At 39.9% G+C, this 55301-nt stretch overlaps 1 protein-coding gene across 1 annotated transcript; it reads left to right on the top strand.

The window, feature by feature from the left end:
• Nucleotides 1-12730: 12730 nt before the first annotated feature.
• LOC308667496 (semaphorin-4E-like) lies at nucleotides 12731-53912 on the top strand (the record flags this gene model as incomplete). The annotated part of the gene is made up of 14 exons (XM_081326750.1): nucleotides 12731-12836; nucleotides 13505-13650; nucleotides 15562-15621; nucleotides 25691-25789; nucleotides 29484-29583; nucleotides 31218-31328; nucleotides 40902-41047; nucleotides 42087-42154; nucleotides 44890-45046; nucleotides 45630-45852; nucleotides 47222-47337; nucleotides 47478-47644; nucleotides 49606-49658; nucleotides 53116-53912. The coding sequence occupies 14 exons, from the start codon at nucleotides 12731-12733 to the stop codon at nucleotides 53910-53912; spliced, it is 2349 nt and encodes a 782-aa protein (XP_081182876.1).
• Nucleotides 53913-55301: the final 1389 nt, after the last annotated feature.

The raw sequence follows: 55301 nt of genomic DNA, 5'->3' as shown, positions 1-55301 counted from the left end.
GAAGATTAAAAGGAAAATGAGAGCGTATTGGTGATCATCATTAAGAGATTGCTACATCTTTGAGGTCCATTATTTTCTTTTTTAATAAGATTTTTATTGATTTTTTTCATACATTCAATTGTACTTGTTCAACAAACGTGTTGTCTGAGTTTACATTCACTAATACAGATTTAATTCCTAATCCTTTATTCTTTCCTCTAGCCATTGATAAAATAAGTCCCAAGTTTGATAATATTCCGTTTCTTCTTTTTCTTTCAACCTCAAAGTCTTTCCATCTCCGCACATTCTAGTATTTTTTAATTATTTCTTCATCTGATGGTATTTCTTCATTTTTCCAATACTGCGCGAATATAAGTCTTGCCACTGTTGTTATATACAGAATCAAATATATGGTTTGTTTATCAATCTTTTCTGGCATTATACCTAATAAAAGTTCTGGTTTAAAATCTGCATATTTTCCCAACATCTTTTCTAGCTATGTATGTATTTTTTTTTCCAATAACTCTTTGCTTTGGCACATGTCCACCAAACATGGTAATAAGTACCTGACTTGTGTTTGCATTTCCAACATCTATCTGACATGTTTTTAAACATTTTTGCTAATCATCTTTCCCACACGTTTTGCCATTTTTCTAATTCTTATTGTATGCAAAAAAAATTGCCCATCTTATCATTGTAATTAGTTTCTCATCAGAGATTAATAATATCTTATCAAACAAGGTTTGCTCCTTATAAAATCCATACATTTAACATCTTTCTCATATCTAACTTGCATTTATAAGTATGTCCACCATGATAGATTAATACCCTGATTTTCCATTTTTTTAGATTTTAAGTTCCCTTCAGAATTTAGAATATCTCTGTATATCTGATTTTTTTCAAAATTGACTAAATTTGGATGTACGAATGTTTCCATTGTTGAAAGCCAACCTGGAATTTTCAGATATATTTCACATGTTATTTTTTCCCATGTTGATAATCATGCATTTCTTATATAGTGGTTTGGAAAGGACTTACGGTTTTTATTTTTGACATACCATTAAAAAGTGTGCCACCCCAGTTGTAAATCATGTCCCTCTAAATATAACCTTTTGTTTCTAAGAATTATCAATTCTTTTACCCATGTTAATACAGATACTTGATAATATAAGACCCACTCTGGTAAACCAAAACCTCCATTTTCCTTGGCTTCTTTTAACATTTTCATCTTGATTCTAGCTTTCTTTCCTTGCCAAATAAATTTCAAAATTAATGAATTTAAATCTTCAAAGAATTTTTTTCTCGTTTTATAGGTATTTGGAATAGAAATAAAATTTTTGGTAGTATATTCCTTTTCACTGTAGCAATTCTTCCTAATATCGACAGTTGCAAGGTTTTCCATTTTTCCAAGTCCAATCTTATTTGGTTCAATAATTTTGCATAATTATCTTCTTTTATCGTTGAACATCTTGTTAAGTATATTCCCAGGTTTTTAACTTTTTTAACTATTTGTAGTTCTATTTTTTCTGACTTTTTTTTTTCTTATCTGAGAGATTTTTAACGATTACTTTAGTTTCTCTGTTTATTTTCACTCCTGCTATTTCTCCATACTGGTCTATCTTTTCCAGTAGTTTAGGAATCGTCTCCAAAGGTTCTTCTAGGATAAAGACCAAATCAAGAGGTCCATTATTTTCAATGGTAGAAGACTTTTGATTCCACTGAGTTACGCCCATGGAAACAAGCTGGGAAGGCCATTCCTTTTCCTGGCCTTTATGGCAGCTCCTTCTGTTTTTGTAAGAAAGGATATCTTCTGGTTGTTTGGTAGTGGATAAATGGTTGGTTTAGACCTCAGGAAGACCCAAGTTCAAATCGCTGTTTGATAATGAGAGTTTACTGAAAGATTCTCTAGCTACTTTTTTTTTTTGCTAAATCTCCCTCAAGAATCTTATTCATGTCACTCAGCTCCTTGGGAGAAAGAGCAGGATAAAAGAATATTTTTCTGGGATAAAATTCTTACGTATTAGCAGTCTGGGGTATTGCTTAACTAGTGAAAGTTAATGCCTTCTAACACAGGGGTCTTCAAATTTGGCCCTTTGATGACTTGTGGACTTCAACTCCCAGAATTCCTCAGCCGGGCATGCTGGCTGAGGAATTCTGGGAGTTGAAGTCCACAAGTCATAAAAGGGGCCAAGTTTGAAGACCCCTGTTCTAACATATCTTCTAAATAACTGCAGCAGGTTTAGCTCCTTTGGGAAGGTGATTAGGTACTTTTTGCAAGCCTCTGAAATTTACACCACAGCTGATTTTAGGAACCCAATAACTCACAGATCAACAACTACAAACTTGATTATCTTTTTGAAAGCTTGGCAACTAGGGGTTTTTTCCCCCCCTTATTCATCCTGCACTTTGTCACTGGAGCTGACAGTAAGAAGTTGAGATGATCTCCATATTTATTTTAATTTTGTTTGCCTCCTGTAGGGGCTCTACCTCGGCAGGGGAGGGCTTGGGTGTTGCAGGGAAGAACAAAGAGGATACCTTTGCTACGTTCCGTCAGAGAATGATCCAGATGTACTATATGAAAAGAGCCAATAAATAGGTAGGTGTGTAAAACGGAGCCAGTCGTTTTCATTTTAAATTGTTGCAAGAGTAAAAAAAAAAAGTCCAGAGAGATTTTTCTGCTTTTCACATTGTTGATTCACGTTGAAAATCCAGAATGACATTACTGACATTAAATGCTGATGGCTAGAATGCCTTTATTGCTGTTCGGTCTGCCAAGAAATTGATTTCAAGTTTGGATCTTTCCCAGTTCCCTCCCAACATACAAAAAGCCTAGAATTTAAATATCTCTGGTATCCTAAGAGGAGATAGCTGCTTTTCAGAAGCAGGAGCAGTCGGTCCTGCTTTTCATCAAAAGTCACCTATGACTTAGCAGTAATTTATAATGATATCCCCAATCAAATCCCCTTCAAATGTTTTAAGCTGTAATTCCTAGCAACCTCAACCAGCAATGTCTAGGCTGGCTAAATTATGGTCAGAATTGTGGGCCTTCCTGTTGGGACCCAGTAGGGGAGCCCATTGTAATTATTTTCAATAAGGTAGGCTGGATTATTCCTGTTCCAAATAGGTGAAATTCCTCCATTTCCCCCTCCTCAAATTCAGTGTGTCAATTTTATCATCTTTGATACGAACTCCTGGTATGCATCGCCTCTGGGAGTATAATTAAATTTGGTAAATTCTGCTATTTTCATCAATTCTAGAGTCCGGGAAGTTGCTTATGACAAATTCAGCAGCAGACCAAAACCATTACCTTAGCATAAATTTCATGAACTTGTTTTGGGGACCTTTACCAGCAATCGGTATGTCTGGCCTCCTCCCCAAATATGTGCAGTATTTAAGCCAGCCAGTCTTTTGTTCACATTCTCGGATTGTCTTTTCTTAACTTCCATGATATTCTCAGGCAGCTTTCTTTGTGTTTTAGGAGATAAAGCTGCCTGCAATTTGCATGTCTATTTTATGTCCTGTTAAATAAATATGATTACAGTTTGTTGAAGGTGGCGATTGGACCTCTTCAAGATAACATCTCTTTTTTTCCCATGAGTCTACCAAAGCTGCCACATATATGGCAAAGACTTACGTTAATCAAATAACATCTTGCGCCATTAAGACTCTTGTGTGTAAAATCCAACTTAAAAACTGATTATTCACAGCATCCTGATTTGATTTTAAAATTCTTGTAGATTACTCATACTTCTTAATTCCGGTAGCATGTTTGCCATCAAATTTTGTCAAGTGTTTCAGTTTTTCTATGATTGCCTCCAGAAGATGTCTTCATCTTGTTGGTATTGCCTTTTTTTTTGTATTTCAATTCTCACAGCCATGGAGTTTCTTTTCCCACCACATTCCATTTTGGGGTGGGGTTTGAAATATGCATGATTCCCCACACTCGTTTTCATTTTAAAAACTTGTGGATGGCGTATATTGCAGTACCTAGTTTTGTATTCTCCTAGTTGCTTTCTTGAGACAAGCTTTAGAGCTCCAGGAAAGGCCAGATAAAATCATGACACAGAATAAAAGCTTTGAAGAACATGCTAGCAAGCAACAAATGATGTGTTCCATCACTTTCTAAGACCATCGGAAGCCACTGATACAAATCAACTGCTTCTTTGCTTGAACTGAAATATTTGCAAGTACATTTGAATTGTTGAAGAGTTCTAAGTAATTCCCATCCTCCAGGCCTTTGGGATCCGGTCTTACCCAATGGACACTGCCTTGAAGCTTAGAGACCATCCTGGTATCTTTTTCCGTTCTAGCTCCTTATTTTTAGGGTTGTTGGTTTCTCTTTCCTGTACATCACAGAGCGTCACATCGCAAATGTTTGCCTGCTATCGGAACAACTAGCTTGATCTGTAAACTTGAAATACTCTAGACATGCAACTTCTGTTGGGTTAAATCATCTTTTTTTTAAAAAAAATATGTTTTGTTTAATAGTCAGCTTTCCTATTCTTTCCAGTTGCTTAAAAGTATTTTCTCTCTCAACTTCAGAATTTGCACCAATTGAGATGAATATTCAAATGTTTTCTCTTACGCTCTGGGGGTGGGGCACTTTCTCAATCCAGTTTTTTTCTGTGCCCTTTGTGGGCCAAAACTGAGCTGTCGCTTCTTGGGAGGCATCAACGAAAGGCTCTAAATCTCCAGACAGGGGAAATGATGGTTTCTTTGAACCCAGTTTCGATGGGGGTGACCCTGCTGATTTCAGCTTGCTTCAGAGCTGCATGAGTATATAATGAACGCTCAAACATTTAAAAATATGAATTCTCTTACTTGGGGAGGCGACATTGACCTCCACCCCTTCCAGATTAGTGCGATTCTAATCAGTCTTCCTTGTACGAAGATTTGATATGGGACAAAAAGTATACAGCAGCAGCACAGATGCTTTTAAAGTGTTGCTTTTCAGTCGGTCCTATGTTGGATATTTGGGTTTCATAACCAAGCTTCATTGTTTTTTGTTTGTCTGTTTTGAAACCTGCTTTAGCAGGCAACATCTACCAGCAAACACCTGACTGCATTTGCCAAAAAAAATATATTAAAAAAACAGTTTAAAAAAATCCAGTTTCAATCTGTGTCAGTTCACTACCTTTTCTATTATTCTAGTTTTCCAGGCTCTCTGATACGAAGATTAGAAGCATCCAAGAACATTTTTCACTCCCGTCACTAGGTTGTGTCTCTCTTCTGTGTCAATTTTGGTTTGGAATGTTGCATTTTTGAAGTCCTCAGTCAGATATTTTTCCTTTCTTCTTGTAAAACTTTTATCAGTATCGACCAGTAATGAATAGCAAATTGTTAGCCAACGATTGATCTTAACATTTCTTTTAAAATATCTTAATGGCATGTAATCCTTTTATCAAGGTCTACAATAAAAAAACAGTAGAAAAAGCCAGCTTTGTTTCAATTCTTGCGTCTACAAATGTGGGATAGTTACCACAAATAAGTGCTCGTCTTACGAAGGGAAGGTATGTTCGGGGAAAAAGTGGGTCACCCTTTTAAATAGTCACTACATTTACTATTTAAGAAGGTACCTAAAAAGCAGCAAAAGGATGAATCTGGTGGGGTTTCCTCAAGAAAGCCGATCTAACCTTGTATGGTGCAAAGGTTGTCTTTGAAGAGCATGTCTCAGATCCTTCTCCCAGAGAAGGAATATAATCCTGAAGCTTTTCTTCCTTTCTGGATATCTATTTCAGACTGAGCTTGTGCTCTATTAATATTGATAGTAGCAAAACAAGTAGATTGAGTAGTTCACACTCATGTGTCTTTCCTCAAAAAAAAATCACATTTATTACTTTGATGGATTAATTCATAAACTTTCTTAGGGAACCAGTTAGCACAACCAATCTTATAAATGCCATGCATAGGAGGCAGATGATTAAATGCAGTAATTAATGACACTGGATGACTAGATTTGTAAACACATATGGTACACTCGTATATCACGGCTGCTAGAGGCTGTTCTAATTGTGTCTAGACTCTAGTGGGCTGGCGGTGCAGCTAACAACCTGAACAGCTCGGTCCTTAAACTCAATAACACGCTACACTATCCTGGTAGTTAATTGGTGACTTGGTGGCAACTGAATTAATCCTAACCATGGTTAAGCATACAGTTAGTCCTTGACTTACAAGTTTGTTTAGTGACCATTCAAAGTTACAATGGCACTGAAAAAAGTGGTTCATGACCAATTTTCACACTTAGGACCATTGTAGCATCCCCATGGTCACATGATCAAAATTCGGACGCTTGGCAACGGGCTCATGTGTATGACGGTTGTAGCAGCCAGGGGTCATGTGATCCCCTTTTGCGATCTGACAAGCAAAGTCAGCGGGGAAGCCGGATTCACTTAGCGACTGTGTTACTAACAACAACTGCAATGATTCACTTAGCAACTGTGGCAACAAAGGTCATAAAATGGGGCAAAATTCACTTAACAAATGTCTCACTTAGCAACATAAATGTTGGGCTCTGTTGTGATCGTACGCCAAGGACTACCTGCATTCATCTCACATACACACTTACATGTTAAGTGGCTCAGTTGACTTAGTGGATCGTCTGAACTTGGAGCTTGGTTTGTTTCTCTTGGAACATGATGGCAGTATGCAGAATAATACTGTTGTAAGAATAAGAGAAGCATGTATAGTAGAAGCATGGAGGTGTTATATATTCCTATCCTGGCCTTATGTTCTTGTTTTGGGCCTTTCTGTGAAATATTGCTCTCCTAGATTAAGAAAGGCCCGCTTAGACAAGCTAAGATTTATGTGCTTAATCTGAGTCACCTTGGAACAGAGTGTTCTCTTGTGTGTTTTAAATTCAGCATGTCCAGCACTTCTACTGCATTATATGTGCCATCGGATACACATGAGAATTGACTGCAGCATGTTGCTAGAGGTACAGGTGCATAATATTTTACATCCAGAGTGCTTCCAATCAAGGAAATAGGATAGAAATTACACCACTCTTCCTTTTACCCAACTGTCTTTTTCTGATTACTTAAATTGGAAGAAATTCCCTAATTATTGATAATGCGACTTTGGTTTCTTAAATGGTCTTCTGAACAAAATTACTTCTCCAACGTATGTATGTCATGCAAGCTGAAATTTTGAAAATGTCTTATTACTGGCACTTGCTCATCACAAACCACAGTAGCCTTAGAACTGCGGGTAAGAAAAGGATGAAGTGACCTAATCTAAGCTCCCGGAAGGTAGCCATCAAGGGACCACACTGCACATCTTCATCGTCTGCCTCGGAACCTCTTCCAGGTGAGTGGACAATTTTGAAAACTGATTTCAGCTTCTACATCTTTCAGTCAGTTCTAATTATGGAAAATCAGAACGTGTGGGGAGGGGGGGGGAAAGAGGAGGAAGAAGTGTTGATATTTCAACCCTGAGCTACAAATATTCTCCTTCATTGAAATAAATGTTGAATATGTTCAGAGCCTGGAGTTATTTGTAAAAAAATAACAAAAGACGGGAAATACATACATAGTTTCCTGTCAGTGGGTTCTTCTGCGCAAGACTTTTGAGAGTCTAGTCTCTCACTGGAGCAAGATGGGCCCTAAAAACAGTTAGTTAGATTTATCATATTTTGACCAAAGACAAATAAAACATTTCAAATCCAAAGAGCCACTTCATTCCCAAATATCCAGACAGTTTATTTATTTATTTATTTATTTTAATTCCATTTATATCCCGCCCTTCTCCGAAGACTCAGGGCGGCTTACAAGCTTAGCAGTAGCCTTCATTCTATGTATATGCCTGCTTATTAGGGCTTTCGCCCCCCCCCAAGCGGCATTATTACAAAGTCAGCTTAATTGCCCCCAACAATCTGGGTCCTCATTTGCAAATCAATAATTGCTTGACTTGTTATATACTCTCAGAAGCTATTATATGTGTTGTTGGATGAACCATGACACTGACCTTGGTTCACCTCAAAAAGCCCAATCTATGCAGTCCAATGAGACTGCAAAATGCAGGCAGAATGTAATGAGTCCTGGTAGTACAGTGGTTAGAATGCAGTATTGCAGATTAACTCTGCCCACAGCCTGAAGTTCGATCCCGATGGGCTTGAGGCTGACTCAGCCTTCCATCCTTTTGATTTTGGATGCTGGGGGCAATATGCTGACATTGTATTTACAGCCCAGAGAGTGCTGTAAAGCACTATGGAGTGCTATATAAGTCTACATGCTATTGCTATGTAATGAAGGTCCATTTAGTGCTATACTTTCCATGAGATTTATTTATTTATTAATTTATTAATGGGACTTATATCCTGCCCTATCTCCCGAGGGACTCAGGACGGCTAACAACAACAAAGATTAAAGGTCTCTGTACAGTAAATTAAAATTAAAAATTGAAATAAATTAAAGATTAGAGTTAAAATTGTAAACATAATTAAAATCCCTGTCAGTCCAGGTCAGCCAGGTGGAAAAGGAGTGTTTTGAGGCCGCGGCGAAAGGACTGGAGATCTTGGGCCATCTGAAGCTCAGGGGGGAGCTGGTTCCACAGGGCTGGCGCTCCCACAGAGAAGGCTCTTCCCCTGGGGGTCGCAAGCCGACATTGTCTAGCCGACGGTACCCTGAGGAGGCCTTCTCTGTGTCAGCGTACTGGGCGATGGGAATTCGTTCCCGGCAGCAGATGGTCCTGCAAGTGTCCCGGGCCTAAGTCATGTAGGGCTTTAAAGGTAAGTACCAGTACCTTAAATCTCACCCGGAGGGCAACCGATAGCCAATGCAGCTCACGCAGGAGGGGTGTAATATGGGAGTATCGGGGTGCTCCCATCACTACCCGTGCAGCTGCACTCTGCACCAGTTGAAGCTTCCGGGTGGTCTTCAAGGGCAGCCCCATGTAGAGAGCATTGCAGTAGTCTATACGGGAGGTAACGAGTGTGTGGGTGACTGTACGTAGGGCATCTCGGTCCAGAAAGGGGCGCAACTGGTGTACCAGGCGAATCTGGGCAAATGCCCCCCTAGCCACGGCTCCAATATGATCTTCAAAACTGAGTCGTGAATCCAGGAGGACGCCCAGGTTGCGTGCTCTATCAACGGGAGGTAACATCTCTCCTCCTATAATCAAAGATGGAACCTCTTGGACTAAACAAGATGTCGGTACGTAAAGCCACTCAGTCTTGGCCGGGTTGAGCCGGAGCCTGTTCTTTCCCATCCAAATCTGTACCGCTTCCAGGCAACGGGACATCACATCGAGATGCTTGAGAACCATCATTCTCCTAGCCCAGGGGTAGGCAACGTCGGCTCTTTTATGACTCATGGACTTCAACTCCCAGAATTCCTGAGTCAGCTGACTCAGGAATTCTGGGAGTTGAAGTCCCAACCCATCTCACAGGGCAGTGGTTGTAGGGAAAAGATGAGGGAGCACTACTGTATGTACCCGGTTTTGTGTTAATCAAAATAAAGCTAAGAGGTAGGTCAAATAAATAAGCACAGTCTCCCATTCATGTTCCCCAACACATGAAGTTCGGAGATCCATCCTTGCTATGATTTCACACTGATTCTATTTTGAAACCGTCTACATTGCTACAACCATGTTGCCAAAGTGGGTTCCGTAGCAATTTCATACTATGTGAAGGATGTTTACCCTTGAGTTGATTCTTTTAGGTGGCCCCATGGGGTTCCTGTTGGGTCAGTTGACTGTTGATAACCTGCAGAATTCTATGAATTGCTGAGAAGACATTGAAGAGACATTGAAGAGAAGGCCCTCTGCCTTGGATGCTTAACCAGATCTGGCTTTGCACACCATACTCCAGGGGTCTTCAAACATGGCCCTTTTATGATTTGTGGACTTCAACTCCCAGAATTCCTCAGCCAGCATGCCCGGCTGAGGAATTCTGGCAGTTGAAGTCCACAAGCCATAAAAGGGCCACGTTTGAAGACCCCTGTCATACTCCTTGAGAGATGGCAGGGGAGATGGGGGATGACCACATCCTGCTCTGATTCAGGCAGAAGATAACTTGAAGTAATCCTGTACAAGGTCATAGTCCCCGCCCCCATTTACCTTCCTCATTGAGAAAAATACTGTACCAAATATACGTAATTTTTCCTCGTAGAAAATATCTCCTAGTGCAGGGAAAGTTTCAAAACGGGGATGATGAGATCCCTTCAGATGGACTCCAGTTCCCATCATCTCTTGGTCATACTGTGGCTTATGAGAATGTAGAGCCATATAAGGTAAAGGTTACCCTGCACATGCGTGCTAGTCGTTTCCGACTCTAGGGGCCGGTGCTTATCTCTGTTTCAAAGCCGAAGAGCCAGCATTTGTCCGAGGACGTCTCCGTGGTCATGTGGCCAGCATGACTAGACGCCAAAGGCACACGGAACGCTGTTACCTTCCCACCGTACTTGCATTTTTACGTGCTTTCGAACTGCTAGGTTGGCAGAAGCTGGGACGAGTAACAGGCGCTCACTCTGTTACGCGGCACTCGGGATTCGACCCGCCAAACTGCCGACCTTCTGATCGACAGGCTCAGCGTCCTAACCCACTGAGCCACCGCGTCCCTAAGAGCCATATAGGGTCTACTCAAAAAGAAAAAAGGGGGTGGAGAAATTGGTAAGACACTATGGAAAAATTAAGTTGCTACCTTCACATGCTTCACTAGCCACTCCATTTTATATTTCAAAACAACCGAACCCAAAAGGACAGCAGGGGTTTACTTCCATTTGGTTGCAGCCCCTCTTGTAGGGTGCCTTGAATCGTTGACAACAATCGTCGAATGTTAGCAAAATAAGCGAGCTGGAAGGGACCTTGGAGGTCTTCTAGTCCAACCCTCTGCTCAAGCAGGAGACCTTGTACCGTTTCAGACAAATGGCTGCCCAGTCTTTTTAAAAACTTCCAGTGATGGGGCACCCAAATAAAATAACCCAGTTATTATTATTTTTTTAAAAAAACAACAAATTAAGAGCCTTGGTGGAGCAGTGGGCTAATGCCTCCTTAAGTAACACCAGCTGCCCGCAATTAGTGCAGGTTCGCATCCCACCAGGCTCAAGGTTGACTCAGCCTTCCATCCTTCCCAGGTAGGTAAAATGAGGACCCAGATTGTTGGGGGCAATTAAGCTGACTTTGTAATAATGCCGCTTGGGGTGTGTGTGTGTGTGAAAGCCCTAATAAGCAGGCATATACATAGAATGAAGGCTACTGCTAAGCTTATAAGCCGCCCTGAGTCTTCGGAGAAGGGCGGGATATAAATGGAATTAAAATAAAATAAATAAATAAAAATACTTCCTCGTAATCGTCAACTGGGTTATTTTTACGGATTAGGGCCACCTGATCCGGGTTGCAAAAATCCTGACGGTCGTTAAACAGCAAGAGAGAGAGAGAGAGGAAGAAGCTCGCTCGACGTCCCGGAGTTCGCCCTTCACGAAGACACTTGAGCGTCCAGCGGCCGAAGGTCACGTGTTCTTCGGGAGAACCTGTGCGACGAACAGGACGCTGGGTGGGCGTGGCTAGGATAAAGGGGAGGGGCATGAGCAGGTATTTAAATGCTCGCCTCAACGGTCTCTGTTAGCACAGTTAGGGAGAGGGACGCGGGTGTCCTTCGTCGACTATAACCGGGGAGAGGAAGGCTGAGAGGCCGGCTTCTGACGGAGGGGCGAAATAAGTGCGGGTGGGGGGGGTTGTTTACAAATACGGATGTGAAGAGGGGATGTCTTAAAAGCATGCAAATGTGGTGGGTGGTTTTCGCCCAGTCACCCTCTTGTCAGTCCAACTCGCCTCACGGGGTGGTTGGGGGGGAGGGGGAGGGAAATAGAAGGGGGAAGGCGTGTGAGGAATGTTCGCCGCCTTGGGTTACTTACAAAGTAATAAAGGCGGGATAAAAAAAAAATAAAGGTCACCCACTGAGTTAGGCGTTTTCGAAGGTCTGAGGGAGCGCTCACCTGAGAAGCCTGTCAGAAAAGAGGCTAATTGAGAAAGAGGCTGAGAGGAGAAAATGGGGGGAATGGAATTGGGGAGGGAGGGAGGGGAACCTAACCTGGGAAAAGGGGGAGAGTTAGGTGGAGGGTACAGTCTGAGAGGAATTAAGGTCAGTATAGAGGAAACAGTGAGAGGAAGGGTGGAGAAGGGTGAAAATAATACAAGTGCCAGTTCACTGAGTATTAATATGCTCTGAGAACGTGATATTGCAGGAATTTTCTTAAATTTATATGCAGCTCCTCTCACATAAGGTGATGGAGGAGGGTGGAGATCTATGTATCTACACACACACTCTCTCTCTCTCCTATACCATATATCTGCAAAGTGTCCAGAGTGGAGGAAGGTATTCTGTTGATAGTATCCTGAGAAGAACAACAGAGTACCTCCAATTTGGGGTATCTCTTCTGATATGAAAAATTGAGAGGAGAGTAGAATTGCCTGGAGATACCAGTAGAAGGAGGAAGAGCTAACTGGCAGATATATTGGGGAGAATTTGGAGTGGTTTTTGGTAGAAAATGGGTATTTGTTCATTTTCAGGTGGAGAAAGTAAAATCCTGAAAGATAATGGGTTAGAATTGGGAATTAGAATTTAGAAATAGTAGAGCCTGCCTGCCTGCCTGCCTGCCTTCCCTCCCTCCCAATAAAGGAGTTGATCAACAATTAAACTTTAACATTTAAATTAATATTGTAGTACAAACTAATTATTCCTGTGTTTGTTTTTGTGTTTTTGACTGAAATTCCATGAAATCAATGCATAGAATATGCAACAATCTAGTTGAAAACCATGGGCGCTACAGTTGCTTTTTGTCTTCTAATGCTTTGTGGAATAATTCAGCAGGGTGCAAGTAATCTTCTGAACATCATACCAAGAAAAACAGTGAAATACCAGTGTAAGCATCGTTGAATCTATTAAAAACTACAGAAATATGTATCCAACTGGACAGTTTCTTATTAAATATGGCTCCCATCACTTGTTTATTAGTTATAGAAATTAAATGGAATTGCTTTGTGTAAATACAACCATATAGGATCTTTACAATGAGTAAAAATTGAATGGTTATCTTGCATTAATGTATAGTCTGTGAACTTTTAAAAATATCTGGCTTGTCCCTGTCTCCCTGTCGAAAGCAGGACTAGACTGATTTTTGAGCCAACTATAATATAAAACTTATGTTGAGAGCTCCTGAAACTTTATTAGATGGACTTACCCAACTTTCTTCACTAGGAAGGCTGAACTTCCTTCAATATTATTTTTTATGCCAAACTAAAGTTTGGCATAAAATACTAGTACTTACATTACTGGTAAAATACCAGTACTTACAGTATATAATATGCTTGTGTTATAGACTCTCTTTTTGCACATTTATAAGCCAGTTTTCCATTTAAAAATGCCTGTGGCAATGGACAATATTTCAAAGCAAAAAGGAAGTAATGCAAGAAAACTCCATATGTGAAAACTGAAACTAGAAACCAGTTTTTATCTGTATAAAGATTTGATTTTATCCAAGATCATATTTAATAAAGATTTAAACATATTAAAACATTCCTTTTTTTAAAGCTGAAAATCTAAAGATATTTGAAAAGCAAGGAGTGTCCAATTTTTCTACTCTCTTGTTGAGTGAAGAAACAAATACTTTATATGCTGGAGTCAAAGATTATATCCTTGTTTTTAACTTAAATGACATTTCTAAAGAAATATCCACAGTAAGTATTTTACAATTTTCATGTATCTTTCTACTGAAGACATTTGCTTACTTTCAATAAAGTTTTTTATTTTACCTGACATTCATCCCTGTAATTCTATAGTGTCTACTCAAACCAACAGAAATTCCCTGTAATGTCAGAGGCCTTTCTAATCCCATTGGTAGGAAAACTTTAGCAGGATGTAATTTTTAAAAAAGTGCAAAGCATATCCTCAGTCACCAAGAAGTAGAATCTCTTGAAAGTATGAATCTAGTATGCTACTAAAACTCTTGTCCGAGTGAAACAGTATATCATCGGGCAACAAGGAATGTGCCTCCCATGCTTTTTTATCCAGAAAAGGATTACTGACTGGAAGGGGTCCAGGCTACCCCTGGAGGGCAGGGGGAAGGTAGGGATAAGGGGGCTTGACTGGCACCTGTCACTCCACACCATCCTGCCCACAAAATATTTAAGATGAAATGGAACATTTAGTCTGATTTTGTCACATTGAAAACTCAGTATTTCATAGTGCTTGATGCAGCACAAGTGATACAGTGCACCAAGTTGAACCTGTACATTCATACCCTGGTCCAGCTTTAATAGTTCCTATTGCCCCCTATGTTCTAGTGAGCACTTTCCTGGCATCTTCCCACTAAAGCTGCTGTTTGTGAGAGACAAAAGAGCTGTCGCATTCTATGCTGATCTTTTGGTAATTAAAAGAATTTGGAAGTAATTATAATACCACTTCAAGATGCAAAGAGATAATGAGACATGCCTCTCACTCATGGAAAGTGTAGAGACTGGCAAACAGACTATATTCATAATCACAGCCTGATTCAATGTTGATGAAGCACCAAAAAATCAAAACTATTTTTTGCATTTGTTTTTGCTTCCCACTGGCTGATCCCTGCTTTCAGAATTTCTGATCTAAAACAATTAGTACCATATAGTTCATCTCAGCAGCTGACAGAGAAACTATTTTTTAATCAGTTTATCTAGCCTAATGACTGCTCTCACTGGAAGCAACTGTCAGGATTTCATCTGCTATTTGGTCATTTTTGCTAAGAATACCAGAAAATGAAGCTGTCTGTGTCCAAACAGGAAATTATAGAGCTGAACTATGTAAGACCTAAGAGGCTAAGCAGGTCCTGTGGGCATTATATTTCCACTGATTTTGGCTTGACTCTAGTTTTGATTTTATAGAATGGATCTAAGGCCCTTCATTATTTGCAAATTACCATTATTGGCAAAAATCTGTTACCCCCTCTCATTAAAGGGGAATGAAGGAACAGGCAGAGAAGGATAATCTTTGCAATAGCTGTAAATATCTGTAGCTCAGGTATAGAATGAGGGTGGGTTTCTTTTCGAACATTTCATTACCAGGCTAGGTAACACCTTCAGTGGAGTGTAGGGGATATCAGTCTCAATGTTCTGTTTATAAACAGAATAACAAGGTTAATCTTACCTATTTGCTCTTGCCGATTGCCAATATGCAGCTCCAGAGCTCCTGGAAATTCCTACTACTACTACTAAAAAAGAGAGAGAGAGACTCCACCCTCTCCCACACCATGTTGGGTTTATAAGATATTTTTCTCCCCCTTTCCATCTAATCCCTTGGCAATTGTCAGAAAGAGAACTAGAGACTGATACAGAAATTGGAGTAGAGAGTCACAGCTGAGAGATACAACTAGATAAAAAAAAATGTTTCAGAAAAATACTCAGCCTGAACAAGAAGCCATTTCTAGTTTAAAATTATTAGGTCTGATATCATCCCGGCCATAAAATCTTAATACTTGGATTTTATGTGTCAATTGTCCTATAGGAAAGAGGGTATGCCTAACTGAAGAAACTGGCTAGAATCAATAGCATTGGCTCAGCATGTTTACTTTATGGAAGATTTTAATATGTTCATTTGCCTGTTTTGATTCCTAGGTATCCTGGTTTGCTTCAGAGGATAGTAAGCTTCAATGTCTTCGCAAAGGAAAAAGCAAGGTATGCCTTGGTGAAAATATTAAATTGATTTCTGAGATAGAGTATTGTTGCACTTCAGGTTTAAATAACTAGATTTGTTATAGAAATGGCTAGTATATATTATCATATAAAAGTAAACAGTTGAGGTTTTGTGTTACTACCTTATTCAACTGCACCAAAAAGAGCCTTTTCCCCTTTCCCCTACACTTTTCCTCCTTTATTTGTCCATTATTTAGATTTTCCTTTGTACCGCTATATTTTATATTTTGGTAAACTAATACAATGCTCTAGGCTTAAATTGATTTTAACAATTTCATTTTCTGAGAGAAATGTGAAACATGAATTGAAATCTCAAGCAGAAATTACTTGGGAACACTAATAAAGTAGTGGGGGATTTGATGGGAAAAGTCCTTATAAGAGACCAGGCTGAGCTGGAGGGAGGGGTCAAATGTGTCATCAGTCTCAAGTCCCTTCGCACCCACAAGAGATGCAAGTCCAGCCCACCTTGAATTCCATTGACTCTTCTGTCCTGCCAACTTGCTTTGATCGTTAATAATTCAAATTCTTGTAGAGAGTTTAAGCTTGTAACAAACCTTTGTATTCCTTTGAACTGCCTGTACTCCTGATTTCCTGTGCTTGACAGTCCTACCTGTCCAGCTAGAATCTGTGGTTGGCCAATATATAAAGGAACCTACCTTCAGCAGTCCTGTAATAATTTTAGAAAAATTGTTTATTTAGAAACTTTATGTGGGGACAGGATGAGAACCATAAATTGTATGACTTTTACATTTGAACCCAACTTGATGCAGCAAATGAAAAGCATCATTGGCTAACCTCTGGTGTATTTCTCTAATTGTATTGCTACATATAAATGTCATATAAATAAAAATAAAAGTATCACCTCTTTATAATGAAGTCATAACAAGAATCTATGATTTTAAATCCTATTTTATTTATTTTAAATCTTATTTTAAGCTGTATCTTGAAATGGAGCATGTCTGAAGAAAATTCATTACCAAATATATCATATTGTGGAAGTGAAAAGACACAAGTTATATTTTAAAGGAGTACAATAAAAAAGTATTGATTCTTTTGAAATTTGGTGTTGAAGAAAATTCCTGAGAATCTTCAAGAAAACACAAATGGTTAATTGAACAAATCAATCTAGAATTGTCACTTGAGACATAAATGAGCGGCTCAGATTATCCTACTTCAAACACATTATGCAAAGATCTGGCTATCTGAAAAAAGCTTTAACATTGGGAAAGGTAGATGGAGAGCAGCAAGGTGGATAGACGCAGTTATAATGGCAATGGATACACTGATGGGAGACATGAAAGACATCATCTTGTGAAAAATCCATCTGTGTGATCACTAAGAGTTGACAGTGGCTCGATGGTCCTTAATCAACCAATTTTCCCATCCTCATCCTTATTCAGGTGTCAGTTCATTAAATGATCTACTGTGTCATCTTCATTAATAAAAAGAGGGATCTCATCTATATTGATAAGAAGTTAGGCTATTTCCCAGATAATCTTCCCCAGTGTTTATTTATTTATTTATTTATTTTATTGCATTTATATACCGCCCTTTCCCTGAGGACTCAGGGCGGTTTACAGGGAGTTAAAAATCAACCATACAAAAGTTAAAACCCAATTTAAAAAAATATTAAATCAACCCTGTACTATTAAAAACCCCAATTAAAATGAATGTCTCCTCAGCCTGGGCCCGAGAGCTCAAAGAGCCAGGTCTTCAGGCCCCGGCGGAATGATCGGAGGTCGGGAGCAGTCCTCAGCTCCACCGGCAGCTGGTTCCAGAGGGCAGGTGCCCCCACTGAGAAGGCCCTATCCCTGGGTGTCACCCGCCGGCAATCTCTTACCGGCGGGACCCTGAGCAGACCCTCCCTGTGGGAGCGCACTGGGCGAAGGGCGTTTGATGCCGGCAGCAGGTGTTCCCTCAAATACCCCGGACCCAGGCCATGTAGGGCTTTATAGGTGATAACCAGCACCTTGAATTTCACCCGGAGGGCAACCGGAAGCCAATGCAGCTCGCGGAGTAGATATTTCATGTAGATATTGTATAACCCAGGGAATAAAAACTGAATTTAGGGAGTCGGTGGAACAGCTTGCCTCCTGGAGTTGTGGTGCTCCATTACTGGAGGTTTCCAAGAAAAGATTGGACAACCATTTGTACAGTATGGTACAAGGATTTCTGCCTTGGGCAGGGGGTTAGACTAGAAGACCTCCAAGGTCCTTTTCAGCCCTATGATTCTAACTCTGTAACACAAAGACAAGGAACCAGAGTAATTAAGTATCCCAAAACATCTACTGGAAATAGACAGCAGAGTGGGAATAGAATTACTATAAAATAATTACTTAAATTCAATCAATTAAGAAAGGTCAGTGAAACAAACACCAAATGTTGGTGTCATTAGTTCACTCAGATTCCTTGTATAAGTCAGTAGGACTCCATGAAGATCTGATAATGTTTAATAACAAAGATGAAACATTCAAAAAATTCAAAAGGAATGTGTTTTTCCCCCAACAGAACTGTAGAACATAATAAATCAGAGATGCAAAGAAGGCAGACAAATCTTTGGGTTGCATCAATATAAATGTAACTTCCAAATCATGAAAATTAATCATTCTACTTTATTCTTTCTTGGTCAGACCATGGATCAAAGAGTATGTCCAGTTTGGGATATTACATTTTAAGAAAGATTCAGATATATTAGAACAGATTCAGAAAAGACTAATAATACATTGCACCGACAATTAATTTCTAAATTACAGGATATAATCATGCCACTGCATTCTGCTTTAATCATATTGCACCTTGAGTACTATATCCATTTTAGGTACCAAGGTTTAAAGAAGATTTTGAGAAACTGGAATAGCTTCAGAGAAAGGCAATAAAATGGTCAGAGAATAAGAAAAGAAAATATATGAGAGGGAATATAATAATAATAATAATAATAATAATAATAATAATAATAATAATAATAATAATAAATAATATAATAATAATAATAATAATAATAAAAATAATAATAATAATAATAATAATAATAATAATAATAATAATAATAATAATAATAATAATAATAATAATAATAATAATAATAATAAAAAATAATAATAAAGTTGGAAGGGACCTTGGAGGTCATCTAGTCCAACCCCCTGCTCAGGCAGGAAACCCTATACCATTTCAGGCAAATGGCTGTCCAGTCTCTTCTTAAAAACCTCCAGTGTTGGAGCATTCACCACCTCTGGAGGCAGGTTGTTCCACTGGTTAATTGTTCTAACTGTCAGGAAGTTTCTCCTTAGTTCTAGGTTGCTTCTCTCCTTGACTAGTTTCCATCCGTTACTTCTCGTCCTGCTTTCAGGTGCTTTGGAGAATAGCTTGACTCCCTCTTCTTTGGGGCAGGCCCTGAGATATTGGAACACTGCTATCATGTCCCCCCTCACCCTTCTCTTCATTAAACTACACATACCCAATTCCAGCAACTGTTCCCTGTATGTTTTAGCCTCCAGCCCCCTAATATGATAGCATCCTTCGACTATCGGAAAGAATGATCTGGGGGCAAATATTAGGTAGAATGAGAACTTCAGTCATACATGGTACAAGTTATAAACTGGGAAAACATAAATCATTTTTGACTTCCATCTCCTTAGGAGGTGCAACTGGCTGTTTGAATCTTCAGTCCTACCTTTAAACTAAAGAAAATGTCCCTATTGAACTCAGATTCCTCATCCCTGGTGGTCCAGGAGGCTATCATTACAGGAAAATTTCTAATCTCCAATTTCTGGAATTTCCAGTGAGCCCATCTAACTATAAGTTGTCTATAATTTTTGGAAACTCTGGCTCTTATTTGAGCAGCACAATCTCCTGCAGTCAGCTGTTAATCTTGAAATTTGACAGTTGTTCTCTCAAAACACAAGGCTTCCTGGAATCTTTTAGCTCCCCAGCCTTGGATACTTGAGTGAGAAGTTGAGCCTTAAAATAAAAGCTAATTTCTTTAGGCCAGTAGTTCTCTTCCCCCGAGTAGTCTTTATTGGCAGAAAGGCTGAATGTTTCTTTCAAAACTTATTCTACAGTCCTGAAAAGAAAACAAGGGCTCCCTCTGTACATCATTACCCTCCTCTTAGTTCTCAGATAGTCTTGTATTATGGATTGCTGGACACTGGTTATCTCAGGAGAAAGAAATATGAGCTGAATTTGGTGACTGAAGTCTTGGAGCAATTTTTTCATTAGATTGGACCAGGTTACAGGAAGTTTGGAGTCCCTCCTTTTATTTGAAAGTGGATTATTTGGTAGTCTTGTATATTCTATTGGTTTTGCCTGCTATAAATTGTCTTTGCGTTCAGGGCAAATAATCTGCCATCAACAATACTTGGATGGATTGGATTGCAGTGTTTGGTTGTGTGTTGGTTAGTGTGTCATTTCAGTAGTGGTTAATACATAATTCTATGGCTTCCCAAACAGCTAATAATGAAGCGATTGTATTGTCCTCTCGGGCTTGGTGGTTGAGTTTCCCAAACTTATAGTTTTGGGAGACTTCAATCTACCATCCCTGGGAGGTTCATCTGAGCTAGCTCGGGAGTTCATGGCTTCCATGGCGGCCATGGACCTGACGCAAGTAATTTCAGAGCCAACTCATGAGGGAGGCCACACCCTTGACCTGATCTTTTTATCTAGACGGTGGTTGGATGATCTAGGTGGGGGCTCTCCATTTATTATGCCCCTGTCATGGACCGATCATCATCTCCTGCGGCTGGTCTTCCGTTTTGCCACCCCCCGCCGTGGGGGCACGGAGCCAATTAGATGGTACCGCCCCAGACGCTTAATGGATCCTGATAGATTCCAAGCGGCGCTGGGGTCCCCACCTGCCTCCACTGCTCACAGCTCGGCGGATGCCTTAGTGGAAGCCTGGGAAAGGGCAGCCACTGAGGCCCTTGACCGAGTTGTACCCTTGCGGCCCCTGACCCGGCGCAGATCCCAGCGAGCTCCATGGTTTTCCGCGGAGCTCCGGGAGATGAAGCGTCGGAAACGGGGCCTAGAGAGCTGCTGGAGGTCTAGCCGATCCGAACCCGACCGGTTGCGGTTAAGAACCTATATTAGGTCTTATCTCGCAGCGATGAGGGTGGCGAGGTGCAATTACTTCTCCACCCTCATCGCGTCCACAGATAATCGCCCGGCCGCCTTGATTAGGGTGACTCGCTCACTTCTTAATCAGGAGGTGAGGGAGGATCCCTTGCAGGGTCGTGCCGAGGAATTTAGTCAACATCTGTCGGATAAAATCGCTCGGATTCGGACCGGTTTGGACTCCAGCTGGGCAGAGTCAGGCGATCAGGACACGGGCGGTCTTGTCAATGTTACCTGGGAAGAGTTTGATTCTGTGACCCCTGATGAAGTGGACAGGATTATGGGGAGGCTGAGCTCCTCCACATGTTTGTTGGACCCGTGCCCTTCCTGGCTGGTTTATGCAGCTAGGGAGAGGACACGAGGCTGGCTCCAGGCGGTTATATCTGCTTCTTTGAGTGAGGGTTATTTCCCCACCGTCTTGAAGGAGGCGGTGGTGAGACCTCTCCTCAAGAAGCCTGCCTTGGACCCAGCTGTTTTGAACAACTTTCGTCCAGTCTCCAACCTTCGCTTTCTTGCGAAGGTTGTCGAGAGTGTGGTGGCGCATCAGCTCCCTCTGGTCCTGGATGAAGCGGATTATCTGGACCCCTACCAATCGGGTTTCAGGCCCGGGTACAGCACGGAGACGGCATTGGTCGCTCTGGTGAATGATCTCTGGAGGGCTCGGGATAGGGGATATTCCTCTGTCCTAGTCCTATTAGACCTCTCGGCGGCTTTCGATACCATCGACCATGGTATCCTGCTGCGGCGTCTCAGGGGATTGGGAGTGGGAGGCACAGTTCTTCAGTGGTTCTCCTCCTATCTCCTGGGACGCTCGCAGTCGGTGTTGGCAGGGGGGCAGAGATCGGCCCCTAGGTCTCTCGTTTGTGGAGTTCCTCAGGGGTCGGTTCTCTCGCCTCTCCTGTTCAACATCTACATGAAACCGCTGGGTGAGATCATTCGTGGTTTTGGAGTTGGGTATCATCAATATGCTGATGATACCCAACTTTTCTTTTCGACCCCAAACCACCCCAGTGATGCCCTCGCTGTGATGTCCCGTTGCCTGGAGGCGGTTCGGGTCTGGATGGGGAGGAACAGACTTCAACTCAACCCTGACAAGACTGAGTGGCTGTACATTCCGGCATCCCGGGACATTCAAAATGTTCCATCTCTTTCTATGGGGGGTGAGCTCTTACCCCCCGTGGATAGGGCTCGCAACTTGGGAGTCCTCCTAGATTCACGGCTTACCCTGGAAGATCATATAGTGGCCGTGACTAGGGGGGCTTTCGCCCAGGTTCGCCTGGTGCGCCAGTTGCGGCCCTATCTGAACCGGGATGCCCTGTGTACGGTCACTCATGCGCTCGTGACCTCTCGCCTTGACTACTGTAATGCTCTCTACATGGGGCTTCCCTTGAAGACCACTCGGAGGCTCCAACTGGTACAGAATGCGGCCGCGAGAGTTGTCTTGGGAGTTTCCCGGTACTCCCATGTTACACCTTTGCTCCGCGAGCTGCATTGGTTACCAGTTGTCTTTCGGGTGAGGTTCAAGGTTTTGGTTACGATCTTTAAGTCCCTACATGGCATGGGTCCGGGATACCTCAGGGACCACCTGCTGCCGGCATCAACTCCCCTCCGCCCTGTGCGTTCCCACAGAGAGGGCCTCCTCAGGGTGCCGCCAGTCAAGGAATGCCGACTGGTGGCCCCCAGGGGGAGGGCCTTCTCTGTGGGCACTCCGGCATTATGGAACCAACTGCCGGTGGAGCTCCGGACGGCATCAGACCTCCGAACTTTCCGTCGTGGCCTGAAGACCCACCTATTTGAAATGGCTGGTCTGGCCTGACGGGGGATTATGGGTTTTAATTTGTCGTTTTAGATTTGTATTACTGTTTTTAACTGGGCATGGGTTTAATCTTTTTTAATTTTTGTATTGTCTTTTTTATATATGCCCTGTGAACCGCCCTGAGTCCCTACCAAGGAGAAGGGCGGTATATAAATTAAATAAAACTTGAAACTTGAAACTAAACTAAACATGAGGGGTCCTTGGTGCTTCTGAGCTTGCTTGTTTTCTTGAAAACATTGCATTACCCAAACTAGGAAACCTCATCAATGCTAGTAAGGAGTGCTGTTTGTTGTCAGTTTGTATTTTGGTGGCTTGCCCTGTCTGTGTGGGTGGGGGTGGTCTTAGAGGTTTTTTTGCTTGGGCTGTCTACTATTGGCTCTTTGGCAGTTTCTTGATTGGGGTATTGTTTATTTTTCCTTTATTGGTAACTAAACCTTTATGCTCCATGGTTGAGGTTGGTTTCTTGTGGTAGCATCCGCCCTTCTTTATTATTGTTCAAGTACTGTCACCAGTTGTCATTTCATAAAGCATTTTACTACAAAGCACCATAAAAGCGAGATTTTTAACACTGGAGCTTGATAAAAAAAGTGCACTTCAGTTACTGAAGTAGTGTTTGTCTATTACTACTGCTATTTATGAATGTGTTCATTTGAGAAGATGGGAACGGACAGTCTAAACCAGAGTTTTTCCACTTCTGCAACTTTAAAATGGCTGAAAAAAATTTGTCAGTTGAAGTTCACACAAATCGTTGAGATCAAGAAACTGGTCTCAGTCAACTGTTCCCAGGCATTTCTAGGTCTCCTTTTTGGAGTCAGCTGAAGAACAGCTTCAACATTGTTAATTTAGGGATAAATGACTTTCTAACTCACCACATCACCAAAATGTTTCTCACTTCTGACTAGACCCATACAAACATTGGAAGCTTGACCATCAAACTTCCTTTCTTAATCAGTTACTGGTTTTAAATGTATCAAATGACCCTGCCAAGATTTGCTAAAAATGACAAGAAGGATGGTAATATATTCATCAGTTTCCTACAATACTAAATAGTGTTTGAAATTTGGATTCCTGCATTGAGAATGGCATTAACTTAAATGTAACTTCAAGCTCTAGGATTCTAACAAGGATTATCTATCATAGCACTACAAGCTGTTTTGTGGGGGAAAACCAAAGGAATTAGGAATGTCTAGTCTTAAGAAAATCAGGCTGAGGGGAGACATGATTAAATGTTAGAAAATTTAGAAAATGGAAGTCTTCTAGCCTGGCATAAGGCCTTGAAGAGCTGGTACTTTCCACAAGCACTGGGGTAGTGTGAAGCTGCAGCTGAATGCAAATATTTGTGTGATGGGGAAAAGGGTTGCCTTTTGGGTGCAGGGAAGCTTTTGTTGTGGTTTCATAGATGTTGTATTTTTTTTTATTTTGTGAACTGCCAAGATTTATGATAAACAGATAGGACGCTATATAACTTCTTTAAGTTAATTAAATACTTCCTAAGAGCAAAAGCTTTCAGCAGTAAGGCCAATTACCTACAGAAGCAGTGGGTCTCTCTCACTGGAAATGTTCTAGCAGAAATTAAACTGTCATTGTTCTAAGATGTTTTAATTTGCATTTAGTTTTCACAAAGCCATATTTTGGACTTGACAGCCTAAATGGTATTTTTGAACTCTGTTCTAGCAAGAAACTCTCTAAATTTTCTCTTCTTTAGCTTTCTTTCATAAAGTCTTTTGAATGGGAATACTATAGCTAGAAACTGAGAACTTGACTCATGTATACTCTCTGCTCTGCTACTGAGTGGGGCTCTGTTCTTCAAAGTACCCTTTCCAAACCCATCCCCTTGTTTCACTTAGGAGAAAGGAGTTAGGATTTTGTTTCCCTCAGCTGCTGTCTTTTAACAGGTGAGGATGTTAATACCACTAAATTATGAACCTTTTCTTTCCATCCATCTCCAAATCCAAGTAGTAACATGCATGGTTACATTACATTTTTAGATCCTCTTAAGTACAGGTAGTCCTCGACTTACAACAATTCATTTAGTGACTATTCGAAGTTACAACAGCACTAAAAAAGTGACTTACAACCATTTTTCACACTTACGACCATTGCAGCAACCCCATGGTCACATGATTTACGTTCGGATGCTTGACAACTGGTTCATATTTATGACGGTTGCAGTGTCCCTGGGTCATGTGACCATCTCTTGCGACCTTCTCACAAGCAATGGAGAAATCAGATTCACTTAACAACCAGGTTACTAATTTAACAACTGCAGTGATTCACTTAACAAATGTGACAAGGAAAGTCATAAAATGGGACAAACCTCACTTAACAAATTTCTCAGTAACATAAATTCTGGGCTTAATTGTGGTTGTAAGTCGAGGACTCCCTGTACACATATATTTGTGCTTCACTGCAAACTGCTTTGTGAACTTCCAAAAACACAGTTTTGAATAGAAATATAGGAAACATTGGAAAAACTGTGAATTATCTTGTATAGGAGGAAGGATGGTTATGTGTTATTTATTTATTTATTACAACATTTCTATATCACTCTAACTTCTTGCTACTTGATAGAAACTTAGACCCTCTTTCACCTGAAGGGAGTGTCAGAATAAGGTAGTTATGGCTATTATCTCCTTCTGCTGCTTCATCAGTAGCTGCAATTCTAGCAGAACTGTCAAGCCGTGGACCTGCTTTTTCAGGGGAAGGCCAGCTTGTCCAGAATCATGTTACGCAGTGGGATCAAGCCAAATCAATCTATAAATAGTAAAATAGCAAGGGCTTAATATATGGTTTGAAGGATAAAATGCATTTTTTTCTCCCTAGAATCAGTAAAAGGGTCTCAAATACATTAGAAGTAATTTAATATATTTGGAAAAGAGAAATTAAAACACATTATCATATAAATAATTTTCCTGTTCATCCAGTGTCCTAAAATTACTTAACTGCACCATTTATCAGTGCATTTATTGGAAAAGTGTATCCTGTGTTCTCTCGAGAAGACAAGCATTGTTCTCCTGCCCAGGGATCTTACAATGCCAGTCTTTGCTTACCTTCAACAGCAGAATTGTTTTATAAGATTGAGAATGTAATTGCAGTTTTTGAAGTTAATCATTTGTGTGCATTTTTCAGGCAGAATGCAACAATTATATACTTATTATGCATAAGATAAATGCAACAAATTTATATGTGTGTGGCACAAATGCATTTCATCCAGCTTGTCGTTACGTGGTAAGTTCATAGCATATTTTGTGGGGCTATTGCAATATGTCTTTTATTTATGGGAACAAGGAATTGTCATTTAGTCATAGTATTTATCCTAAGCCACTTTCTGAGTCACAGGAGGCTACAAAATAGTATAAGAATGCTAGAAATAAGTAATGTAGAATACTCATCTCAATTGTTTGTACAAGCAAGGACAGGTAGTTGTTAAGTTAGTAACATGGTTGTTAAGTTAGTAACATGGTTGTTAAGTGAATCTTCTCCATTGATTTTGCTTGTCAGAAATCACAAAAGGTGATCACATGATCCTGAGACACTTCAACCATCATAAATATGAATCAGTTGCCAAGTATCTAAATTTTGATCATGTGACATGGAGATGCTGCAATGATCATGAATGTGAAAAATGATCATAAGTAACTTTTTTCAGCCATTATAACTTTGAATGGTCACTAAATGAACTGTTGTAAGTTGAGGACTACCATTAGGACTATCCATTGCAAGTTTTTTCTTCGCCCTGTTAAAATGGAGGAAATGGTACTATTTACAAAAGATAGTACAGGATCCAAACATATTCATCCTATTTCTTGGCTTTTAAAATTGTTACGTTGCCCTCAACAATGGTCATAAATTATGAACAACCCTTGAATAGAATCTGTTCATTAGGTTTTCCAGAATGCAGGAAGAGTTCAACAGAACATACCAGCACACTAGCTTTCTCCTGATAAGTTAGAATTCTTTATAAGAATTCTAATTTATCATAGTATTTAAACCAACTAAGCAACCCTTAGTTATCATGCTTGAGAAATTGGGAATATCACTAATCCCCACAGTGGAAGTATGGATGATATTAATAACTATTAAGAAAGAGGTTTTGCAAATATTATGAAAAAGGCTTGCAATTTAGGAATAAGTTCCCAATCCTCTTGCTTTTTTTGATCACACTCCTTTGCCTATGTCAAAGGCGATACCTCTCATGGGCTGGGACCAGGTCCCTCACAAAACAGCAACAGCCTCACCATTTTAATTAGGAACAGAAGTGATCAAACAAGGCAATTACAATCTTTGTGCATCAGAGAGCCAAAATAACATCAGATCAAAGAATCTTAATATCCTCTGGAAAGCATGTACAATAGGTGTTATATCTCATCTTTCCAACTGTTTTCTCTATTCTCCCAAGTCTCCTGTTCCAGAGAAATGCCACATAGTGATGAATGACATCTCCTAATGTAGGTGATAAAATAGCATCTTCACAAAAGTTCTGCAATTTTTAAAACTCCATTCAAGAAAAATTAATGGGGTTGGAGAGCCATCTTATATTGATCTGTGAGATTACAGATTCTCTGTGGAATGAGATAAATTCTGGAATGGTATGGAAAGAAGATATACTAGCCTCTTTGGATTTCTAGGAGGCTTATTTTCACATACCAATTCATTCAGCTTACTAAAACCATCTTTGAGTATGAGTTTTCACTTCTAATAATCAATATTCTCTGGAACAAACTTATTAATATTACAGTTGCAGGAAACTATGTTCATTGCAGGAAACTGTTCATTTCTGGACAATTTCCATTGTCTGCTGTCCTTCTCTCTACAACAAGGCAAAATAGACACAGGGGCCATAAGAAAATTTACAGAAGAGCCGTACAGCTTCCTCACATAGATTTCATCACTTGTGAGGTGTTGTAAGTATTCAAGTGTATATTTTTTCCATCTTTTTTTAAAAAAATACAGTTTTATTAAAATTATCATAATATAAAATACAAATGAAAATAAAGATATTAGGGAAATGTGGAAGGGAAGAGAGGGGAAAAGTGTGAGATAGGAAAAAAGGAAAGAAAAATGTTAACTTCCAACCCTTTTCAGCATAATAAAATAAAAATAGTAAGGCAAGCCTTAATTTTTTACTTTTACATATTTACTATAAACTAGTCATTTCTATAACAAACTTATCTAATCAGATAATCCCAGTCAGAATTTCATTTTTTTCTGTCTCAAGCACAAAATCTAGAAGCCTTTCAAAGTAGAAAGAAAGTTAGGTATATTTTTTCTTTGACTAAAACAGTTAATTTATCCATCTCTGCTAGCTCCATCAATTTTTCCATCCATTCTTCCATTGTGGGGATTAACACATGTTTCCAGTTTTGCACATAAACAATTCCTGTTGTAGTCAGCATATGCAGAAAAAACTTCCAAGAGTTTTTTTCAAGTTCTTTGTCCAATAGTCCTAAAAGGAAAATATCCAGTTTCAATTTTATATTCATTTTAAGAAACTTCTGCATTAAAATATAAATCTGGTTCAAATATTACTTTGCTTTATTACAAGTCCACCGAAGATGATAAGACATTCCTTCTTTACAGTTATGTTTTCATCATGCATTTGAAATACTTGTATATATGTGGCTATATTTTTTCTTCAGATGAACAGAAAACCAATATTGGAAAGGATTACAGTATTAGGTTCTGCATGCCAAGAGGCATGACCTTATAGGCCCGGCCACCCTACAGAGGCTCATGATGGTATATAGTGACATAATTTTGAGAAGTGAAAATACTCTCATAATTTTATTCTGGTTCCATACTGATAAACATTTCCCTTCAGAGGTGGCTGACCTTTGCTTTTCATATTTACGGTATTTTTTATTTATTTTAATCCCATTTATATCTCACCCTTCTCCGAAGACTCAGGGCGGCTTACAATCTAAGCACAAATCAAATGTGCTTAGCAATAGAACACCTTTATGGATTCTCCAATGCATTATTGTAACCTCTGATGTTAGTACATGGAGATGAGAAGTACATTGCTCATGAAAGGTGACATATTCTTGGGAATGCTTTGGAATCCTATAGTAACATAATTTGGGGGGGGGGAGGAACTCCATACAGTCATCATAGCATTGTCTAGTTTTCAGTCTCTGTTCAATCCATTATATGTTAGGATAATCAAAGCTAGTTACTGAGTCTTACCAAGGAGACTAAGTTCCGTCTGATGAGTAAGGCTTCCATTCTTTTTTATGATCAGATTCTCACTTTCTCTCTTAGCTTAGAGCACATTAGGTCTCAACATTTAACGGAAATCTGGCTCAAGTGGGTGGACGAACATTCAAAGGAATGGATTTTTTTTACAACTCAATCAACGGCAAAATTAGGATAGATTTTTGACAGCTAGTGGAGATGGCAGATGGACTACTGTCAGTTGATCTTTAGGACTCACATTTTTCCACTCCACCTTTTGATAACCAGGATTATTTACATGTATATCCTGGTCTGATGGGTTTGGGGTTTTAATTATTGTTTTTAAGTAATTTATTTATTGTATTTGGGCACTATGGTTTAATCTGTTTTTAATTTTTGTATTTTGTATTTTTGGTATTTATTGCCCTGTTCACTGCCCTGAGTCCTTTGGGAGAAGGGCGGTATACAAATTAAATTAAATAAATAAAAAATAAATAAATTATTTACAGCATCAGAATACGGAGAGCACCCTAGACTTTGGTTTCCAGTCTTGAGATTTTTCTCCATAGAACCTCCTTAGTCTTTGCTTTCATATAAAGCACTGTTTCAGTCACCCAGATTCATGCTCAGCTTGGAAGTTGAATGGAGTCAAGGGGCTTTTTACCTTTTAATGGATAAGTAAACCATGAGTGAGCAAGAAGTGTGAACATTGTCACTAATACATCTCTCCGGGAATTACTTAAAATAGGTAATTGACAATATGAAATTAAAGTTGTATACAAGAGCTACAGAAAGCAGAGGAAGATGTCCATATGAACCAACTGTGAGCTATGCCTCTTTAATGGTCGGTAAGTTTTCTCCCAGCCCTGCAAAATGTCTTGATATCTTTTTTATTTAGTCATGGTTGTCAAGCACTGATTACTCAAATTAGAGTGAATATATTTCAGATGTGATGTTGCTTATCAGCCTTTGAATAAAAGACTGGTTTGAAAAAGCTTGGTTTGAAAAAGCTATCAGGAAACTAATGGGATATGCAATCGCCTGTATATCAGCTCTTCCTCAATAGCTGGCTGATGTAGGATTTTTTTTAAAAAAAAGATGCTAATGACACATTTATTCTTTTTCAACTTGGTCTCATTTTGCCTTTGTTCTTTCCTGTAGACTATAGATCATAGTGGGGGAGTGGGAATGTTACCCTATTCTGCAAGCAGCAGCTTTTTGGTTAAAAAAATTTAAAGGAAGAAGCTGATATATAAAAATTTAAAGGAAGAAGCTGATATATTTACACAAAGACTCTTTTCAAACCATTTTCTATTGTCACTGGGCAATCAATGTAGCCTTTTAAACTTAGCTGCTTGTTTTCCTCTATTTTTGGAACTTGCTGATATGTTTGACCACGGCTTCATTCTGTCAGTCATATGTTTGCAATGGAAGCTAAATTGCTGACAGCAGTCAAAGTGTCAGTCTTGGCTAAAGGCTGTACATAGCTCTTAAGCAAAATGCCCTCAACTCTCTCCTCCCACCTCCATTGTAATTCCACATAGTCGTCATTATTGTAGCTGTCTCTTTTCTCTGACTTCAGTCCATTTTTCTTGCTCCTGTCAGTGCTAAGTCACCTTCAAGCACAGCTGAACAGATAACAGTAGCAAGGAGAAATAGTAAGCTCAAGAGTGAGGAGGAACAGATGTTGGTATGGAGTAGGAAGGACTGACTTTGCCAGTCCTTAATGTTGGCACTGGTATTTTCATATTAAGATGAAGAAAGCTATGCTATTGGACTTGCAATAATGCAAGGATGGCTTTTTGTGTTCATACTGTTTATTATAAATTGGTTGGTTATGTGCCATTGAGTCAGATTCAGTTCCTAGCAATTGAATACTCATAATCCTGACTTGCCTTACAAAAGTCTAATTTTTCTAATGATGCTCCTTTTCTGTTTTAATACCACATATCAACCTTTATCTACGTTTTCCTCTTCCACTTACTTTATGTCTTGCCATGAATTATAGCAACATTTATTTAACTTGCTAAATTAAAATTCGCCAAACTGCCGACCTTCTGATCGACAAGCTCAGCGTCCTAACCCACTAGATTAAGCAGGTTTAATTGTTGTGAATGCTTCTTCATTCTGTGGAGAATTGTGTGGCTCAAACTAATGTTAGGCTACCCATATGTTAAACAACCATATTTAATCTATTTCTATTTTTATTTTAAAGGAAAAGGATCTATGAGAGCCTAGTCCAGCATCATATTGTTGATGCTGATCATGGACCTTTCCATAACCCACATGCATGTTACTAAATTCCAAAGGTGCCATTTGTAGCAGTGGCCAGGATTTGACATGGCTCACATGTCTTCTATGCTTTTGCTTCTATATTTATCTGTGAGCTAGCCTTGAGCTATAGCTCACACAATATACCCATCTCCTTTTGCAAATTATGGCAGGGCTAAAAAGATACATCTTTTTATTTGCTTCATCTCAGATGGTGCACTTTATACAGCTACTTCAAATAACTTCTTGGGTACAGAGCCAATTATATTGCGGAGTTTCAGGAATCCTTTAAGGACAGAATATAAAGCATCTTGGCTTAACGGTAAGACATTTTGTACAAAATTAATGGAGCAAGTTGGGCTTCTTTTGGAAGTTAGTCTTTACTGTGATCTCAACTGCCTGTGTCACACATAATCACAAACCAAATTTTTAACATACAATTAAAGTTGTCAGCATTAGACAAATTTGCTTGATGAGAAAATAACACTATAAGGAGCATATTGGAGCTATAGTAGTAGCTTAATAAGTAAGTAAATTTTTATTGAAAAGAGAAGTCTTCTTTTACAATTTTATCAGGGATAAATGTAGCCCAAGACAATATCTTGAAATTATAACCTAGTCTTTAGACAAAAACAGCTTTATAATAGAATTGTTGCAGATTTTAGTTGGAGAGCTTTGGAATAAGGGCTGTTTTAGAAGATATTAAAATAATGGACATGCTACCATCCCCATTCATTCACCTTCACCCATTCACCTTCTTCTAGTCTGCATTGATGTCACTTGTGGAGTGGGAATCTATAGTGTTTCCCTCTGCAATGAGTGTATTGGATAAATCAGTTCTACTTGGAGAAGGCAGTGCTACAGGTACCTTATGAGGTTTTTAAAGTCAAAAACACTTGACCAGAAACCAGTATAGATATAACTCTAGACTGGCAATGGAGGCATCTGAGACTCCATTTAGGAGATATAAGAGCATTTGGGATCTCTGGACTTTGTGCAGTGGAATTCACGACATTGGCAGAACCAATAAAGTCAATGGAGCCAGCAGTACCATTGCTACATGGTATAGATGCAGCTGCCTAGAGTAAGACAGAACCAACTGAGTCTTGACATAAGTTATGAAGCTACTGCAAAGGCCTGCTGAGGATCAGAAAGGCTGCAAAGAAGTTTGAGGCTGTCATAGGGAAAATACCAAGGGTAATGTTCAGTATGGCAAGGTGAGCAAGGCTGGCAAAGTAAGAGGCTGGGATGACAAGGTAACAGTGTAATATGGCAAGGCCCGATACTGTCTCAGACCATTCTGCAGTGTATACTTTTTGCCACTTCCTTGAACATTTGCTTTGGGCAGCGGTATTGATAGTCTCGGTGTTTTGGGCCTGGGAGAGTGGCCCATGTTGTTGAGTCTTGTTCAAGCTTCAAGTTCACAGGTCCCTGATCTATACTAAGACCTGGTCTCTTTCTATTGATATACTGCTCTGGGACTTTAAATCTTCTGCACACCTGTGGAAGGTTGAGGAGCACTGTAAGGTTTCCTCAGCTTGAGACCTGTTGCTGCTGGGTTCTAAGGCAAAAGCAACTGACAGGGTGATCAGGGCCCATGGCGGACTAGGGTGACTTTGGGACCCTGGAGAGTGCCATAGATGAACAAGTGAATGAATGTGGGTGTAAGTGTGAGTGACTCAGCCTGGAAGGTGGGGGCTGGGGTGAGAAGAAACATGGAGGTGGAGACAGGGCAAGTAGAAATATGAAGACTAATGGTCAGAAGTAGATATGGCGGAAATCTGAATAGCTGTGGTAGCTGTGTCCAGGAGAGCCTTTATACAGCTCGATCAACTGCTTCAGCTGTACCCTTTCCTAGAGTGAGAGGTCTATCAGACATCGATACCCTAGTTAATGCGCTCTACATAGGACTAACCTAGAAGACCACTTTCACAGCTGGTTCAGAATGCAGCAATGTGAGCAATGGGGGTGGATCATAATCATAATAGTAAAGTTGGAAGGGACTTTGGAGATCATCTAGTCCAACTCCCTGCTCAGGCAGGAAACCCTATACCATTTCAGACAAATGGCTGTCCAGTCTCTTCTTAAAAACTTCCAGTGTTGGAGCATTCACCACTTCTGGAGGCAGGTTGTTCCACTGGTTAATTGTTCTGTCAGGAAGTTTCTCCTTAGTTCTAGGTTGCTTCTCTCCTTGATTAGTTTCCATCCGTTGCTTCTTGTCCTGTCTTGTTACATCCATGTGTTGTTCCTGCTTTGTGAGCTTCACTGGTTACCAGTTGACTTCCAGGTTAAATTCAAATTGGTGGTTATCATTTATGAAGTCCTATATGGCTTAGAAAGGGATGCAGTGGCTCAGTGGGTTAGGACGCTGAGCTTGTTGATCAGAAGGTTGGCAGTTTGGCGGGTCGAATCCCGAGTGCCGCGTAGCAGAGTGAGCACCTGTTACTCGTCCCAGCTTCTGCCAACCTAGCAGTTCGAAAGCATGTAAAAATGCAAGTAGAAAAATAGGGACCACTACGGTGGGAAGGTAACAGCATTCCGTTTGCCTTTGGCGTCTAGTCATGCCGGCCACATGACCACGGAGACGTCCTTGGACAAGCGCTGGCTCTTCGGCTTTGAAACGGAGATGAGCAACCGGCCCATAGAGTCGGAAACGACTAGCATGCATGTGTGGGGGAACCTTTACCTTTACCTTTATATGGCTTAGAGCCTGGTTATCTGAGGAACTGTTTAATAATTTCTGTCTGCTTAGTGAGATTGAAGACAGTGGGTACACTTGAGATTCTTTTAGTCAAGCAAGGTCATCTAGCCAGAGCTAAGCAGTGCAGCTTCTCTGTTGGAGTACCTATTTTGAGAAATATCTACTGTATAGAGATAGAGATACACATAAATATACAGGTAATCCTCCAATTACAACCTTTCATTTAGTGACTGTTTAAAATTACAATGGCACTAAAAAAAGTGATTTATGACCATATTTCCCACTTATGAGCATTGCAGCATCCCTATGGTCACATGATCAAAATTCAGATGCTTGGTTCATGTTTATGACATTTCAGTGTCATGGATCATGTGATCTGCTTTTGCAATCTTCTGACAAGCAACGTCAATGTGGAAGTCAGATTCATTTAACAACACAAGTAAGAAAAATCCTGGCTGACTGGAAGAACAATACATTCAGCCATAGGCAAACATAATGAAAGGGAGGTCCACAACTACTCTATTCCAAGGCCTGAGATCTACAGGGATTGAACCTATATGCAGAATATGTAGTCTAGCACTGAACTGTTCTTCATTTTTTGGCTTGTAGGAAAATTGTAATTCTTAAAAGTGAAACTAAGATTAAGTGATGGTTGGAAGATTACAAAATCTATTTTGCATTTGTATTTCTTCATGAGTTTAAACTATAGATACGTAGTATGGGAGAAATATTGTGCAAATAGACCTGAAATGTCTCTGAAGCCTCTAGAAGGAAAAGGAAAGAGATTCACTGGATTCTCTCACAGGATCCTTTTGCTTCTTTTCCAAAAACACTATTAAATCAGTCGATTAATGTTAGGAATAGGGTAAGCTAGTTCTGTCTTCTCCCACCCTATCAGGAAAGCAATTAATAAACATTCATTTTTTCAGAGTTGGGGTGTTATAGAAAACAAAAATTCTGTTTCAGACCTATATTCTGTGTACTCCTGCTTTAATTCAGTAATCTACTCTGAACATTTCCCCCCTCCCCCAAGTACTACTGTGATACCTCATTGTGGCAGAAAGAGAAGTTCCTGGGAGGGATGAGTGAAGAATTTCAGGAGTGTATATACAAAGAATGCATACTCCTAGTAGGTCACATAACGCATGAAGTGATATAGGAAGATGCCGGAGGCAAATGATCACTTTAATAACAATGGCAAAGGGATCATTTCATATTGTGCAGGAGAAGACAAGAGTAAATGTGTTTTACTAAGAAAACCATTTGGATAAGCAATGTAAAGTGATTAATGAAATAGTGCTGGATGATGAACCTGAATCTTTTAAGATTATACTCAACATGCTACTGAGAAAGAGCTTTGTAGTATCAATGACACAGTCAGTCCAAAGCCTTCTGGACATCTGGTTGTTGATGTTGCCATGTGGGAAAATAAAATCTGAAGCTGCAAAAATAAATTTATTGTGGGAATTTGGAGTGTGATGTGGGAAGGCTCAACACACTGAAATAAAATGAATCAATAATAGGCATCAGTGAAACTGAGTCAAATTGGACACTTTCAGACTATGCAGTTTACTACTCGGGACACAAAAATCAAAGAATGAATGGTGTTGCTTTCTTAATCAGAAAGGATATAGAAAAGACCATATGTAGACATAGCACAGTGACTGAATAATATCAATTAGAATTAGATTATGTAATAACAGGTACAACAATCAGCCTTAGAATAAATTTCAACAATAAACAATAATCATGAAACATGCCATAAACATTTAGTAGTGTAGCAATGCAGGTCTTAGAAAAAATATGTATAATCTACCTACATCTACAGATATCAAGAGTTATGCACGCAACAGTTCTCCCTGTGATATTTTGTTGGAAGAAAAAGTTGGACTTTGAAAAATAGAATAGAGTATTGATAATTTAATTTAATTTAATTTAATAACATTTATATACCGCCCTTCTCCCTGAGGACTCAGGGCGGTTCACAGGGCAGAATAAAATAGCAAATACAAACATTAAAAAAGATTAAACAATTGCCCTAGTTAAAAACAATATAGATACAACGCTAAAAACCCCCAGAAAAATTAAAAAGCGAAAGATAAAACAACCCCAACACACCCCCCTCAGGCTAGGCCGGCTTGTACAAACAAAAATGTCTTGAGATCGCGACGAAAGGAGCGAAGATCGGGCGCCGTCCGGAGCTCTACCGGTAGCTGATTCCACAGCTCCGGAGCGCCCACAGAGAAGGATCTCCCCCTGGGGGCCACCAATCGACATTCTCTGATCGGTGGCACCCTGAGGAGGCCCTCTCTGTGGGAACGCACAGGGCGCAGGGAGCTTGATGCCGGCAGCAGATGTTCCCTGAGGTACTCCGGCCCCATGCCATGGAGTGCTTTAAATACCGTTACCAGTACCTTGAATCTCACCCGGAAGACAACTGGCAACCAATGCAGCTCACGGAGCAGAGGTGTAACGTGGGAGTATCGGGAGACTCCCAACACCACTCTCGCGGCTGCATTCTGTACCAGTTGGAGCTTCCGAGTGGTCCTCAAGGGCAGCCCCATGTAGAGAGCGTTGCAGTAGTCCAGACGAGAGGACACGAGCGCATGAGTGACCGTGCATAGATCATCCCGGCTAAGATAGGGCCGCAACTGATGCACCAGGCGAACCTGTGCGAAGGCCCCCCTAGTCACGGCTCCTATATGATCTTCCAAGGCGAGCCGTGAATCTAGGAGGACCCCCAAGTTGCGAGCCCTATCTACGGGGGGTAATAATTCACCCCCCATAGCTAGAGGTGGAATGTCCGAGTAAACCCGGGATGAAGATATGCAAAGCCACTCAGTCTTGTCGGGGTTGAGCTGGAGTCTGTTCCTCCCCATCCAGACCCGAACCGCCTCCAGGCAACGGGACATCACGTTGAGGGCATCACTGGGGTGGTTTGGGGTCGAAAAGAAAAGTTGGGTATCATCAGCGTACTGATGATACCCAACTCCAAAGCCACGAATGATCTCACCCAGCGGCTTCATGTAGATGTTGAACAGGAGAGGCGAGAGGACCGACCCCTGAGGAACTCCACAAATGAGAGACCTCGCGGTCGACCTCTGCCCCCCTGCCAACACCGACTGCGAACGTCCCAAGAGATAGGAGGAGAACCACTGTAAAACTGTGCCTCCCACTCCCAATCCCCTGAGACGCCGCAGCAAGATACCATGGTCGATGGTATCGAAAGCCGCCGAGAGGTCTAATAGGACTAGGACAGAGGAATGCCCCCTGTCCCGAGCCCTCCAGAGATCATTCACCAGCGCGACCAATGCCGTCTCCGTGCTGTGCCCGAGCCTGAAACCCGATTGGTACGGGTCTAGATAATCCGCTTCATCCAGGACCAGAGGGAGCTGATGCGCCACCACACTCTCAACAACCTTCGCAAGAAAGCGAAGGTTGGAGACAGGACGAAAGTTGTTCAATACAGCCGGGTCCAGAGCAGGCTTCTTGAGGAGAGGCCTCACCACCGCCTCCTTCAAGACGGTGGGGAAGATACCCTCACTCAAAGAAGCCGATATAACTGCCTGGAACCAGCTGCGTGTCCTCTCCCGGGCTGCATAAACCAGCCAGGAAGGGCACGGGTCCAGTAAACATGTGGTGGTGCTCAGCCTCCCCATGATCCTGTCCACTTCCTCTGGAGTCACAGAATCAAACTCCTCCCAGATGATATCGACAAGACCACCCGTGTCCTGATCGTCAGACTCTGCCCAGTCAGAGTCCAAACCGGTCCGAATCCGAGCGATTTTGTCCGACAGATGTTGGTTAAACTCCTCGGCACGTCCCTGCAAGGGATCCTCCCTCACCTCCTGATTTAGGAGGGAGCGAGTCACCCTAAACAGGGCAGCCGGGCGATTATCTGCGGACGCAATAAGGGTGGCGAAGTGGTTGGACCTCGCCTCCCTAATTGCAGCGAGATAAGATTTAATAAAGGCTCTTAGTCGCAATCGGTCGGGTTCGGATCGGCTGGACCTCCAACCGCTCTCTAGGCCCCGTCTCCGACGCTTCATCTCCCGGAGCTCCGCAGAAAACCATGGAGCCCGGCGGGATCTGCACCGGGTCAGGGGCCGCAAGGGTACAACTCGGTCAAGGGCCTCAGTGGCCGTCCTTTCCCAGGCTTCCACTAAGGCCTCGGCCGAGCTGTGAGCGAGGGAGGCAGGTGGGGACCCCAGCGCCGCCTGGAACCTCTGGGGATCCATTAAGCGTCTGGGGCGGTACCATTTAAGTGGTTCCAAGCACCCACGGCGGGGGGTGGCAAAACGGAAGACCAGCCGCAGGAGATGATGATCGGTCCATGACAGGGGCATAATAATTGGAGAGCCCCCACCAAGATCATCTAACCACCGTCCAGACAAGAAAACAAGGTCAAGGGTGTGGCCTCCTTCATGAGTCGGTCCCGTAATTACTTGCGTCAGGTCCATGGCCGTCATGGAAGCCATGAACTCCCGAGCCAACTCAGATGATCCTCCCAGCGATGGTAGGTTGAAGTCCCCCAAAACTATAAGTTTCGGGAACTCAATAAAGTATTGATACTTTTGAATTTTGGTGCTGGAGATTTCTGAGAATACCATGATTAGCTAAGAAAACAAATAACTGAATCATAGAACAAATGAATGCAGAGTTCTTAAGATACAAATGACTATACTCAATATTTTGCAGACATATTATGCAAAAATATAGCTCTCTTGAGAAATGTATAATCCAGGGAAAGATGAAAGTGAAAAGAACGAGCAGCAGCAAGATGGAAGGAATCAATTATAGGGTCAATTATATAGGTGTGAAGCCCTAAAGAATGAGGTTGGAGGCAAATCATCTTGGGGAAGATCTTTCTGTATGTTCACTAAGAGCTGATAACAACTCGATGGCCCATAATCAGTTCGAATATGATGTTATCCATTTGGAGACATCCAGATACAAAACTGTAATTTGAATTGCTGGCAGAATGCTAGCAGTCAACAGTCCTTTTCTGTGCAGACATCAATCAGTCATTATCCTGCCTCATTAGCTTCCTAGTCCATATTTTCCAACACTTTTCAGTAGAAACCATCTTCAATTTTTGCATCAAAATTACCAATAATGAATAGAACATCATTCTTTGGGGTTTGATCCATTACATCTTGTTTCATTCATCAACTTCTTCAGCATCTATTGCTGGAGCATATACCAGTGTAATTATGAAACTAATTTGTCACTTTTGAATCTTCATGGGAATTATTATGTCACTGACTGGGTTGAATCTTATTACACATGCAGTAATAGACTTACAAACATTAATTGCCATTCCATTTTTGTTCTGTAAGTTTCAATTCCAGCATAAATTATTTTGAATTTGTATAATTGGAAATGTCTCCTGTCCAGCATGCTCTGCATTTTGCTTTCAGTCCTGGCTATGTCAACTGCCAACCCTCTGGAAGACTTCAATACAATCATGTCATACTGCTTACACCTACTTGATGAAGTTTATTGTTCATCTCCAGTAGTCAAAGTGTTTCTTACAGACATTGGGATCTTATCAAGTTTTTATTATTTTTTATTTTATTTCTATGCTGCCTATCTCCCCTAAAAGGTGACTTTGTTCCTTTTGGTTGAACCTCTTTCTGTAAATATTCCTGTTGTGTTTAATGAAACAGCTTGTCATTGCTTCCTGCATTCTTCTTTACAATACCAAATCCAATAAAGTTTGGGCAAGGTCCCCACCTGGACTTAACAAACAGTGGTTTACAAAATGCTGGGATAATATTACAGGTGAATATGGCTTATGTCTCCATCACTTTTTGCTTTGCTAGATTCTTGCTTTTTGGAAAACTACCTGGTTTGGCCTGTTTCCTTTAGATATACCTTTTATATACATCTTTGATATTTATTATCTTCCCCTAACATAGAATTCTCCAGTTCTTTAGCACAATAATATTTCTTCAGGGACATTTTGGATTAGCCCGTTTTGAACTCAGTTCCATATTACTTAAATTCTCAATTCCTACCTGACTTTCCTTCAAGTTCTTCCTAGCCCAGGATTGACTCTACACTATTTCTTCTGTGCCTTGCCTTGGATTCCTTCCTCAGACCTCCTCTAAGTCCTCAATTATCCCTACTGCATTTTAAATCCTATCAAAGCTATTTGATTTTCTTTCATAGTATAGTAACTACAAATTGTTTTGTTGACTGTCCTAAACTAAACTGTCAGAAGAGTAGCACAAAGTGTGTGTCCTTTACTCTTAGGAAAAATGGCATACTTTTTTATTAAATTTAATTATAACCTTCTAGCACAACATCAAGGATTCCTTCCCTGATGCTTTATCATTTGTAAACTTATTTCATTTAATTAATTGCTTCAAAATCAGATAATGAATCCATAAATAAAGTTCTTTAATCCACTGACAGGGTCATTTGTCATCAGTTTTACTTCCAGCAGGACTCCTTATTCTTTTTGTGACATAATAGCAGAAACAAGATGCAAGGAGATTTAATTAGTTTCTATAAACAGTGCTTTTATTTTAAAAAGGGCGAAATTGCTCTCATTTAATAAGGGTAATAACCCATTATTCTTCTTATAAAAGATTAATCTTTCATGTGCCTTATGTTAATCTGCGTTAATTTTTGCTGTGTCCTAATTTTTAAGAAGTAAAATTGGAAAAGGGGAGGTACTCAAGTAAATATGCACAAAGGAAAGGATTTAAAATATCACCATGAGGTAATTCATGTCCTCATTTTAACTCATGCAGGAAAAATTATACCTTACTAATAGATTGTGTATTGGTTCAAATAAAGACACCCAACGGTACATAAAGAGGTGAGTGATGGGAAGGGAAAAGCAGTCAGGCCAGATGGGTTGCTATTTGATACATTGGGGAGGAAAAATGTAAAGAATATTTCTAGGAAAGTGGAAATCAAAGCCATATTTGGCCAGTGCAGGAACTAAGTGCTAGGCTGTATATCTGACTATTATGTTTTTAAAGTTTTAAACTACAACATTTGAATTCATAAAACCATAAATGCCCACACTTTACTGGACATGTTGATTATTTTAAAGAGAAAAATGGAATAGCGATGACTTCTCAGTATGTTTCCTTTAGCTAAAACTATAGATTACAACAACAAAAATCCTAAAATCTGCTGGATTTTCTTTGCAGTCATGCTTATTTTTGTCTGTTACAGAACCCACTTTTATTGATATGGAACTTATACAGGAGAATGAAGCAGTCTCCGACTCTGACAGAATTTATGTGTTCTTCACGGAAACTGCTATTGAATTTGAGTTCTATGATAAGCTTCGGGTGTCACGAGTAGCTCAACTCTGCAAAGTGCGTGCTTGAATTCTTCATTTGCTTCTCTATTAGACTGTGAAAAATTGAGTCAGTGGAGATATTGGGCTGATAGGAAATGGTTCATATATTCATTGAGAAAACAATTAGGAGAAATAAATTGTACTCCATCTCTTTAAGGAAGAAAATGTTTATTGATCCTGTCTTGAGAACACAATTTTTCCTTTTTGCTTCTGTATTAAGAGGAAAGAAGACAGGCAGCTAGCTCTCAATTGGTTAACCATCAAGAGAAGTTTTAAAATTCTATAGATCTTACATATGTATATATAATGTTTCCCTACTCAAGATGTCCCAGTCTTGAAAATGTCTTAGTGTGGCAGTGTGAAGTGGTGATCCTTTTTTTCACCAACCTTAATACAAAACAGTGGAGTAATGCCACAATACAGAACTGAGACACTACGCCTAAAACCTGTACCAACTAAAGTGCCAGGGCAAGCCTCTTTGCTTTGCTCAACAACTTGTCTCTGCAAATGCAGATAGGAATAACAGATTGCTGAAGGCCACTGCTTTGACATGGCATACCAGCTCCTAGAAGTGGGTTTTAAAGAAAGGGAAGTTTCACTTCTAATCCTGTATCAAAGGAACAGTTACTTGGTCATTTGTTAAAGAGGAGTGAGCCTTTGAAGCTTTGCACAGGTTTATTATTTAAGGAATCAAACATCCATACATTTCAGTTCCAAATCAATTATGAATATTTTCTGTTGTGTTTATTATTTTCCCTGCTCATGGTTCTCTTGGTGAATCTTCTGGATCTATTACAGATTCATTTTTCAGTGGTGTTTATCCAGCTACATGATTTGTTTTCATAAAGCAATGAAATAATGTATTAATTCATAAAAAAAACAAGTGTAGCATTTTGGAACATTTTGCTAAGTAGCTTTGTAACAGGATTTATTCCCCCCCCCCCCAGGGTGATCTTGGTGGAAAACGAACATTAAAAAAAAGATGGACTTCATTTTTAAAATCTACCCTTCTCTGCTCTGTTCCTGAACTGCAATTCCAATTTAATATCCTTCATGATGTCTTTGTAGTCAAGAATTCAAACTGGCAGGAAACCATAATTTATGGGATTTTTACCCAGCAATGGTAAGAGTTCTTCTCCATAATATCCCAAGACATTTTCAATCTCCCTCTTAAAATTAACTATGAAAGACAGGTGTATTGGAAGTATACCACATAGTTTAAGGCAAGATCTATAATCACTGGCAAATACAGATGCAAGTTAAGGTAAAGGTACAACATTTGATTCATTTATTTTTGCACTGTACTCTGGCATAAAGAATAAAAGGTCAAAATCACTCGGACTTGTGAACTCTTATAAAGCATTCAGGAGGCTTGAACTGGGAAATTTATTGCAGCAGCTAAACCAGTCCAATGGTCCTGAATTTAAAAAAAAAATGCTGTATTATCTTATGGCCGCCATATTGCTTCTGCTCAGATACTTTTGCAGCATCAATTCCCTAATTTTGTTTGGGAATACAAACAGTCAGTCATCACTAGAATGACATGGACAATAAAGAGCAAATGATTTAATTCATGTTTTGGTGACCTCGAGATTAAATTATTACGCATATGTAAAGTCATATTTTGAATTCTTGCTTATTAAACAAGCCATCGTTGCCAGATTGATACATTAAACCTAAATGAGGGTGGTTCATACAAAAAAAGCCAGAAATAAGCATACCATACTATGATTTCTCCCACAAATCCTGCTAATCTGTTCTATTATGGCAGGGGAAGATGTTCCTGGGAGAAATAGGCAAAATATAACAGTATGTACACCTAGTATATACTCCCAGCAGGGTCACCTAAGATATGAACCTCATAGCACTTGCCCAGTTAATGTTTAATTATATTAAATTTTCTACTTTGACCTTCAAAGCTGCTTGACTCCTCCCTTTCAACCCCCCAAAAAGAACAGAAAAATTTCAACTCCATTCATTTAGAGACCTCTCCCCTATTACTAGCTGATGGTGATGGCCTTCCAAGGCTAAAATAATTCTAGAAATAAAAGGTCAATACAAGCCAAAAATGTTAGCTCAATCCTAGATTAGACCTTAACTCAAGTTTACCCAAATTGTAATGATGAGGTTAAACAGCAACTGAAATCTTGAAGTAAAAAAAAACAGTAAGCTGCTTGGTTTCACTCCGAATCCAGCTGTGCTGCCTCATTGTGGTGTATATGTGCATATGTGCTTGTGTTCCTGGAAGAGATGAGGAAAGAGCACTGGAAAGATATGCCAAGAAAATTACAATGAAGAAATCATATAAAGTGATTGAGGATGTAGTGCTGGACGATTGACCTCTCAGGTCAGATGGCACTCAACTTGCTGCTGAGGAAGACCTGAGGATCTTTTGGGGTACCAGTAGTGTTTATGACACAGATGGAGTGATGGCGAACCTTTTAGAGACCGAGTGTCCAAACTGCAACCCAAAACCCACTTATGTATCATCAGGTGCTGGGTGGGCGTGTCCCATTGAGTGGGTGTGGCCAATTGGGTGGGCGTGGCTGTGGTGGTAATAGGAGACTAGGTGGGACTAAAAAGTTCAATCCATCAATTCCAACTTGTGTGATCATTTTTTTTCCCGTGAGAAGTTGAAATTGGTTGATTGATTGAATTTTTTTTTTTTGCACACGGCGGTGGAGGCCTAAAGCAAAAAAGGTTTATAAAGCCCAGCTGAAGGCCTAGGACTGGGGCGACGGCACGCGTGCGCACAGAGAGGGCTCTGCGTGCCACCTGTGGCACACGTGCCAAGGTTCGCCACTATGGGATTAGGGCCTTCAAGACCCCTAGTTGCTGATATTGCCATACAGGAAAAGAAAATTGAAATTCCAGCAGAAGTAATATGAAATGAAAGCTCAATACAATAAAAGATGAAATAAATCATCTATACATAGACAAATGGATCATAGAAGAAATCAATCCAGAGTCCTTGCTGAAGGTGGCACAAATAATCAAGTGTCAAATTATCACCTTTTGGACAAATTATGTGAAGATCTAGCTCTGGAGAAGTTTGTAATGCTGGAAAAGATGGAAGGAAAGAATAAGCAGACTGCAAGATGATAGATTTAATTAGAACAGCAATAGGCTAGAACAAGGGTCCCCAGTCCATGGTCTGTGGACCAGCACTGGGCCACGGCAGGCCAGCAACTGGGCCACGAAAGCAAGTGAAGCCCCATCCGTGGGATGCAGGCAGCGTGCGAAACCACACCCCCTCCGGTCCACAGAAACCAGTCCCTGATGCCCAAAAGGTTGGGGGCAACCAGATTAGAAGATCTGAAGGGCCTTTGATCACATTAAATATTGTCATAACATTTGATTTATTAACATAGTAATATGACCAACAAGTAAGTGACTTATTATTTTCTACAATGGAGAAATGTACAGAAATTTGAGCTACTGTTTTGCAAGCTGTTATCCACTTTCTTAGGCTAAGAAACCCATAACGCACCTTTAATTCCTTTATGTTATTTTACTATTTATTCCTCTTACATTCAAGTGGCAAGTTGAGGCTTTTACCTAATGCTTTTTGGAAAGATACAGAAGATGTAGAATATGTTATCAGGCTTAGTCACTCTTTGCTGCATGCAGTAATACCTCTGGCAGTAAGGACAATACCAGTTAATTTTGACTCATTTTGGCCAATATGCCACAAGTGAAACGAAGGGCAGTTTTACCTTCAGCATGTTCACATTATGCCATTGGAGCACAGAATATGTTTGCTATATTTCTGCATTAAGATAGATAATTTCCCACTTTCAAAAAGAGAAAGAATGCAGAATTCTAATTTGCAGAATTCTATTTTGTTCTTTATTTAAGGGGAAAGTTGGATATTTCAGCTGTTTGTGCATTCCGGATGGAGACTATTCAAGATATGTTTCTGAAAGGAAGCTACAAAGGTCCTGTTGCTTTGGAAAATTCCCATATGAAATGGGTGGTGTACAGGGGAGATGTTCCAAGTCCTCGCCCTGGGGCTGTAAGTCTCAATTTCTCTTATTTGAATAGGCATTTCATTGATGAGCATGAATATGGTTTGGTCTCAAGACAGGGAGGTTTGAATTTATTCAAAATATTTTTCACACCCTGAAGGCTAACATATTTAAGTAACAGATGCTGCTACCAGGAGATTAATTGTACTTTTCATTTGGCTCTGCCGTTTCTTAATCAAAACTACGAGCAGAGATCTCACAAAGCATGTATAGGGTAAAACTCTTTGACAGGAATGACATTATAGCACAAAACATTTTAAATATTTAAGTATTTACAAATAATATTGAATAATATGTGGTAATTACACTGAACTTAACTCCTCAACTGAACCCAGTCCCAGACTGTACCATGTGTTAAGCTATCAAGTGTCTATTATTATTATTATTATTATTATTATTATTATTAATAATAATAATAATAATAAGTTGGAAGGGACCTTGGAGGTCATCTAGTCCAACCCCCTGCTCAGGCATTACATAATTCCTTATCTATATCTCCTCTTGGTAAGTAGTAATAGCTGATTTTCTAAATAAACAGAATACACAACCCACTTGTTCATTATTTTACAGTGTGCCAATGTTTCTCCTCTACACTTGGGGTACACCTCTTCAATTGACTTGCCAGACAAAGTTCTCCAGTTTGCCCGAGACCACCCTTTACTGGACAGTATTGTGAACTCAGTTGGTCTTCAGCCTGTCTTCCTGAAAAGGGGTACCAAGTACACACAACTCATAATAAGCCAAGCCACTGACTTGGATAATGTCACATATGACATCTTTTTCCTAGGGACAGGTAAATCACTTACTGTGTGCTTCCACAGTACTTTTTTTAAAAAATGCTATCTTGTCAGCTTTCAATGATTTTTAGGTGTTTTAAAGCAAGGAGCAGTAAATAACAACTGTAGTCCACCTCTGTACTAGCACACCATACCCATAATATATTTTTGGTTTCCTAGTGATATCTTATAGAAAATATAGATCACGTCTTTGCTCCCCATAATGTATTTTCCAGTTGATCCTGTTGTAATGGTATGTGGGAATAACTTCAGAAGACAGGAGGGAGAGCCACAGACAACCAGCATGTAAATGATATCTTAGCCCATGGAAATGGATATGGTGCCAGAAATGTTTCAGAGAAGATCCCTCCCTACTGTTCCACAGGGTAGAAGAGAAGGAGGGGAGAAATTTCAGTCTTACAACATTCGATTAATCTAATCTTTGTGCTTCTTGTCTGGACTACTCTACCTTACAGGGTTAACATCTATTTATACCCCCATGAGGATCTGAGAAACTTGAATGTTTGAACAAACACATTCCCTGGTCATCTTTATGACTAGAATTTTGCTATTTGATTGACTAGAAATTTGTCACCAGGTTTGCTTTACCCCAATTTATTGACTTCTTGTTGTTAGTTGCGAAGTCGTGTCCGACCCATTGCGACCCCACGAACAACGTTCCTCCAGGCCTTCCTGTCCTATACCATCTTCTGGAGTCCGTTTAGGCTCACGCCTCCTGCTTCAGTGACTCCATCCAGCCACTTCATTCTCTGTCGTCCCCTTCTTCTCTTGCCCTCAATCTTTCCCAGCATTAGGCTCTTCTCCAGTGAGTCCTTCCTTCTCATTAGGTGGCCAAAGGATTTGAGTTTTAGCTTCAGGATCTGGCCTTCTAAAGAGCAGTCAGGGTTGATCTCCTCTAGAACTGACCGGTTTGAACGCCTTGCAGTCCAAGGGACTCGCAGGACTAGCCAGACAAAATAACTAAGCTCTAATATTAAAGAAATACAATTTGGGTCATGAGTTTCTAACACATGAAAGAGCCTTGGTGGAGCAGTGGGCTAATGCCTCCTTAAGTAACACCAGCTGCCTGCAATTAGTGCAGGTTCGCATCCCACCAGGCTCAAGGTTGACTCAGCCTTCCATCCTTCCGAGGTAGGTAAAATGAGGACCCAGATTGTTGGGGGCAATTAAGCTGACTTTGTAATAATGCCGCTTGGGGGGTGTGTGAAAGCCCTAATAAGCAGGCATATACATAGAATGAAGGCTACTGCTAAGCTTGTAAGCCGCCCTGAGTCTTCGGAGAAGGGCGGGATATAAATGGAATTTTAAAAAAAAATCTGTAAAACATAAAGCAACTAAGGTTGAACTGTGTTTTATTTTATACAGATAAGGGCTATTTGCATAAAGCTCTCAATTGTCATGGAGAAATTATTATTTTGGAAGAAATACAGCTGTTTCCATCAGCAGAGCCTGTACAGATACTCAAACTAGCCTCTCTAAAGGTACAACACTGCCCTGGTCTATTCAGCATGACACCCTTCCCTTCTGTATCATTCCATTGTGTACTTTTGGATTTATCTATTCAAATGGTTTTTTAATATCATTTAGGAGAAAAGATAACCATTTAGTGCTGTCTTTCCAGGGCCTGTTGTATGCCAGTTCTCCTTCCCAGCTAGTACAGCTCCCTGTTGCAATTTGCAGCTGGTATAAACAATGCTTTGATTGTATCTTGGCAAGAGATCCCTACTGTGCATGGTCCCTCTCTCTTCACCGTTGTGTCCTCCTGGCTAACCACCTTGAGCATTCACAGTGAGTAATATAATCAATTAGACAAGTAATGAGACTTGATTCAGATTTTAAAATGTATACATTAGTGCTCTACATTTTTAATCTTTCGTTTTCTTCGAAGCTTTGTCTGAATTGGCTTGCAACAGAATAAAACAAATCAAAGAAACTGCCCACTATTGTCTGTTTTTGCTGCGTCTATTTTTGGTGAAATTGTTCATTTTTTTTCTTCAGGAAGTGGTGAAGCTAGCTCCTTGTAGGTATTTTTTCCTCCTGGCTGATAACTGAGGAGCTACTTGCAATGGAAGCTTCAGCCAGCCTTTGTACTACTGAGGATTCTAATATTTTTTGCCAGTGGAATTGTTCCGATTGAATCCCCCCCCCCTTTTTTTATCTCTGAGGAGGCTTTTTCAACTTTTATTGTAGGAGAGAATTCTGAATAGGGGAACAAGTTCAATTTTTTTTTAGATGACTTTAAACGAATGCTGAAGTTGTTTCCCCCCTATCTGCTTTTGGGGTGGGGAACCAGTACAGGATGTGACCATGAAAAAAAAGGAGTTTTATTAGAACCTCCAGGTCCTGCAGAGGACAGGGCAGAATAGCTAAGGAGCCTTTCACAACCCTCCCCAAGTCACAAAATACTTCACTGATACAATGATTTAAGGATAAATCGAGAGAACCCAACCTAGAAATAAGGAGAGATTTCCTGACAGTTAGAACAATTAATCAATGGAACAGCTTGGCTTCAGAAGGTATGGATGGGCGCTCCATCACTGGAGGTTTTTAAGAAGGGATTGGACAACCATTTCTCTGAAATGGTAGGGTCTCCAGCTTGAGGAGAAGGCCTCCAAGATCCCTTCCAGCTGTTATTCTATTAGTGTTTCCCATTTGAAAAGAGCATGTTTTGCACTGGATGAATAAGTCCCTGAAAAGGATGGGAGGTTAAGAGAATTTCAACACAACCTATGTTGCTTGGCAATGTTGTTTAGACTGCAAGCGTTATGCTGAACTCTGACCATAGTAAAGGTTTGATTTCATTTGGGACTGAGGTCAGTTCTTTTATCCTTTAATGCTGGGTTATTTTATGATACAGTATTGTCTCAGCCCATCCATTGGTTGGCGTATTGTGCAAACGAGCCTTCAAATATGTCTGGAGATTGCGAGGACAAAAAGGTGTAGACTTAATCCCAACAAAAAATTGAGAGCTTTGAAGAAGGAAACCCTCAGATTCCATACTTTCCCGTGCAGAGCTGGTTTGTAATATCTGAGTTCTCCTAGACTCAGCTCATCCTTAAAAACAGACAAAAGCCCTGGCTAGGAGAGTCTTTACACAGATCCGTCTGGTATATGACAAGATTTTCCTGAGTCAGGAGGTTTTGTTCGCTATAAATTATGCCTTGAACATCTCCCAATTATCACTCAGATGTGATATAATGAGTTGAGCGATTAGGCACTTTTTGACAAAGTTGCATGGATATCCATGGTTATCCCTGTTGTAGCCGTTGCAAGCATTCAACTAGCCCCATTGTCTCCAACTGTCTAGTGAGGAGGGGCCAAAATCTTTGTCCAGCCTTTGTCTTTTCCTTTCAGTGCTGGTGTTAATGATGAGGCTTCAACATTGAAGCCCAGTATGTGAGCTTGAGGCAGTAAGATAGCTTGTCAGCTGCAGGGAGAGGGAAATGCCCCGGAAACAGGGGATGGGTATTGGTTGCTTAGCAGAAAAGCTAGGATAGGTATAATGTGAAACCCATGCAAAAGTGACAGCTACAAATGGTACATCCCATCTTCTATCTAGTTTATGCCACTGAAGCAAATTTTTCTTAGCCTCTCTTTGTAGGATAGTTTCTGATTGCTGCTATTCTCAGACTTCTTTCTCTGCATTTCAAGTAGAAAGTAGATTTTTAAGAGAAGATTTCTGTCCACTTTGAATGTTTTTGAATATCTCTATGAAGTAGTTTATATAATTTCTTTCTTCTTTTGTTAAGAGATCTAATCCAGAGCATCAAGAATGGTGATATCTACAGGTGTCCTGAAGTAGGTAGGGGAATTTTTTTTAAAAAATATTCTCATGGCAACATATATTTACTAAACAGTGACTATTGTTTAGTTACAAAATGGTTGCTATAATAAGCTAAATTGTACCATACAACTATTCCAAGTTTATGTGAACCATTTAATAATAAATGCTATAATCCATCCTCATTTACTCAAAGTTGAATTGTTTAAGGTGGATTTATCACTTTCGCTGTATAGGTAATTTCATTATTTAAACCAATTTTAACCAAAGCTAAAGGACACATTGGTAACAGTTTCTCCATAACCTTGGGCAGTTTCTGGGCCTTTAGTGTCTAAATAGGATACACTGCTGACAACTACCATGCCTGCTTTCTCTTAAACAAATACATGATTAGTACTCTAGTCCATGCTGATCTGGAAGCTGCCATTTAAATTTTCCATGATGTCTGTAATGTAACATCATTCTAATATACTGTGAAAAATTTAAATTGATCACTCTCGGACTCAGCTATCTAACGATTCTTGGATTAGAGGGTGTATTACCAAGAACCTTCTTGATAATATGCCCTCTATCCAGTTTTTTAATATATTTGTATACATTCAACCATTGTCTGGATGCCACATAATGAGCTTGAAGAAAAAATGCAGAATACTCTAAATTTTACAAAGAGATTGGGAGTGCAGCTAATAGAAAGTATTGTCATATGTCACTAATTGGCAGGAGAAAAGCTCTTTAGACAAAATTAGGTGAATTAAAACTTTTAATTACAGGTAGTGCTTGTTTAACAACTGCCTCATTTAGCAACTATTCAATTACAACAATAACTGAATAAAGTAATTTTATGTCCAATCCTTGCATCTACAATTTTTGCAGCTCTAAAAAGCAATGAACAGCTGGAATAAGATCATAAGCATAGTCACTGTTTCACTTAGCAATCACTTTGCCTAATGACCACATTGTATGTCTCAATCATGGTCGCTTAAATGAGGACAGCCTATATTACTTATGCATTGAAATAAATGTGGAGAAGAAACAGAAAAAGTAGTAATCTAACATGGCTTTAAAGAAAAAAAAGCCTATCCCATATAAACAAGTATTCAGATTGTGATCTGATGCAACAAATGTGCCGTGAATTTAAGGGCATAAAAGATAGCATCATTTGCATATCTTTGTAACTGTTATTAAAAATTTAAAAAAGAAAGATAAACATTAATGCAAATCAATATAAAAAAGAAGAAAAAGAAGAAATCAAAGAAAAGCCAAAAATGCCAGAAAGGAAAATAAAAGAAAAATAAAAAGAAAAGGATACAAACTTCAGATATTCTCCACAGCAATTATAATTATATTTTAAAATCTCTAAAGTTACACCATGATCCTCTTTTCTGTAATATGTCCTATCTAATTTTCAAAACCATATGCTTATTTTTTTCATTTTTACACCATAATTGTTTCCAGTCACCAATAAATATAGACGTCTTTTCTCTAATTGAAGAAGTTAATTTATCCATTTCAGCAAGATTTGTTAGTTTCACAAACCATTCCTCCATAGTGAATATTGTCAAATCTTTTTTTGTTCATACAATCTCGCTACAATAATCATATATTGAAATAATCTTCCATGACCCCAAGCATCACAAATCCAATATTTTTTTAAAATATACACCAAGCATGATAGAATGTCCCTTTATGTTGTTCACATTTCCAACATACATATGAAATAGTTTTATACATTTTAGTTAATTTCTCTGGTGTGATGTACCAACAGTATATTAATTTATAAACATTCCCTTTAAGAACATAACATAATGTAAATTTCAACCCTTTTGCCACTGATTCATCTGTATGTCATAACCAGAATTCTTAGCCAACTTTATCATACAGCCTTTAATCTGTTCTTCCTGTTTCAAATTTCAATAAAAGTTTATACCTTTTAGCAATTACATGTTCATGATCACAGTGCACAATTGTACTTCAAACTCTGCTTTACTAATATACCTTAAGCTTTTTTTATTCATTTTGAATCTTTTTGATAATTTTAAATGATATAACTATATCCCTCTGCTATTAGTTGCTCTCTTGATTTTATCTTAAATTCCGCTTGATGGTTTTCCAATAATTCCTAGTATGTCAGCCATTTGTCTTTGCCTCCTTTTCTCTTCTGTGATATGCTTCTTGAGTGGATACCAACAACCAATGGCTTTATTATTTCTTCCATATTCTTATATAACTTGAATATGTGCAGGCACATGCACAAACCACGGCAGAGGATCTGGAGTTAGGCTAATGCATTGGGATCACCTTGCTATTTGACTTTGCCTGGCAACAGTAATGTCAGAGGTGGATGTGCAGCAGCAAAACATCTCTCCTCCAAATATGGTATTTCTCCATAGTAACTACAATAATGGTTTCTTCTTCCCTCTCCCCATTGCGCAGATATGGATAAATGTTTCTCTACAGACCCATGGAACTGTTTCATTGGACCTGAATTCTTTCCAACATAAAGATCATAACTACATTTTTCTATCTTGTCACTCATGAGCACTATGCCATCCTGTCCCAATAATTTCATAGCACACAGTGGAACTGAAAAGGCTTTCTAGTCTAAACCATTTATCCATTGCTAAAAACAGCAGTAGAGACAACCGTGGTGGGTCTTAATATAGGATAGCAATTCACTGAAAGACTCGGGAGGGTTGTTGCCTGCTTGTTTAAGTGCTTTCATCTCCTTTTCAATCCAGCAGAGGATGTCTTGTGATTTTTCCCAGAGATACACTGAAAGTCTTGCAGTTTGTATGCATGTGAGTCTAAAACGTTGTTTCTCTGAGCTTAAATTATTCGATTAAACAGGCATGCTGTTGTTGGATATAAATTGTCTTGACTTTGGGGAGTTGATTGAAGACAGGGACAAGCAGCACTCCTTTTTCCTTTTGGGGTCATCTTCTCTGAAGTACTACTTCTTCATTTTTTAACCTTGGGCTGAACCCAGGGAATTCCTACATGAGCATCCGCAGAAGCAGCACATTGGCTGATACCAAAATCCCTGGCACTGAGAGAAGCTGGTATCAGATTGCAAATATTAAAGAGCTGAAAACACATTAATTTTTTTTTAAAAAAAACCCGAAGCACCATGCAACACATTTTAAACAGCCCTTTCAAAGCACACGACACAGAAGCGAATGGGAGCTAGAACCTCTTTAACTTTTTTTCCTCTGACAACTGCTACGTAAAATTAAAGCCATTTATTTGTAAGAAGATCCTTCATATTGGATATCTCTATGCAGGATCCCAAATGTGTATAATTTACCGGTGTCTTACTGTATTTATTATCTAAAATGTTAATACCATATGTCCCCTTCCATTAGTGGCAATACAGATCGTGTGACAGGTAGCTAGTACAGACAGTAAAGAAGAGGTTTGCAGAGTTCCTAGCACGAGGCAGGAAGCTATCAGCTGACCACCAAGCCTTCTTGCTTTTCAGAAAAGAAAATCAGAAGCTACCCTGTCAACCTTGGCAGCAGCCCTCATCTTAACTGCGAACCTTTGTCCAACATAGCCAATCTCCTCTGGATGTTTAACAAGAGCCGCTTGCGGGAAGAAGAGGCCAAATATCTCATCCATACAAAAGGACTGGTTGTCTTTAATGTAACAATTACTGATACTGGGCTTTATGAATGTCATTCTGTTGAAGCCGTCAGTGGGAGAAATTTTCGTGTAACAGTAGCTGTCTACCTCCTTCAGCCCCAGCCAGAGAAAACTTTCTACAGTCCTAAGTGTGACTTGTCAAACCAGCTGTGTTCTGAAATAGCGGGTCCAAAGAGCAAACCTTTGGGAGGCCCAGAGACAGTGAACCCAAAGCAAGCACCATCCAGAAGAATCCAGAGTTCGTTCTTCAGTCTAATAAGTGTGGGGTCTGCCTTTGCCCTCCTTTTCTTCCTTCTGCTTTCTTGGAACATTTACAAGGGCTATATCTCCCTGCCCTGGACCTCCATACTTAAAACATCAGCAGATGAATCGGCAAGTGCAGAAATGAGTCTGGAGCATGTAGACCTTACTCAGACAAGCTCAACCTCACAAACAATGACCATCTCCACTGGCAAATCAAGCCCATTGATGTCTTCCTCCAAAGTGGATTGCCCTATAAAAATGAAGCCAAGCATTAACTCCACTAAAATCTGTAGTTCTTCAAATTGTCTGGTCATGGATGAAACCAAAATTCCAGATAAAAACCCTGAAATACAAGATTGCTCCAAGGGAAGTTGTTCAACGCCTCTTTGATCCCACAAAGTAGTTGCTATGTACAGAAACACTTTTTTTAAAAAAAAGTGTTCAATTTCTAAATGGATCATCATTTTCTTCCTGTCATTTTCAGGGGGGTTCTGAAAAATAAATCTCTTGATTTTTTTTTAATCAAGCCTTATTTTTTCTCCATATTTTTCCCATATTTTCAGAACACTGTAGGGGAATGCCACCATCAGCAAATTATAAATACTTCTCATTTCTAATTCTTAAAATTAGTATAACTATTTTAAACTGAGAAGTATTGTGTATGGATTCCAGGATGTTTGTAAACAGCATTTTCTGTTTACACTAGACAAACCATTTGTTTAAAGATGGGATTGTATTTTCCATTGTTGTACAAATTCCATTTGTAATCACCTGTGAGTTTTACAATACTATGAGATGACACATTTCTATGGCTAAATTTCAAGAATTGCACTGGTCCATAGGACACTCTGCCATTGTAGTGATTGCTTTCCAGGATTCTGGCTAATTAAAACTAGCAAGTGTTCTTGCATCTGAGATTTCATTTTAAAATGTGTAAGAATAAGAATGATCTGCCCTTTTGAGAAAAGCCGCTTTTCATACTTATTTCTGAGTCACGGATTTGCAGCAAGCCTCTGAAATGGAAGAAACGGTGACTCCTTTAAATATGCCAAAATAATCTTTCTCGAAGCAGTGTTTTTGTTCCAGTAACGGAGCCAGTTAAGCCAGATGTTGAAAAGCAGTAAAATTGTCCACTTGGTGACTGGCAGTGAGTAACTCAGACCAGTGATTTTTCCAGGAGTACATCAGGCACTCTTCTCTGAGAGCGCATCGTTCTGTTTTGGGAACAACTGAGGGAACTAATGGTTCCTAATGCAGAAATAGAGCAGAATGGTCTACCTTCTCCAAGTGAAGGCTGATTGGAAGGAGATATGCTTGAAGCATAAATCAAGCAGAGATTCAGCAGGCAGGCTGCTGAGCATCTCTTGAAGAAGGTATCCTTGAATATTTAGTTCTCCTGGCAGACTAGCCACTCTAGCAACTGGAATGAGAAAGCTACAATGAGAAATGTAGGTGTTATTCAAAAGTATGATCAGATAAAAATTCTGCAAATGTCACGACATCCTGGGTTTACCTTGGATCTAAAACGACACGACCTTTCCTTGTTTTAGCTTCACTTTCGCTGCCCTTTCATTACCACTGGCAACAGAAGGCTAAACTTTTAAGTTTTGAAAGGACATTTTGAAAAGTAGAGCACACAAGCATCCTCAACGTGCTGGCAATCGGCTATCTAATATCGACAGCCTTTTTTAGAAACTAATTATCTGGCACAAGGTGGCTTATTTTAATTGGGCCGAAAGAAATAGGAGAGGAACGTTGGCGGGATCACTTTGGCTATTG

This window comes from Vipera berus (genome assembly GCF_964194415.1).
Source record: "Vipera berus genome assembly, chromosome: 1".
In the NCBI taxonomy this organism is placed as follows: domain Eukaryota; kingdom Metazoa; phylum Chordata; class Lepidosauria; order Squamata; family Viperidae; genus Vipera; species Vipera berus.
The sequence above is the reverse complement of the archived record's forward strand: the minus strand, read 5'-3'. Positions and strand labels throughout refer to the sequence as shown.